This window comes from Rhamphochromis sp. 'chilingali' (assembly GCF_963969265.1).
Source record: "Rhamphochromis sp. 'chilingali' genome assembly, chromosome: 11".
Classification (NCBI taxonomy): Eukaryota; Metazoa; Chordata; class Actinopteri; order Cichliformes; family Cichlidae; genus Rhamphochromis; species Rhamphochromis sp. 'chilingali'.
Genome location: NC_137938.1, coordinates 14888737 through 14960825, shown reverse-complemented (window position 1 = coordinate 14960825; position 72089 = coordinate 14888737). Strand labels below are relative to the sequence as shown.

At 42.1% G+C, this 72089-nt stretch overlaps 1 protein-coding gene across 2 annotated transcripts; it reads right to left on the bottom strand.

Moving 5' to 3' along the window:
- Window positions 1-11625: 11625 nt before the first annotated feature.
- On the bottom strand, window positions 11626-28571 carry has2 (hyaluronan synthase 2). Of its 2 annotated transcripts, XM_080895459.1 has the most exons (5): window positions 27741-28571; window positions 18040-18666; window positions 17830-17889; window positions 15717-15818; window positions 11626-15603 (listed from the first exon to the last, which is right to left on the bottom strand). In XM_080895459.1, the coding sequence occupies exons 2-5, from the start codon at window positions 18664-18666 to the stop codon at window positions 14674-14676; spliced, it is 1719 nt and encodes a 572-aa protein (XP_080751585.1). In that variant the 5' UTR covers window positions 27741-28571; the 3' UTR covers window positions 11626-14673. The 2 variants fall into 2 exon arrangements, with proteins under 2 accessions (XP_080751585.1, XP_080751586.1); XM_080895460.1 differs by lacking the exon at window positions 17830-17889 and having other exon boundaries at window positions 27741-28533.
- Between the last annotated feature and the right edge of the window lie 43518 nt (window positions 28572-72089).

Genomic DNA, 72089 nt, shown 5'->3' with positions numbered 1-72089 from the left:
GGTACCTGTGTAGCTCTCAGAATAGATCCATGTGGTACTGATATGGTACATATTCAGCTGCTACTGGACTTCACCAATACTCTATTGTAAATGTAAGGGACAGTTACACGTACCCGTACATATTCAGCTCGAAGTCCTTTGACCCTGTCACTGTTCCTCTCGAATGGGACTCTGTAGAGCTGCTTCATGGTGATGCTGTGTTTACCCAAGATGCGTCTGATGGTGGTGATGCTCACATGGTCTATGTTGCTGAACACTCGCCTGTCTGCAAGTATTTTCCGTCGTAGCTGGTGGAGACGGATGGCATTGTCTGCCCTCACTAGGTCCACAACGGCAAGTTCCTGCTGTTGTGTGAACAGGCGTTGCCGTCCTCCCCCAGAAGGTCTTCGAGTCATTCTGGAGGAATACAACCACATATTGTCATCGGTTTGCTTATTTTTCTTACAGTACTTTACTGTATGTACTGTGTCATCCACTGTACAACACTGTACTTCAATATAAGGAATCAGCCACTTTGGCTGCAAAAGGAGCATTAGCACCCCGTACACTTGATATGGTAATGTGATATACTGTAGAACAGTGCTATAAAACCATCTGAGTAGAGCAGAAGGTATGGAGGTGAAGACATACCTGTTTTCTAGTCGGAATGTTCGTATTACAGATGCCACTGTGAAGCGGCTTAGATGTGGGTGGACTCTCTGCCCAGCTTCCCTCATAGTCAGGCCATGGTTGATGACATGGTCCATCAAAGTTGCTCTTATTTCATCAGAAATATGGGTCCGTGCATGGCCTCTTCGGCCTCCTCCTCCTCTTCCTCCTCTACCTCTTCCTCTTCCTCTTGCTCTCCCTCCATCCATGCTTGCAAAGTTCTTGAAATGGCTACGCTGAGGGCTTTTTGTAGTTGGCTAATTGGTGTTCGGTTTTGCAAGTAAGTGCCTTCAGGTGTGTATTTGAGTGGTTGCAATTACCCGATGTGTTTTGTATTTTGGATACATGTGTTTTCCGAATGGCACCCTGAAATTTCATTTTGTGAGCGAAGTGTCTTATGTATGAAATGGAGTGTAGCATGCAGGACCATGTGTGTTGCATAAAGGAGTAGGTGTGTTGCATAATTGGAACTGGGGTGCAAAGCAGCGCTTTTGTTTAAGGTAGGGGTACATGTGTTTGAGGTATGGTAACAAAAGCTTCAACTTGTGTTACTTTAGTCTAGGCATGGGTTCATGGTGTTCAAGCAACGGGCAAAAACTGTAATAAAAGTCAATAATAAAGGTCTTTGTGAGACTGGTGTCTGTCTCACATTCCCATCTTCCCCTTGACGACAAAGTGAATACATGTGTTTCTGTAAACATTAAACTTTCCCTTCAAATATAATCATATGACATCTCTTTGAGTAAGCCCACGATGTTCTCCAGAAAGTAAATTTAATTCATTTAGGACATTTGATGCAGTTAGAACCAAGCATGATACCTTGTAAAATGTTTATCAGTGCACTGCTCGCCATTTCATCTCAGTCCTGGAGGAGAGCATTTTGGGAGATATGAATAGGTAGCATTATGTGGTCTTAGAACAAGTTATTTGAAATTGCTCAGTGCAATCAAGGCCTCGACACCCTGAGAGAAAAATGTCTCTACAGTTTCTGCAACATGTGTAGCAGATCAGAGACCTACAAAGGCCACAATCCAAACCACTTTGGCCTTAAAATTGTTGAGGGTACATATTGTGGGCTAAAGCTCATGCTCATGTGACAATCTAGGAAAGGCACATATTTCCATCTCCCCTGCTTTGAAGCCTGAATGTGCATCTGTGACTGGTAAATGACACGCTTCCACTCACTTTGAATACATTTCTCTTTTATAGGATCCTTGTGACTTCTGTTTAAATGACTAATAAAACTGGCTGTCAACCTTAACAGAAAAATGACCAAATTAAATTTTGGTAAATGCTGGAAACAGGGCAGATGTCTGAGAGGAGAGTTGTGCATGTTCACATGAGAACCTGGGAGAGAAAAAAACACAATCATAGCAATCAAGAGGTCAGCTTGGATTTCACAGAGCCTTCTGATACATTCACATTGGTTTGGAATGCCATAAAATGATGTAATTATACAAATATATGATGATATTAAATAGATATAGTTTCAGTAAATTCAAAATTGGTCATAAGATATCACTGGATTAATTAAAAGCCTTCAGCAGTTTTATAGTGTCTGCACTCATGTGCTGGTATTACATTTCATTCATAGGGCACTAATGGATGTGGAGCTTCGTGTCATCTTGACTTTCTGACCCTTTCACAATATGTGTGTCTTTGGGATTTTTTCTGCTTCTTGTTATCAAAAACATGCAACATTTAACTAAAATATTAGGTACATTTGATTAAGAACTCAACACCTTATTTATTAGAATAGTCACTGTTGTAATCTGACAGTGATTCTAAGAATTTGCCACACAACATAACACTATTTAAAGTGGGTTGTGACAGTAAAATCTGTATAATGTGTAGCCTGTAAATATGCATCACTTAAAATGACCCTTAAAAAGTCTGATTTAATGTATTTTCTTTCTCTGGACTTTTTAACCATATCTCATCCAAGCCATCAAGAAACGAAGCCAACTTAGTTTTTGAGTCATCATTTGGTGAGATATAGTTAAAAACCTTTCCACATATGTCAAATAGCTATTGTGGGTTAAAGTGAAGAAAACCAAGAAAACCCATAATAGAGAATTTCGTATGTTTCCCATGGATCTAGTGCAGTTTCTGTTTTACAGTGATTCAGTGTCGTTGGAGAGTGGATGCATTTTGGTAGACCAGAGAAGCCAGACTTGTGGTGTTGGTCTCTGTTTCGTTTCAACAAAACACAAACTGTCCCTCTGCATTCAGTTAGAACTATCTGTTGTCTTGATGTGTGCGCCTCATGCCTCCTTCATCTTAGGGCTTTCCCAGCCTTTGACAGTGTCCTCTACATCAACTGTTGTTTGACTTTGGTCTTCAAACACGTGAAACCACCCAAACCTCATTATTCCTTATCATCACTGAAAACACTGAAGAAACACTGCATTTGTAAATAGTTTTAACTGTGGATCTTAGGCCCACAATTAACTCTAGCCTCAGCTTTAGCATCTGTTCCACACGGTTTTTGCAGAGAATTTGATGGATCCTTTAATGTGTCCAAAATCCCCAAATTGTCATCATCTTTATCACCAGATCCAGAACCTGTGGTGAGTAGACCTTCCTGTATAGTTTACAAGAGTCAGTGGTCCTTTAATCAGCCTTCACTGGGGAGAGGTCAAATTCATTATGCTTTGTCAAATTAGACATTGTGCAATGTGCACTTTGGGATTGAGCTAGTATGTATTACACAAAGAAAACAGAGAAGACCCATGGCCATGGCAGGGAGACTGAGTAAACTTTGCAACTTGATTATTTAAAACTGAATATAAATGTATTCATCTAAAAGGAACAATGCATATCAATCAACATACCTATACCATATAAACATACCAGAAACATTCAAAAGGCTACTTTTCACCTATTCAAGCAGGTCAAACAATCATTCAGGAAAAAAAAAAACACACATACACTCACACACAGAATTGGACAGTGTGCAACAAAATATAAAATAACAGTATTACAATCAACAGCACACTAAGAAAGCACAGGACAACAATTTAATATGAAAGCATAAAGCACACATATCACACACATACAGCACAAGCAGGGACCTGAGGGACAACGTAGCAGACAAAGTCAGAGGTATTTTTTCCTCCATCATATTATGTTTCCGAGATAATTCTTCCCTTCGGTCTGTCTTTGAATGCTTCTTTACTTACCTTTAAGGAACCTTTAACATTTAACGCACAGAGGTGACAAGAACAAATGTTTACGTGTAAAAGAGAATTTGGTTCCTCTAAAATGTAAACTGAATATTGTAGATGTGGCAGTTGCAATATACTGTGTAAAAAAAAAAAGTTAACAGTAATAAAAGTTAAAAATGCTCTTAAATGCAGAAATGATTGTACATATATTTTGTGTACTTTTTATTTGCTATACTTCCTCTAGTTATGTCTCAAGATACTGGCTGATTTTATTTTCAGTAAAAAAGATTAAAAAAAGCTTTTCAAATTTAATGATTTAAAACTTCGGGAGCTCTTTCACCCTGAAAGTGGGCCAGGTCCTCACAAACTGAGTATGTAATCAGTATTATGTCCCCATAATGTGATAATTACAGGTGTGCACACACACACACACACACACACACACACACACACACACACACACACACACACACACACACACACACACATTTGTGCATGCACGCAGACTCATGCACACTCATGCCCCCCCTCGCCCACACACACACACACACACATACACACACACACACACACACACACACACACACACACACACACACACACACACACACACACACACACACTACAATCTTCCGAGCACTGTCTTCCCAGATGTGATCTCATTTCCACTCACAATCATCATGAGAATCCCGCCACAGCTGGAGATCTCCTTTCCTCTCATATCCCTCTCATATTAAATGCATCCATACACACACCATCCACAGAGAAAAATGTGCATCACTACATACAATTGAGCATAATTTTCTGATGCATTTAAAACCACATGAAAGAGTGGTTCACCAGCTTTTCATCATTTTCATTGTTAGACTGAAGTTTAAATGTTTGTGCCACTAAAATCAGTGGGAACAACAAAATCTCTTTTGTCCTCATTCTTGTATCTTATTTCTTTGGCGGCACTCTCCAGGAATTAAATTTGTAATATATTTTCTGACCCAATTCAGTTTAAAAAAGATTTCAAAACTTCCAACAAAGTATGCTTTACATCACAGGATTTTGTGTGTAAATCACGAGTCAGCTAAACCTTGGGTGGCCTGTTATTTAGCCCTGGGGGAACAGACGTCTGGACTCTACCAATGTCGCCCATCAAAGCTCCACTCAGCAATTCCAGGTACCACAGACAGACAGACAGAATACAATCAAATATTTGATACTGAATACCACGGACAACTGGTATAACATTTACATGCTATAACGTGTTTGAAATGCAAAAAGACAGATACTTTGAACACCATTAAGAACCAGTTGAATTCCCCCTGAGGCATAAGAACACATGGGAGTTTTTAAAACAATTAGCTCTGCTGAATGAAGCTCATTATGTGGTTACAAAGCTCTGAAAGGAGGAAAAGGAAGTGAAAGGTAAGATGGGGATAAGGAGAGAGTAGAAGCCATGGGAGTAAACGGCAAACTACATGAGTGAGAAGAAAATGCCAAAAGGGGAACTCATATTAGAGGAGAAGCGAGTGGTGAAGACTGGAGGTAATGCAGAAGGTGGAGGCTCTGCTTAAGTTATACAAATTAAAGTTGCTATAATTCCCCAACATAGTTAGAAAACCCATGAGGCAGGGGCGTATGGGGTGCATCAAACTGAGGAAAAACACTCCATTCTGACATGTGGATTTGCAAAGACCCCAGACCCAAGTTATTGTATACTGATTTAAAATCCACAGAGAAAATTGTGTTTATAAAGGAGCTAAACAGATGTGAGCTTAGACAACGAAAAAGTATGAAAAATTGTTTTTCAGTAAAGAAAACAAGAAACCAGTAAGCAGTCTTTGAAGTGAAGGGACCAGTTGCAAAGGCAATACGGTCACATTGCCTCCCATAACCGAAGAAAGACTCTCAGAGAGAAATCCTGACGGCAACTTTTTGTTTTTTAATGCCACTATTCCTTAATCCACAGATGTGTATATCTTTGCTGTGAAGTTCATGTATGTAAACAAAGAAAAATTAAATACCAGTAATTAAAAATCCAAAGCCAGTACTATAGAATTAACTAAACTAACTTAACTGTATGATTTTAGACACACTGTAAATGCTGTATCCAACTTTGCGGGCAGTTTTCCCTCCAATTGAGGAGGTTATAGTTTAAATAATACTCTGTCAGAGAAAACAGATCGCTACTGTTGCATCTGTTCCATGCATCATCTTTAATCTAACGTGAGTCGCACGTCTTTCTGTTTCTGGTCTTAAATTTTCCATCCCAAGCAAGACCTTTATAATCATATCAGCTACAGTATTCAGACTGCATGTTTTTGCAACATTATACTTTACACAGTACAAACCTAGTGTTCACTTCAATATACTTACAAATTCACCTATTTACCTACAATTTAAATCCACTAGCAACAGCTTGTGTTTTACAGTTTTGTTTTGGCACACATATATTTTACATAATTATTACTAGCAGTCTGAAAGTAAATAGAGTGTTGGATGACCATGATGCATGCCAGCAATCAGAGGCTGATGCACTTGACTGGGACAAAGAGAATTATTGAATCAAATAAACTTTAAGTCGTGCATTTGCTAAAGATGTTTTGTTGTGTCTGTCTCACTCTTTCTGATGCACAGGGTTAAGTGTATTTAACATTATAAATGCTTAGCTGTGTGATCAAGGTATTGCCAGACTTTGCCAACTTTGCCAGAGGTAACTGTAAATAGACCAAAGAGCCATCATTTGCAGGCCTAGTTCCACTAACTATTGGTCCTGGTGTGTTATACTTCATTAAAGTTTCTTCAGGTGATGCTTCATTATTCCAGTGCTTAAAAGCCAAAAACATGATATTGCCATTGGAGGTTAGTAAAATATGCAAAAATGAACTCTGTAGTGCAGGTAGGTTAATGGTAAGAGTAGGGCTAAGGCTTAAGGGTAGGCATTACAGTTACAAAACCCTAAGAAATGCATCAACCAGCTGAGAGGGACAAAGAGGGTAAAACTTAGTCAGCTGCTGGAGTCAAATCGCCAGAAGGGAGCCATTATCCAGCAACGATGCTAAGCAGTGTTGTAATCTATTTGGCAGAATTAAAGCAGTGGTGGCGTTAACTGCTGACGCACTGAGAGAAAATCTGGCTTCTTCTGTTCTTCTGTTTTGCCCACACGTGCTGTTCTCCTTTATATCCTATGAGCAAAACAGAGAAAACACTACTGGGCGCAGTTGTAAAACCAACCAATGTACTATTTTGTTCTGTGTACTATGTACCTGTAGCTGGGCCGAAAGAGATGATCTATCTAAGCTTGTAAATCGGGCTTTACAGTTGAAATTTAGAAATGTTTCTTGAATAAGAGAAACAGGAACACAAAATAGATTTGACATATGATTTTCTATTATGAACTACAGTCATGTGAAAAAGAAACTGTTCACAGAACTCTGTGTAGTCATGTGAAAAGTTCATCCTTAGTTTTTACAAGGGTAAGTATAACTACTAGGTGCTGTTAATCACATGCACGGGGTTAACTGATCATTAGCAAGTGTGAGCACCTCTATATGGTCTGGAGTATTCAAAAGCTCTAACTCAGACTCTACAGGTCTGAATTAATATTATCATACTTGTGTTCATGATAGAAACAAACTGGACAAGTATGGTTTGGTTTAGAAAAGTTGGCAGGAGAAGGCCTCTTTTCTCTAAAAAAAATAGCATGGCAGCATAGCTTAAGTAAGCAAAGTTGCCTCTGAACAAACCACAAGACTGCTTTGCTTTAATGCACGGTGCCATAACATAGCACAAACAGCTCATACCAACTGTCGAGCGGGGTGTTGGAGGAGTGAAGATTTGGGTTGGTTTGGCAGCCACAGGACCTGGGCAACTTGAAGTCATTGAGCCAACCGTGAACTTTTGAGTTAAATATGAAGCCATTTGTTTGACAGCTAAAGTTAAAGTCTAAATTGCGTCATGCAACATAACAATGGTCAAAAGCACAGCAGAAAATCAAGTATTATAATTGCCCTGTTAAAGACTGACCTCAACATGATGAAATCTATGCCTGTAAGCTTCAGTGAAGGTTGTACAGGAGTTTATGGGGCGACCGTGGCTCAGGGGGTTGGGAAGCGTATCTGTAACCGGAAGGTCGCCGGTTCGATCCCCGGGCTCTCTGTCCTGGTCGTTGTGTACTTGGGCAAGACACTTTACCCTACTGCCTACTGGTGATGGCCAGAGGGGCCGATGGCGCGATATGGCAGCCTCGCTTCTCTCAGTCTGCCCCAGGGCAGCTGTGGTTGCTACAAACGTAGCACTAAAAAAGTAGACCATTTTGGTTTGTTTTGGAGCAGTCTGGGGGGATGGTGACCTTTGAATGACCTATAAAGTAAAGTTTAATATCTCGGAAACCGTAGCAGCACAAACGCTAATTTTACCTGCACAAATCAGCACAAACGTAGCACTAACCGCTCCGCCTATTTGCCTTTACGTTTCAAGTGGGTGGGGGGTCAGCTTCACTCTGCTATTGTAAAGTGCTGTGGGTGCCTTGAAAAGTGCTATATAAATCCAATCCATTATTATTATCCCAAAGTTCTCCAATAGCAATGTGAGAGACTGATAAAGTCATACAGAAAATGATTACATCATGGTATAGAAGCTACAGGTGGTTCTATAACAGTTGAATCATGGTACTTCGCTTTTCACAGGACGACACAAAGTCCTCTGAAAACCTTTGTTTGTCACATGACTGTATATCCTAAAGTATATATGAAGAGGGGCTATGTGTTCATAGTCACATAGGAACATTTGACTTCCTCCACTGATTGATTTGCATTACTAGCTTTTGGACAGCGGTGGCACAGAGGAATAAAATGAATCATGATTTAAATGCATTGATGGTGTGATCAATCTATTGCTGGTCCCTTCACATAGAATGTTGGCACAAGTACAACACCTTCAGTGGAAAATCCTACTTAAGAACAATATCAACAATGACATGTTGATATTATTGATGTGTGAAAAAACATGTTGGGACAGCTGACCTTCCAAAAACACAAAAACTGGCATCTCGCAATGTTTCCATTGTTGGAGCCAGAAAATAATCAGTAGTGAAAGTGAGACAGATGTTTAAAGCAAACGTTCAAAGAGAGAGAATTACGTCACTATCAGCATTTTATAATTTAGAAACATATTGCCCAGTGCCAAACTCGAATTCCTGATATTATGCGTGTGCATACATGTGTAAATAATATATGTTTGTTTTTTCCTTCCCTGACTGCTGTGTATTGTTGGATAAAAAGTTCTCCAAATTGACACACACAGATATATGCACGTATCTCCAGTCAGCCAAATCACGTTAGATGCGTTTAAACATTCGTTTTTTCTTTTTTAAGGCCATCAATTTTGCTTTGCTTGTTTGTGCATGATAGAACACATCCGCAGTCAAGTTTCCTCCCAGTTGATCTAGATCCAAATTTGTGCTTGGATTTGCCTTTCTTCAGAACTCTGGCAAAATTCATATGCTGACTTTCCTTTAAGCTGTATACTTTACAGTAATGTATTTAGTCATAGTAGTTGCACTTAACATTCACGGACACGTCAAGCTCACAATAACAGACATGAGTTGAAGAAAAAAAGAAAATGCAAGTTGAGAATATGATGGATCGTGTGATGTATTTTGAAGTAACAGCGCAAACAAAAAGATTCTAAATTTAGGGATGTGCAGGACTAGTCAACTAGTCGACAAGTCCTTGCTGTTGTCACTAGTCAGTTCCAAACTTGCTGGTCGTTTAATCTAATTATTAAAATTTTAATTGATGCCCAATGCCGTAAATGATTGTCCTAATGTGTTATGCAGCCTTCTGCCACAAGAGAAACCATATCTCTGTTAATCATCTTTTTGTTAACACTGTTAGAATGAGATTGCCAGTAAAAGTTCATTCATAATGCATGACAAAATGGGCAACACTTTTCAGTCACTTTATTAGTTTCTCAGATGTTAAATATGTCATATTTTAGTTATATGTCTTGGCATGGCATCAGCTCAAGGGTTGTCAGGTCTTGTGCAGACCAACTGTGTGGGGTGATGGAGCGCATCTTCATCCTGAGCCTAAGGCTGGGGAGAGTCCCACAGCTCTGGAAAACCTCCTGTGTTGTATCAGTGCCAAAGACTCCACGTCTCAAGGATCTCAACAGCTACAGGCTGGTAGCTCTGACACCCCACTTGATGAAGACCCTGAAGCGGCTGGTCCTGGCTCAGCTACGGCCCCTGGTGAGCTCATCACTGGACCCACCTCAGTTTGTCTACCAACCTGGCATTGGAGTGGATGATGTCGTCACTCACCTCCTACATCATTCCCTCTCTTACCTGGAGACCGCTGGGAACACTGTGAGAATCATGTTCTTTGATTTCTCCAGTGCCTTCAACACCATTCTTTCCACGGTAATGAAGGACAAGCTGGAGAACTTAGGAGTGGACCATCACCTCACATCATGGATACTGGAGTACCTCGCCGACTGACCACAGTACGCGAGAACTCAGGGCTGTGTGTTGGACAGGGTTGTCTGCAGTACGGGGCCCCCACAGGGAACAGTTCTGACTCAGTTTCTCTTCACCATCTACACTGCAGACTTCTCCCACAACTCCACCCAGTGCTTCCTTCAGAAGTTCTCTGATGACTCTGCAATAGTCGACCTCAACACTGATGGGGATGACAGGGAGTACAGAGAACTGACCCAAAACTTTGTGGACTGGTGCCAGCAGAACTTTGGAGTGAAGGGCCCACTCCTGAAGACCTTCTATGACTCTGTGGTGGCCTCAGCTATCTTTTACGGTGTGGTCTACTGGGGCGGCAACATCTCTGCAGGGGACAGGAAGAAACTGAACAGGCTGATCCAGAGGGCCAGCTCTGTTCTAGGATGCCCTCTGGACCCAGTGAGTGACAGGAGAATGGCGGCTAAGCTGTCATCCCTGCTGGACAACATCTCTCACCCCATGCAGGAGACTCTGACAGCACTGAGCAGCTCCTTCAGTGGCAGGCGTCATCCACACATGTGCAATAACACTAAGTGCAATTCTCTTTTTCTGACAACATTGTATTTTATTCTGTTGTATATAGTATTTTATTCTATTCTATTGTGTACATTATCTTATTCTTATTATCTTATCCTATTCAAATGTTTTTTCTTAATTTTTGCTACTGTAGGTTTGCGCTGTCCACTTTCTGCTGTAACAAAATAAATTCCCCTAATAAAGGTTATAAATAATAAAATTTGTAGTAACATGATTTGATATCATAATAAACACTGATTTTTTTCTGTTTTTTGTCTGTGTGGAGCATAAGGCTGCTCCACGCTTCGCTTGTGTCACTTTTAGGCTATCTGACAATGATTTTCACATCACGTCTTGTGTCATGCCACACAATCTTTGTGGTGTGCAGGCTGACATCCTAGGAGTAAACACTTGGCGACAGCGGAAAGGAAAACCTCCTTTTTAACAGGAAGAAACCTCTAGTAACCAGGCTCAGAGAGGGAACTACAAGTAAGACAGTATTCTGAGAGCAAAGTGCTCTATTAGGGTGATATGCTACTATTAGGTGTTTAAGAGCAGATGGGCCCTCCTTATTAAATTCTTTGTAAGTGAGGTTAAAGATTTTAAATCTAATCCTGGATCAACTGAAGGATTTTCAGGGAGTTTTTAGGACAGCCTGATAATACTGACAATGACAATTGTATCATAAGAGAACAACATTTTGAGGAAACGAGGACTATGCTCTGATTTTTAACAAGCAACTCCTTGGCTTATAATAATTAATTAATAAAAACTCTTGACAGCAAATGAAAAGAATAGTTTTTTTTATTTGGCACGACACAAAAGTGCTTTACGATAACACTGCCCATGACTAGTTTGACATGAAAACATTTTTGTAGGTTAACTGTCAGTCTCATTCAATACACATTGGAAAAAAAATGCGAACTTTAAAATTGTGTAAAAATGCCACTTGATATTTCATTTGTCATCATTCTGTAAGGCACGTCATAACCTTAAAATAAAAAATTTGTGCAAATGGTTTTGAAATGATTTTGGATGAAAGTTCTCAGACTGCTTGGCTTTATTGCTTATTGTAGAGAAGGCATTGCTTTATATTCTTTAAATACTTCAAATCAGTTAGGTTTGCATATGATCTGTGTTAACCAGAAATTTGTCAGGATGTATTTGCTTTTCCTGTGTGGACATATGGAGCAATCAGAGTTGGATGGATACCAGAAAACATCTAAGTACAAAATCCTACAAACCACAGAACAGCCTTCAATAAATATTTTGCATTCTATCTAAGTACAAAGTAAAAAAAAACAAAGGTTCACCACTTTTCTCGAAATCAATAACTTATCCCTACAGATTGCATTTTTTTTTTTAAATTGTTGCTATTGCAGAACCTCCCCCCAGCTCAAAATTTCACATTATTTGGTCAGATATACAAGTCATTGTCAGAACAGTTGAAAGCACACAAATACATTTTTTCATTTTTTTTCTTACAAAAATGAATGAAAATAAAGAATCTTTGGTAGCTAAGCAAAAATAGAATGGAAATGTCTATATATAAAAATGCATTGAAATACATAGTAAAATAAGTACACGGCTACAGCAAAGGGCTGACACGGCATAAAAAATCCAGCTTCGCCTCAATAAGGTACTGTGTATAAAAAGGAGCCCATCATATCACAAACAGATCATAAATTACGTGAAACCATCAGAATGCATCAGTCTTTGGAGAGCACTCTGACACCTTGATGCAATGCAAAGAGAACCACTGAGGTATTTAATCTTCATTATGTCAAGCATCACGCAGAATGATGAGAGAGACGTAAAAGTGCATATGAATTATGGTCAAAAAAAGTAAGTACATCCCATGAAAACTGTTGCCTTTTTTAATGTATTTGAACAAGCAAACATTTAATATCTTTGTAATTCTGACAAAACGTTGAGGATTTTTTTTTTCACGTAAGAGTGGTATAAGAGTGGCAAGTGAATGTGAAAGGAAATGCTTTTTCCTTAAAAAGATATTAAACATTGACATTCCTGTTGAAAAAGTAACTTTCCTTTGTAGTGTTCTTGAACTTTACCACCTTTTCAAAGAAGATCAAGTGGTTGCTTGTCAAATAATAATAACAACAATATTAATCTGACATACTTACATTTTCACATGACTGTAAATTCATGTCTGCTTCTGGTCTATAGCAAACACTGGACTTATTCCAAAATATTGCTTCCTACTATCAACTGCCCTTATTCACATTCCTATGATCAGGTAGTACTATTCCCAGTAGACACTAACATAATCTCACATCTACTTTTTCCCTTGCTAGTGAACAGAATGCAAGGCAGCTTAGAGATGTAACCACTTTATCCTTATGTCACAAAATCTTTGGGCTGGAACTTGTCCATCTTGTTTGCTTGGTGGTTAAAATTCATACTGGTAGAAAGACAACAATAATAGTGTTTTAGCCACTTTTGCAACATACATCTAAAATAAACCTTGTTAAAAGACGAAAAAACAAAAGTCACTGTTTCTGTAAAAGTAAAACAGTCACAGCAGCAATGATACGTCATCTCTCTCTTGTGGTCATCACCTGGTCGCCTGATCAGACAGATATAAATTCTGCTGGTCAGTGATCAGTTTCACTTTGTAAACTAAAAATACTGCAGTCATGTCACATGGGAATAATAATAAATATACCACAACATTAGGTGATGATATGTTTTCACATTGAGCATACATTAAACAGCCAGTCCATTGGTTATATTCCAACCCAACCTTTTTCCAACCAAGTGCTTTCTTGTTGCTGACATAAGAATCAAAGTAGTCTGGCTATCTGATTCTTTCGGCAATTCCAGATGTTATATTTGCTCCCTTAAACCGTAACAGGTGAAGAGCACAAGGAAGTTTGCATCTTTCCCATATGACATGAGAGCATTGAAAGAAAGAAAGCCGCTTTCCATTTCAAAGCCCTTTCTACACTCCTTCTGGCTTCATAAATTGATACTGTAGCTCTTTCCAAAACAGATTAAAACACTGAAAAGGTACACTTAACTTGAACATGTGGCAATAAAAAAAAAAAACTTGAGTGAAATAACTTTAGGTGGATTTGTAAGTTTTGAAGTGGTAAAATAGATCACCCCTATCTATTTATGAGATCTACACAGACTAGACACTGTGTATGTGGTACAATTACACTAATTATATAGCCCTGGTGATAGCCTCTACCAATACCTTTTATCACTATTAATGTAGATTTTTGTCAATGTTGTTCAGTCATTTGAGACTGGAGACAATCGGGCAGTCTTTAGGCTTTCATTTGACGGAGGCAACACAAAACTTGTTCTTTAGTTTAAGTGAGAAAAAAACACATTTACTGGAGAGAGTGCTCTGGAGGGAAAATATTCTTACTGGACAAGTTAAATCCCATCTAAGAATCCAGTTTTATTGGCTTAGTTGCTAATATTAGATGAAGCCCAGTGAAAATGACAAGGGTAAGAGGTAGCTAAAATTATAAAGCCTAGCGCTCTTGCTGCCAAATGCAATAAACACAATCTTGCCATTCTGAGTTATCCAAATTAGCTAATCAGCCTAAACCAATTGATCTTCAGCTAAACCTTATTTGAGTATGTCAAATGGCTAGCTTGAGGATGTACAAGGATCCTGGATGCTATGGTCACAGCCACTGGCATTTAGTCTAGAAAATATTTCTATTTCTTTGTCCATTTTAGTTGACCTCACTTTGCCTCCAGAGCTGCTCTACAGCTAAAATACATTTGTATAACAACAAGATGATGTGTGAGAGAAACCCCCGGTTTCATTGGGAAATCATGATTGTAGTCTGTAAGTCACACATCCAGCACCATATCATAGTGTGTTTCCTTCTTCCTTTTCCCACATTTATTTATGAGCACTGTATATAATGTCAACAGTATAACCCAGTAACTTGCATAGACCACTGCCCCTATTATCAAAACAATCTTTTCTGAGTCGGGGAAGGGTTTTCTAGTCTGTTGTACTACTGTGTATAAAATTCCAATGAAAAGGATAGTGAACCATACTGATATTGGAATCAGACCGATAAAGTTCACCACGATTGTTTTCCTCCCAGAAGTCCCCCATCCAGACTTGTTGATTGTTGCTATTGCAAACATTTTCGCTGGCAACAGGCTTGACATATACAGTACAGAATAAAATGACATGAACACCATGACAATGTTACCTCTGAGGCAGCTGGCAAATGATGACTTAATCAGCGCCACTGCTTGCACAATGAGTAGAAACAAAAGAATATTCCAGAGCCTTCCTTGGTAAAAGAGTTGGATCGCTGTGGCGATGAGGAAAAATGGGAAGAAGCCAGTGATCACAGCCTCATAAGTCATCCAGAGATGGTGTTTGTGGAACCACATGGAGTTGTACAGCCATTCTCTGAAATATGACTTGCTCCATCGTGTCTGTTGATTGAGCCACCGCAGATATGTAATTGGTGTCTCTGTAAGGCACTTTGACCGTGCAGTGTATTTTGTTGCATACCCGAGGCTGAGAACTCTGTTCGTGAGATGACGGTCATCCCCAAAACTGCAGTGGGATCCCATGAAGGTCTGATTGTACCAGTCCTCAAGAAACTCATGCAGGAGAGAGTTCCGGTACATTCCTAAAGGCCCGCTAATGCATTGAACGCAGCCGAAGTAGGACTGGCAAGCCCGCTCAATGTTGAAAGCCATCCAGTACCGAACACTGCTCAGGAAGGAGATCCACGACTCATATTTATTTAGGATCTACAGGTAGGTTGACAAGCAGAGACAAAAAGTATGAAGTTTAAAGCACAACATCCTAATTTGTATGTTTGATGTAGAAGATTCAGATTTCACAGAACTTTTAAGAAAACTACCTGTACATCTCCTCCAACTCCTCCCACCATAGGGTCTTCCTCCAAAACCTTAACCATCTCCACTGATGATGCTGGGTCCAGCATGGTGTCAGAGTCACACACCTACATAAAAACACAAGTTAATCAAGAAATTAACTGTGTTTTAGCAACACAGGATACATTTATTTAGATTTTCTTCAACATAGTTCCAGATGTCTTCTTTGTTCAGCTTAATTCTGCAAAACATAACAGATGTCAAATTGACCTAAACTCCCCAAAGAGAGGGAAAAAACCCTTTCTTGCTGAAAAAAATTTGCTTGGACAATCGGAACAAAATTTCGATATACAAAAGAAATTTTTGTGAAATCAAAAAATTTTTTTACATAATGACACACAAAAAAAAAGATATCATGCATCCAACAAAACACATAAATGCTCAATATGGCCACTTTATAATCTCCGCCAGCCAAGACCAGAGGGGCTGCTTTCAACTCTGTTCACCACCCACTATAGCTCTAATGTTGTTCTTCTGCTCTCCCTATTTTCTTCTATAAATGGTAATTTTCCTGACCAACAAAATCAGGTGATGAAAACAAACCTAGAGCCCAGTCCTTTTTAACAAAATACATCTGTTACAGGCAGAGCCTGATGAAAGTGAAAAGGCATGAAACATTGTCCCTCCTGTTTCTAAGGTTGAAAAGTATTGGCATGACTGCTGGCAGTGCAGCAGTAAGGTCTATTGAACCTTTTGTGAAGTAAATGATTTTTGGCAGGCTGAAGCCAGCTGCAGGTGTTAGACAGCATTATAGCTCTGAGTTCATATTCTCAAAGTCCCCTTCTTTGTTATACAGACCCGTTTGAATCATTTTGATGCTGTTACATAAATTAAGCATCAGTTGAGCCTTACTCTTTGATCACAATGCTTTTTGTAGCACTAACAACTGAACATCACAGAAGAAAATGACATAATGATACTTGGCATTTTGGACAAAGAACTGTTACTTGTGCTTAAGTCTGAAGACACAAGAGTTTTTGAATTAGCCTGAGGTATCTGCTTTTCAAACGTAATAACAACAGATCTGTGGAATTGCAAAACTAACTAAAAATGCTGAAATGTCATTAAAGCCATAGACTGAGCGTCTGGTAACAAAACAGAGAAAGTCTTGACAGAGCATGCCCGCACAAAATATTCTGTGTACTTTAAACGCAATCATTTAGTCATGGAAAGAAAAACACTTTCATTGGAAAGTAGCTTTCATGCACTGTTTAGCATTAACAAGCAGATTCAGGAAAAGGTGTGAAGTCATCAGCGTTGGTTCAACCCATGTGACCTCACCACCCTTCAAGTAATTTTTATTCTTTAGGTAAACACAGTTTGAAAGGTTGTTATTGTGGCTGAATTATATGACACCACAATGTGGTTACATATCATATGACAGTAATACAAGCTCTCATTAAGTATGATATGATAGCTAACATTTGCCATTGTTAGCTACTGCTAATACAAGACAAAGTAAGTCTGGAGGATCAAAACCTCTTTGTATTTTGAACTGAGAAAGGTTCCATTTATTTTTAATTACTTTTATGCTCCTGAATATGACAGTACTATACAGCTCCACAAGAGCCCATGACACGTTTAACAGTCAGTGCCTGCAGGATATTGCTTTACCAAGCAGTTAATGTCTTTAGCCACTGTTTATTTTTTAAGCCACACCAACATACTGTCGCTAGCCAAACACACTATTGAATTTAGTTTTCCTAAAGCTATCAGGCTTTTAGTCCTTAGGTCTGTGTTACTCAAATATAACCTTTGATTGTTTTTAATTTTTCTGAACAGGAGACAAACACATGCTAACCTTTCTAACCTTTCTTTGATACAGATTTGTAGATGACGTAACGCCCTGCGAAAAAGATCTGTTATTACACTTAGACATCAGCTACTGCTGCCCTCCTTCACGCCACACTTCACAACACGGTGCACATGCTAAAAAGCAAAACAAAAGACTCTTTGTGGACCCCATATTTGGCTTGGCATAGCCTCCCCTCCTCTCTTTCCAGCCATCTCTCGTTCTATTCCCTTTCACTCTATCATCAGCTTATGTTTGCCTAGTTTGCATCTCCCACAGTAGCTTACATTTTCTCTTTCTTCACTATGTCCTTCAGATGTCAGCTCTGTGTGTGCATGCGTGCAAATCTACAAAGACACACACAGGCACAAAGTAATATTACACCTGTTGTACAGTATTTTTAATCTTCTAATTTATTTCATTATTTTTTTATTTAAGGGGCTATTGTTCTTCCACATTACCTGCATTAACTGATTTTAAGCGATTTAACTACTTACCTGCACATAATCCACGCTCCTTCCCAGTGCTTTGAAGGCTGTATACATGACCTCTCTCTTCCCTCCCCACTTCTGCATGATGCACACACATTTGCTGTTCAGCACAACCCTGGACACCTGCTGAAGGCTCTCAGCGTAGCTCTCATCTGTCTCCTCGGGTCCTCTGCTGTGATAATTACTCCTCCACACGTACGTGGCTGATCTGTCCGATCCCATGACCTCCTTAAAAATCTCCATCATGTACAAGTCGTCGTCTGAATTTCCATCGATCACCATGATAACTTTGATACCAGGATATGTCAGCCTCTTCACTGACACAAGGCATTTTCTTAGGTAGTTTTCATCCTCCTGATATGCAGCGATGCACAATGCCAAGGACTTGTTCAGTTTAATTGGTGTTTCTAAGGAGCGCCGCATGTTACGGTGTTCTAGGAGTGCAAAGAGGGTCTGGATAATAAGGTGAACAACCAAAATGGCACCATACAGCCCAAAAGATAGGTGATTTTGAGCTGTAGTGAAAAATTGGTAGCCCATGATATAGGCTGTCGAGATGCCCACCAGGAGAGACACGCCGAACATGGTGGTCCCAAATATCCTCAGGTAAGTGAGGCCTCTTTTACACTTCATCTGTGGACAAAAACAAAAGGGTTACATGTAGTAACAGTGGTGCAGAAAATGTTACTATGATTGACAGCAACTCACAGTGAAACATTTGTAACCTTTTATACTCAATTGGTCCAAGTAAATGACCTTCTTAACCTCCTAAGACCCGAACTCTTCCATGGCATGCATTTTTAATTTCTCTTTGATTTTTGGGATGATTAGGTCCTGATGAATGTAAAAACAAAGAATTACCAGATTTTTTTTACCTAATTTTTGCTTGTAAGAAAAATGAGAGCCACATATGAGGATATTTGTTTAAAATTTTGATAGAACAGTAGCAGTATAATGTCCTCGTAAGTGGATATCAGGCCGTTGTAGAGCAAAATTGAGTATTTTGGTCTAAATAACCGAAAATGTGATGTCCACATATGTGGACGGCAGGTCGTAGGAGGTTAAAGTGAATACAATCACTTAAACAAGAGTGTTGGAACCATTTTCACTGTACTTTTCACTAAAGCTTTTATGTTTTGACACAACAAAACCAGGTACAGACTGCTGTAAGCTTTCTCCTTTTTTATGCCCCATCCCTCTCCCTACCTCCTCCCCTTCCCCAAATCCCCCTAAATGCCAGACAGTTGTGAGTAGCCGATTGTTCCAACTCTCTTTTAGTGTGGGTGGCCACACGTTACAAGATTTCTTGACCTAATTAACCAACAAGTTGGCTGCCTCTGCCAACCATCAAGGTCTAAGCACATGCTAAATGTTGGTCGTGGTGGTGGGGTAGCCTATAATGAAAATTATTGGTTTCCACAGTATTTTGGGGACACATTGCAAAGGTCAAAGACCAAGTATGACAAACTCTGACCTAGAACATGAATATTCAATATTTTTAAGAGAGGCATTTGTGCAAGAGGATGCTTTTGCGTCTGCATCCTCTTGCACAAACTCCTGAAGTTTGTTTCCAACCCTCATTATGTTGCTACCGCCATCTGTTTGGCAGACCAACGGAGACCCACTCAGCGTGGCTCATTTTGACTCAACGCAGAGAGCGGACCACCCTGTGATGTCATCTGTTTATATCTTTATGGGAAGAAGAAGACAAGAGACTTCTATTGCTGCACGCGTGCTTCTCTCTCTCTGAATCTTTGTGTAGAGAGCATTGCAGGGAAATGACTTCTGTTAAACAGAGAGAAAGAGAGAAAAGACCTTTGACATTATGAAGGTCAAAGTATGCTGACCTTCAGTAGGGCTCCCTCTTGTGGGATAAACTTTTCATCTAGGATTTAGACGCATTTAGCGCCATTTTGTTCATTGAGTGACCAAAAATATTTTGCGATATCACGCATTTTGTACATGTACATTTAATCAAGTCAAGGGAAACAAGTCAGAACAACAATAAAATGATCAAAAGAAGCGTATACAAGGCCGAGTGATGTTTGTGAACTGGAGAGAGTTCTTGGGACCACGCCTAAACACATGACAGATGAAGGGAGGGGACGACTAAAGGAGAGAAAGAAAAAAATATATACACAGAGAAAGCGAAGATAGCATGGAGAATCTTTAAGAGAGAAAGTGAAGAAAGTTGGTTAAGAAAATTGGTTAAACTAGCTGAAAAGCAGATGCATCTTGAGAGACATTAGGAAAATGAAAGTAAAAGACAGTGAGGGAGTAGCAGAAGCAGGGAGAGAGAGGTTGTGTTCATGGAGAAGAATACACACAAACACACACTTTGGCTCAGACATAATGCTTTGTTCATTTGACTGTTGGACGAGAAAGCCACAATCAGTGTAGCGGACCTCCTCTGGCATGTGGCAAAGGTTTTAACGTCAGGCCATCTTTTACAAGACCCCTGACATGCACAGATATACACCAAAATGCACATATAAAAGCTTATTGTACCACTGCATGTGTGTGTTTGTGTAATTGAACAAATTTAAATTTTGGCCTCTTTCAGCTTGTGTGAGAATGTCTATAATGCTTTATAAGCCCTGTATCCATGTCTTATCTTTGTTTGAACTCAACCACTGATTAGGAGTAAGCATGAGTGCAGCAACAAAACACAACGTTTTGGGGCACTTCATTGTCAGCTTAAAAGTACATCATGACTGACAAATGTACACCTCTACATTTTATCAACTGGGCTTTGGGAGAAAACAAAATGAACTTGATTGAACCACTGAAGATAACAAGGACAGGAACCGTCGTCAGTGTTTGCTCCTCCTTGACTTTCTGTTAATGATCTGCACTTTAATGATACAATCTGTTTGCTCTGATTTAATGTTTGGAATGAAAGTAAAAATCAAAAGTAGGATATTAAATCCATCATCGACAGGCTAGGCTCATGGCATGTAAATGTGATGTGGGAAAACGTCAAGTCCACAGTAATGCAACCATTGCTGCTGGCTACAATGATCTGGTCTTTGCAGGATCTTATACACCATTTTGGGTGTGTAGTGCAGCGCAGAGGTCGGGTTGACAGTTAGCTCAGACTGCAGACAGATTAACTGCAGACTTAAAGTGAGGCCAAACTCTGGCCCGTTCTTATTGAGATAAAGCCTTTTTAATCACAGCAGTATCTGTAACAGTGGAGATGTCATCCACATATGGATGATGTAAATGATGTCACGTTGGTTGGTGAGCACGCGTATCTTCATGTGTTTGTCCAGAGCATTTATCTATGCAAGCGGAGGGTGTCATTAACACATGAAGATGATATCACTCCAGCTTTCTGTTTGTTGTTACATCTTGGCACTTGAGGGTTAGAACATCGCCATTATGTCCTTTTTGCTGTACATGTGTGTATGCGTGGCCAGCCCTGTGGTGACCTTGGGCTGGAAGCTTGAGCAGTCTCACTCTGACGTTATTAACAGTCTCTTGAGTGAAACTCCCACGGGCTCTCTCTCAGAGATAACATTGCAGTAATGTTGAGTCTTGCATGGATGTACATGGTGAGTTAGTAGATAAATGAAGCGATGACTACATAAATTAATGGATAGATTAAGTTGACCCAAAAAAACTGGGTCCTTGGAAAAAGTGCATCTGGCTGTTCTTTTAAACTGAGACACGTGGATTTGTTTGGGATTACAGCAACAGTAAAAAAAAAAACAAACAAACAAAAAAGTAGTGACAGGGAAATCTCATTGTGTTTGTGAGTTTGTTATTTTGAAAATATGATTTAGGAAAATCAATGAGTGTCTTGTCTTACAGTACAAATGAGCAAGGCGCTGAACTATTTAGCTGTAACAGGAATGAGAGACTGTGCCTGCATCTTCCTCTGCTTCTGAATGAAACAGCATATTAATATGCTACAGTATGCTAAATCAAAATCCTGACCTCATGACAATATTAGACTAAAATTCAGGGATCACTATACTATGGTTTATTTTGTTCAAAACGTGCTCACTACATGCACACATTCTGATGGAAATCCATCCAATAATTTTTTCAGGTGGAGCCACTGAGTAAATCAAATGTGAACATCAAAGTTTCCCTGCAGGAAAAGTCAAGGAAACACCATGTGCAAACATTGCACAGACTTTGTAAATAAGTGAATTTGTTGATCTGCTGGTGCTCAGAGGGATGATAGGAGTTCACCGAATACAGAAGGTACATTGCTACACATAGAGTCAAGTTACTTGCAATGCCAAGAAAAAAACATTGCATTTAATTGGTTTGACATGTTTACAATATTGCGCAAAAGTCTTGAGCCACCTCTAAATTCTTTCTTTCAATGATCCAGACCTTCTTGTAATTTCTTTAACATCTCATACTTTTTAAAGTGGTCTTGAGCAACAGTTCTTCAGGGCTTCTTAAGGTCTTGTAATGCTTCTGTTTGGACATTGGCTGCTTTTTCACTCATTTTTAGCCAAGTATTTAGACCTGTACATTAAAACAATAAACACTGACCTCTGAATCGATCAAAAAGGCACCTAACAAGAGAGAGTGTTTATTGACCAGTGTGAATGCTTTTCTTCTGATTTGTTTAGCGGAATCTATGAAACCTGCAAACACAACACAGGTTGACAGTGATAATAGTATTACATAATAAAATTTTTACAGGAACAAGATGATGATGAGCTATTGACTGCCTGGTGTGCAGTGTGCCCTTAAAACATTTGAGGAAACTGAATGAAGGGCAAAAGAAGAATTGGCAGAGCTAGAAAACTACCTACAACAAATTCCTGACACAGGACCTGAGAGACAAATCTGAAGCCTCAGTGGAAGGGTTGGCTGTCAAGAAGTCATTCTTAAGGAAGGTAAAACGGAAGAAAAGGCTGATGTATGCCAGATTACACTCATGGAGTGATAATTCCAGTCATTTTTGGTTTAAATTATGCATTGATATGTATGGAGGAAGTAGTACAGATGCACAACACCCAAAACACGGGGGAGGCTCTGTTATGGTTTGGGACTGCATTTAAGGCAGTGGTGTTTGGGATCTTGTCAAAATTGATGAAAATGTGAACACAGAAAAGTACAATCAGATTTTGATCTACCATGCAGTACCATCTGGAACGTGTCTGATTGGCTTCATTTTTTAGCCTGACAACAATCTCAAACAAACAATGCAGTAAAAGAATATCTAGATAGAAAACCACACAATGGAATCAGTCATGGATTGACCTCCCCAGAGCCTGGACCGCAACATTATTCAAGCAGTGTGGGATCATCCTGACAGAGAATGGAACAAAAGGAAGCCAACATCCAAAGAAGAGCTTTAAATGTCCTATAAGAAGCCTGGAGAAATATTCCTGAAGACTACTTAAAGAAATTACAAGAAAGCTTGTCTAAGAGAGTTCAGGCTGTGTTGAAGGTGGTCGTACCAAATACTGACTTTCGAGTTGTACAAACTTTGTTTTTGCTTTACATACTGTACATACTGTATTTCCATTCACACTTTTGCATGTTTCAATAAATCACTGCTCCAATTTCACATTTCCTTTGCATATCATAGAAACAAGGGAGTGGCTCAAGACTTCTGCACAATACTGCATATTTTCATTCTGTTCATTCTTTTGGCCACAAAGAACCGACAATAAATCTCAATCACCAATTAAAATATGAGTGCTACTTGTGCGCAATAAAATATGGGACACATTTTGGTTTTCAAATATAATGAATATCTTAAAATCACCACATGTTATAATAAATTGCATGCGTGTTACATCAGGGAGAGCTTTTAGATATGAAGAACAGGCTGCTTAATGTGAATGCCATATGTACCTATGTGCAAATCTATCACTAATGTCACAATGTATGGCATATGTGTGCGTGTTTGTGTGTGTATATACACAGCATGAGGCATATGTGTGTGTGTGTAAGAATATGAGTGTGTATGCAGGCTGTCTGCAGAAAGAGATGCCTTGACTTAACTCACATGAGAGCAGTTGAAGCTCTTTCAGCAGGGTTCCAGCTCAAGACCTCTGATAGAAACGCAAGACTCTGATAGACTCTGTGTGTGTATGTGTGTGTGTGTGTGTCTTCATACACTAAAACTACATATCTGTGTGAGTTTGCACAAGTGTGTATGTAATTACTGTGTGTGCTGCCCAGAGTATAACAGTGAAGTGGAGCCAAAGAAAGACAGCCTGCTGGTCTGTGTGGAGCTGAGATAACATAAAGCTCACATCTTTACATCTCAGCAGTCACTGCTGGAAGTGTAACATTCACAAATCAGCAGCTCTGGCTGGATAAGTACTTATAACAAATCAAACATTATATGCTGGGGGCCCAAGCTGACACTTGTGGCTGGTATAATTTAGACCTGAATCACAGTTAAGGATTTGAACAGTTTTCATGGTATTTTTCATGACAATGTTCAATGAAGCCCAGATAAGTATGAGCTAATAAAGACAGATTAATGGTATTTGGGGTTTTTGTGAGGAGTCTCTGGATCCATTGAAAAAATAATAGTACATTTTATATCAGTTTAGTATAAAAAACCAGACCTGCTGAGGTAATACACACCTTTGAAATCTCATGTGCTTTGACAATTTCCAAGAATAAAAAAAAACACGCATGTACAAATGGAGAGATATGCATCACAGATAATGATTTTATATATACACTAGGTTGTCAGTGTGTGTTTAAGAACTTTGCAGGGTTAGAAAAGGCCACGGGGGATTGTAAAATTAAACATTAAACGTGGAGCTGGCTCTCATGACAGACATAGCAGCATGCAGCAAAGGGTCACATCTTCCCGAGAAGCTGATGAGGCAAAAGAGTGGAAGCGGCGGGGAGAGACTTGAGAATTGGCTGCAGTCTTTGGCTAGACGTACTTGACACATTCAAGGCTGGGCTGCTGCTCCATGTCTATTTACTATGTTAATTTAGTGACAAGGCTCCTTTTCGCTCTTTCTGGGGGCAGAATCAGGTGTGATGGGGCCATAACTGAAAAGCAGCAAAAGGTTAAAGCATCTTCTAGACTGCAACTGTTTCTTCATCACGCAATTAGCATCTCATTACACTGTTACACCAACAGATGTTGTTATATACATGATTTAATACAACACTGAGGTAAATGTGTTCTCTGTTTCAAAGCCAGACTATGCCGTTTGGTATTTAGGCGTGTCTTTTTTCCACCTTGATTCATCCATGTAGTAGGAAGAAAAGGGGAGGAGGTGAAGTTGGGATGAAGCTGCTCAGAGATGAATGGGTGGCACACACTGAAAATGGGGTGGGGCCAGGACATTGAAGGCGTGGTGCTGTACTTGGATGCATTCACTGCCAGCTGAGGCACGGGACTTACATCACTGTGGCAGACTCCAAGAGACCAAAGTGAGATGAGGTTGAGTATGGAATTCCTCCTTCTTAAGCTATTTCTTTGTGTGAAAAAAAAATGCAAAAAATCATTGAAAGCTCTTCTTTTACAAACACAACCTGTTTCTCTGTATCATCCAACGATCCAGCAGTTCCCTTATCAGATTGATAATAGACATCCACCCATCAGCAGTACCCTTAAATAAATGTCTTCACCTCCATGGGATGGAAAATTCTATTAATAGCACTCTTTAAAACCACAGCCCAGTGTGGCTAAAAGATAACAGAGGCTCATAATCACACTCAAGTAGAAGATAATTAAAAAGAACTTTATAATTATTAAGGGGAAAAAAGGAAGAAAGAATCACACTAAGATTTCCATGAAACGTTTTGTCAGTTTGTCACTCTCATCTTTCCAGAAGATATACAGAAAATATAAATAACATTAACAAGAGCCACTTTGTGAGCTGCTCCTGCCCGGTTTGCTTTGTAAGGGGCCTTTGTTACTTTATGGTACACTCTAACTGCTGGATATATGAATTAGATTTGGCATCAAACCTACTCTGTGTGACTCAGCGTGAGGTAGTGAGAATCTAACTGACATCCAAATTTTCACTTTTACTGGCTGGCTGCAGTGCTGCTTTACTGTTAGTATACTGAAGGAACCTGGAAAAAAACTGGTATTAACACAGAGTAGATGAGCTAAGTGGTACGGCTCGGGAGGGGCTGCGCCTCTAAGATCAACAGTTGTACCCTGCCAGCCCCATGGCTCTTTACACTAAAAGACCCTTGCTGGGAGAAGTAATGGCACGTGAGACTTGTTGTGTGCCTTAATGGAGGCCAGCCATGGAAAGTCTTCTTCTCTTAAATAGTAAAATGCTCTTTGTGCTGTGTGGGAGTGCATGCTGGAGCACTGATGCAACTCAGACATCAAAAAGGTTTTAAAAACTTCTTTGTCATTATAGTGGACAACTGTGACATTCACAGAGTATTTCATTTAATAGCACTAAAGTCGTATTGTCTTTCTCATTGGGAACTGAGTCCTGCACTCAGCAAAGAAATTCCCTGGAGGACTGAGATTAGGAACACCACATGGGTATTAGGTTGAATACATGCTGACATGGGCACAAGGTCCACATATGCTCCAAATCTACAGCAAATGAGCAGTGAGCATTTATTTGAAGTTTACAGTTTCCCTGCTAATAAAGTACTGCGCAAAAAGTTTAATCCACAAGTCATCCTGGAAGTATTTTTTCACACTGGACACACTTGATCATCTCTTCTTACAAGTAAATATGCAGGATATCACCACAGAGTTAGGGTGCATTGTGAGAGCAGCACAATGCAAAGTAAAATCAATAAAATAAATAGATAATCCAAGTCAGCAAGGAGATTCTGCTTGTGGGTTGAAAAGTTCTACATTTTGGATAAATAGCTGTAATATTTGTCCACTTACTCACACATGGTGTGTGGGCAACACAGTGGGACCCAACAGCGGTCTGTGCACACTCAGTAGGTGGATGGAGAAAGAGACTATGTCAAGGAGAGTGTGACAGATGTTCATTAGCATTTGTGTATATGTGCGCGTGTGATGGGTGTGCAAGGGGACAACAATGCTCAGAACTTAGGTGCATGGACCACGTGATATCTCACATGAGCTTTTCTGGTTTTGTTTAAGTTCAAAATTAGGAGGTTATGAATAAACTGCAAAACTTTTCAGCAAGGCATGTGCCTGCTACCACTTTTTACAGAACACAGATATCAACAAAGGCTAACTTGTCCAAAAGCTGAAGGCTGGTCAAGAAGCTATTCACACGCATGCAAATGTTAGTCCTCCACACTGGGCGTCAAATTACGCGCCCCTACCACAAGCCACGCTGAAACAGTCCCCATTCAGTCTTCTCATTGGCTTAAAAATCTCAACGAATGACGTGTGACCGATAACGTCACAGTGTAGTTATATTCAGGCTAGCATCACTCTTACAACAAAGACTAGTCATTAATTTGACTGATCAGAAGATAAAAGCTTAGTATATTAAACCTTTTACACCTGTATTTTGTAGTGTTATAGCATGAAATGAAACACAAACTGAGTTTCAGCACTTCTTGCTGTGGCTCCCAACTTTTAGCATCACTCACTTTGTGGAGCAAACACGCTGAACAAACTCGTGAAAAAAAAAAGCTCTATGCATGCACTTTGCTAGAGAGTTGGCGCATCATCACGTTCACACACACGCGCACACGAAAACTGATTGCGCGTAATTATGTTCTAAACCACTTTATGAATGATTTAGTGGCTTGTGGTAAAATATTTGGTAAAATGATCACCGGCCACCTACCTTGAAGCAGCTGTTGTCCTCTGATTCCTCCTGAGAAAGGATGCGTCTAACTTCTGGGACTCTGGTCCCGATCCACAGAGGAAAAAAGTAGACACAGAGCTTGAGCAGCGACGACTCTCATGAATCCGCTTAAAATGGTCCTCATAAGCCTATTTTTGTTTGTTTGTTTTTTAAAGGGGGAAAAAGAATAATAAAAAAAAGTCGTGCCAGTCCTTTGTATGTGTGCTCAGTTTGGATGCTTCAAAAAGACAACCGGGATTGCTTGTCTTCTCTAACTTCTAACGGTTTGTCTGCAGCCTTTCCAAGTCACTTGCATCTCTGGTGTCCAAAACCAAACATCATATCAGTCAGCTTTGGCATCATTCATATAAAAAAGTATAAATAAAACATAGACTATAAAAATATGATAAATATTCTTCTCCATCAACGCCTGTTTCATTCATTCTTAATAAAACGAAAAAAAAAAATTAAGATAAAGCATCAACTTTGGCAGCTTCAGTCACATTCAAAAGTTTTTTAAAAAAAACAAAAAAGTTTCAGCAAACAATAAAATATGAGCCAGAGCTTTTTTTGTATTCTTCCTGTCTTAAGGGGCGTTAAGGTAAGTTTTTCTAGAGTTTCCTCCGAGCATCCAGGTTACACAGAGCGCACAGAAGTCTCTCTGCCGCTGTTTCAGCTGTCTAATTCCTTCCAGACGGGTGTGTGTGCATGTGTGCGAGTATGTCTGTGTGTGTGGACCCTCCTTTATGGCTCCTGCGGCTCCCAAACCCCTTTTACCGGGCAACAGATTGGCGTGTTGATTTAATAGGAGGGAAGGTTTGGGGGTGTGTGTAAGGAGGAGCGACGGAGAAGTGATGGGGGAAGAGAAAAAAAGGGGTGGGGGAGGGGGGGCGGCGAGTCTCTCATCCAAACTCATTCAAACTTCAGAGAATGGGTGGGTGGGGAGTCTCTCATCCAAAGTCATTCAAACTCCAGAGAGAGAGAGAGAGAGAGAGAGAGAGAGAGGCTAACATTGACTGGAACCCCCTCTCCATTCATTTTATATTACAACTTGAGGTTACATAGTATAAAAATTACTAAAAGATCAAAGGTCAAGATCCCTGTCTAGATAAATAAATAAATCTGGGTAAATTCCCAGATGATTAAACATGCAACTATTTTGCTGGTAATACCTGAAATGAGTAAAGAAAATCAACAGCCTATTTATGCAAGTTAATTCATAATTTTATGGGGGGGGGGGGGGGGGGGGGTGTATTGGTTGGGTCTGATTATTGGGAGGGTCATAACCCCCCTAACCCTCCTGGAAATGACACCCCTGGTACAAGACATGCACATAAGCACGTGTGAGCCACACTTGGTGATGTTACAGAATTTCAGACCGTTCATGTCATCGTCAGATGCAGTTCATACATTTCACCAGCAGGCAGTGCTGTGCGATACAGAACTCAGAGCCAGGGCTGTGAGCTGTACAGTAGCTCCTCTCAATCCTAAAGGGATTATCCAACGAAAATCACGACTCATGTTACTCATATGGCCGTGAGTCAGTCAGCATCCCCCACCGTCACGGTGGCTATTACCTGGAAAAGTTAAAAGTTAGGAAACAAAAGGCCTGTATGTTGCCATTCTCAAGTCATAACCACAAGTTTACACACATTCCAGATAAGATGTTGGAATAAAAGTTCTTTTATGGGTAACAAATATCTCCTTCTTAAAATCCCACTGGAACATAAGGAAGTACGCAAACAGGGTCGCTTTAGTTCATTAATTTCTGTCGAAAGTGTCTTTTTCACGTATGAATTCTTACTGTGACTAAGATCTTTTTTGTTACATACAATATGCATCACCACCACAACAAGACAATTTCATCCCACAAAGAAATATCAAGTGCCGCACCACAGCAATTGTTCCTGTACTGAGGTGAATGTTACGAGAAACAAGTCTTCCCCAGTTCCAGTCGGTTTGAGAAACTCTTAAACCTGATCTGTTCTGTGATTGGACGTCACGGTTGTTCACTTTTAACTACTAAACAACAGCAACAACAACAACAACATGAAAGTGGGGTCTTCACAGGAAACACATCAAACTATAAATAATGACAAAATATAATAAATGTGAAACATTTAGATAATAATTATTTTATATTTTGACACTGAGACTGAAACCTTTTCTGCAGTCTTTTTTTGTAAACCTCCCATTCTGTGAGCATGCACAAGCCAGTGTGATGAACACAAATGAGGCCTGTGGTAAGACCCCCCGCCCCCAACCCTCCCTAGCAGACCTGTATTGTTTATGTATGGTGGAATAAAAACACACAGTTTCCTAGCTCATGTGGATCTATTCCTGATTTTACCAAGTCAGTGAGCAACATCATTGTCACAGGGGACATATATGTTTTAGGGCTAAATTGCTTTTTTAAAAAACAAAACAAAACAAAAAATCCCACTTTTGTGCAAGCTCATTTACTCGAGTATTTATTTAAACAAGGAGCTACGTAATGACTTACAGACTCCTGGAAGTGGCTGTCGAGTTATCACAGCACAGAACATATAACATAGCCTCAGCAAGGCAGTTGGGTCGCACAGCTTTTCTGAAACAAATCATCAGGTGCTCAGAAAAATAAATCAAAGCACTGACAGTTTTATAGCCACTTATCTGACTTTTTTCTCTATTTTTTCCCTCTTTTTCTTTATGTTACTGAACATCTCATTCAGGACAGCAAGGCGTATCTGAAGCAAATAATAACATGCTGCCTGTGCCAGTACGTAACAATAATTATCACTGCTGCGTATCATTTTTATTTCCAATAATATTAAAAGAATATCCATATGCACTTCATACATGCCTAGTATGTGTTTTATGTCTACTACTGTAAGACTTGATGTACAAGAAACAGCAGAAGTCCATGGGGAATACGGTGTACTGAGTAATTATTCTGGGGCGTATATGTGTATATTTTTTTTTTTTTTTTTTTTAAATGACATCAGAAACAGCAGTATGCGACATTACGTGATGGCAGAGCTTCAGTTCATCCTTTGTCATTTTTTTTTTTTTTTTTTTTTTTTTTTTAATAAATAGGACAGGGGGAATGAATGAGAGAAAGAGGGGGGGAGAAAGAAAGAAAACCAAAGGGGAGAAGAGACGGTGAGAAGGGGGGGGAAGAGAGAGAAAAAAAAAAAAGAACTCCTGGGTCACCTGTATGGAGAAAAAAACAAACAAACAAACAAAAAAAAACAAACAGAGGAGACAGCAAACAACAAAGAGTAACATAATAATAGAGAAAACAAAGCACCATCACAATAAACTAGCTAGTCATAGATATCAATATTTACTAAATAATAAACGATATTGTGCAGCACGCAAGATAGACAGCGCACAGTGTGCTTTGAGGCAGCAGCCAAGAAAGCTTTAGTCCGCGTCTGTGAATACCCATGTGTGCATACCTGTGTGGATCAGCATGCTTGCATTCCAAAGGTTTCTCCATGTAATGATCTGCTAGGGAGTGTGGGGGGGCCACAGCCCCGTCCTCCAGGGTGTGAAGCGGGTATGGAGGAGATCAAAACTCCAGACATCCAGAGGCCCCCAGAACACAAGAGACCATGGAAGACCAACAGAGGGGCAGCCGCGCCACTGTTCCAGTAAGAGCTGAGGAGAGTCCCAGATGAGGGCTCGCCCAGCAGCCGCGGAGCAGAAGTCAGGGGGAGTTGCAGTGACACGCCCGTGAGCTCCGCCGGCCCCCAGCTGTGCCTGAGTGACCGAGCCCCAGGCCGAGAGGCCGGGGGCACCCCACCTCCAAAGGGGCCCGAGCGAGCCCCAGGCCCCAGGCCCCGACAAGCGGCCGCCAAGGAGTGAGCCGGTGTGTACCCGGACGCCCACCCCCAGACACAAAGAACCACCAACACACCGACACCTGAGGGAGTCCGCCACCGGCAGGGGAAGTGGTGGTGGGTGGAGATAGGCCTCCAAACCTTGGAGGGCCTGAGGTGTCCCCAGAGAGGTGGCGTCTGATACCCAACCTGACATATAGACACAGACATACAGGCACACACAGACACAAACATCCATTCCCACCCTCATGCTCTCATATGCACTCACTCCACACTCAACCAACGTGGAGACAGACATAAAGAGACGCTGTACACACAATCACACTCCCCAAGCGTACTCTACAAACCGGGTCTAGGTACCCTTGCCCCTGGAGGGGGGAATTGCACCCAGACCCAGGTGGTGTTACCCTTTTCCCTGCGGTGGGGAGAGGCAGACCACCCCGACTCCGCAGCAGCAGGGAGGCCCCACACCCCAGACCGCAGTCGGACGGCCAACTCCTCCTACTAGCCCTCCCGCTCCAGCAGGCCGCAGAGAATGGGGGTGGGAGAAGACTCCAAACCTCCCTCCACCCGCTCATTGTAGTGTTGATGCATATGTGTTCTAAGGTGCAATTAAAACCCAGGAGGGCATGGAGCTACCTGCCAAGGAGCAGCAGGTAAGCGCATAGTCCCTCCTGCTAGCCCTCAATGACTAAGTGTATTTAAAATTGAGAGGTGGGCAACGACGTCAGGGGTGAGGTATACACCCTGATGGTGATTTGGACTCCGTGATTGTGCCCACCCCCAAGATCCTATATGTATGTGTAATGAGAGTGTGAATAATGTGAATGTCTAAGTTGTGGGATAAAATTGAGGCAGAGGCAGCCAGAAGGGGACGGGGGGGGGGGGGGGGGGGGGGGGGGGGGGGGTAGCCTCCTCTGCACCCTGGTGACATACCCCCACTCCAAGGCCCTGCATGTGTGGGTGGTTGTGGAGGAGCGGGAAGAGGGAGGCAGCTGGAGATGGGGAGGGAAGGAAGGGAGGGGCAGGTAACCCCTCCCTGGGGCCAGCTCCCCTGCTGACCCCAGTAGGCACTCCCACCCTCCGCGACCCGCCAGGGAAGGGGGGCCCAGGCCCATCAGACCGGGGCCCAGTGCAGTAGCGCCCCCCGGCTCCACAGAGCCCTGGACAGTCCACCCAACCCCACCACAGAGAAAACTGCACCCACCCCACCATCCACACATCTTCCAGACTACATAAGACGGTAAACGCCCAGGCTGAGATCTTCCTCCACCTCTCCTGTATCTCCCCCTCCTGCAGAGAGTTCCAGCAGGCAGTGCTGTGCGATACAGAACTCAGAGCCAGGGCTGTGAGCTGTACAGTAGCTCCTCTCAATCCTAAAGGGATTATCCAACGAAAATCACGACTCATGTTACTCATATGGCCGTGAGTCAGTCAGCATCCCCCACCGTCACGGTGGCTATTACCTGGAAAAGTTAAAAGTTAGGAAACAAAAGGCCTGTATGTTGCCATTCTCAAGTCATAACCACAAGTTTACACACATTCCAGATAAGATGTTGGAATAAAAGTTCTTTTATGGGTAACAAATATCTCCTTCTTAAAATCCCACTGGAACATAAGGAAGTACGCAAACAGGGTCGCTTTAGTTCATTAATTTCTGTCGAAAGTGTCTTTTTCACGTATGAATTCTTACTGTGACTAAGATCTTTTTTGTTACATACAATATGCATCACCACCACAACAAGACAATTTCATCCCACAAAGAAATATCAAGTGCCGCACCACAGCAATTGTTCCTGTACTGAGGTGAATGTTACGAGAAACAAGTCTTCCCCAGTTCCAGTCGGTTTGAGAAACTCTTAAACCTGATCTGTTCTGTGATTGGACGTCACGGTTGTTCACTTTTAACTACTAAACAACAGCAGCAACAACAACAACATGAAAGTGGGGTCTTCACAGGAAACACATCAAACTATAAATAATGACAAAATATAATAAATGTGAAACATTTAGATAATAATTATTTTATATTTTGACACTGAGACTGAAACCTTTTCTGCAGTCTTTTTTTGTAAACCTCCCATTCTGTGAGCATGCACAAGCCAGTGTGATGAACACAAATGAGGCCTGTGGTAAGACCCCCCGCCCCCAACCCTCCCTAGCAGACCTGTATTGTTTATGTATGGTGGAATAAAAACACACAGTTTCCTAGCTCATGTGGATCTATTCCTGATTTTACCAAGTCAGTGAGCAACATCATTGTCACAGGGGACATATATGTTTTAGGGCTAAATTGCTTTTTTAAAAAACAAAACAAAACAAAAAATCCCACTTTTGTGCAAGCTCATTTACTCGAGTATTTATTTAAACAAGGAGCTACGTAATGACTTACAGACTCCTGGAAGTGGCTGTCGAGTTATCACAGCACAGAACATATAACATAGCCTCAGCAAGGCAGTTGGGTCGCACAGCTTTTCTGAAACAAATCATCAGGTGCTCAGAAAAATAAATCAAAGCACTGACAGTTTTATAGCCACTTATCTGACTTTTTTCTCTATTTTTTCCCTCTTTTTCTTTATGTTACTGAACATTTCATTCAGGACAGCAAGGCGTATCTGAAGCAAATAATAACATGCTGCCTGTGCCAGTACGTAACAATAATTATCACTGCTGCGTATCATTTTTATTTCCAATAATATTAAAAGAATATCCATATGCACTTCATACATGCCTAGTATGTGTTTTATGTCTACTACTGTAAGACTTGATGTACAAGAAACAGCAGAAGTCCATGGGGAATACGGTGTACTGAGTAATTATTCTGGGGCGTATATGTGTATATATGATGTAGGCCCATGTTTCACAAAACATGCCAAACTGTCACTTGTATTTTTGGCATGTCCTGGATGGCAACCTGAGTCTGAACACAAATCTCCCACATGGATGCAGCATAGATTTTACTGATACAATTCTCGTATTTGTCTGCAATAGACTGCAATAACGCAGGATGGAATGAGTGATGCTGAACTGTATGGATACACACACCTTGCAGAATCCACATCCTTTTGGCCTTTGAAATACAAATTTGTTGATTGATGGGTCATAATGTTTGTTGATACTTCAATTTTTCATGTTGGGCGGCTTTGCCTCAGGAGGTATTGCAAGTCATCTATTGATTGGATGATCGGTGGTTTGATCCATGGATGCTAAAGTCTGCATGCCAAAGTGTCCTTGGGCAAGGTACTGAACCCTGAGTTGCTCCCGATGCCTTCATTGGGGTGTCAGTGTGTGTATAAATGATAGACTTTTACCACTTGGACATGTAAAAAGCTCTTTGAAAAGTACATGTTTAACAAATTGAAGTTCAGAAATCTTTTTTCATTACTAAAGATAAATAAAAATACTTAAGAAAAAAAATCTGGATTGAGGTTGTCATAATTCATGCACGAAAGGGTTAATTATGACTGCAACATGAACAAAAAATAAATCCCATATGATGTATTTTCACTTAACTGTGAAAAATCATTTCGATTTCAGTGTTGTTACAAGCCAACAGTACATGCACCACTTGTGAACTGACAACTATTACTTGAAAATGTTTTTGACTCTTTACTTAAATCTTTAGTTCAAAGGATGAATTAAGTTGAACACTAACACAAAAGCCTGTCACAAATAATTCTGTAAAAGACTGTGACAAAGTGTGTAAGAAGTGAAAGATGACCAACACTTATGTAGCCTCTGGACAGGTTACCAGTCTGTTGCCGGGCTAACACAGAGAGGACAACAACCATTTCCACTCACATTCACACCTATGGGCAATTCAGAATCACCAAACAAACTGGAATACCCAAATACCTCTTATCCACCAGTACCTGCTCAACTCAGCTTGGCTTGGATTTTAGGGTTTTCCATTAGGTGGTAGTACCTGATACCAGGTACTTTTTATACCGGCTCAGCTGGGATTCAGAGTGAGCTGAGTCTGTCCAAAAATGTGACTACTTGCCTCCAATTGGCCCGTCAAACTGGCCCCCAGTCAAAGGAAATTCCTTCACAAAACATGGCAACAAGGGAAATAGCTGCACAAAACATAACACCGTGGTCCCTGGGTCTGACAAAACCAAGCAGCAGGTATGCTATTGCTTCAGCATCCTCCATTGTTGTATTTGTGTTGCATATGAGGTGAAACTGTAATAGAAAATGAGCAAAAACTAGCAGAGTCAGTACTAGTGGAAAAGAGGACTGGGGAGTTAACTGTAAATTCTACACAGAAAGGTCCCAGCCAAATGGTGGAGTCAAACCTTGGAGTGAGGCAAAGGTGCTAACTGCTAACAGTGATAATCACTCTGCCACCATGCTACCCTTGCCGTTAATCAGGGTTCCTTAAATACAGCTGTAGCAACGTAAGTAAACTTTATTTGTCCAGTGCTAGATGCTTTAATAATGTAGTAGGTTATGCATTTGCTACTCATTTGAAAGCTGCTGGGTTTGAAATCAAGTCTGCTCAACAAAAATGTCTGCATTTTTTATAGGTGAACTCACAGGAATACTGTATTAGTCAAACATGAACATTCAAGTTGCCACTTTGATAAAAGTTGAAAAAAAAAATGTTATGAATCCAGTTCAATTGATATTTGGAGTTTTCCATGGCTTTTCTTTCTCATACTGTGGAAAGTCCTTTTCTTCATGACACATGGGTAAAGTTGCTTTCATCTGAAAAAGAAGTGTTCTACTGCTTCTACTGATATAACTTTACCTTCAATTGTCAGATTAAAGGCAGCAGGTGTCTTATGGTGATGAAAACATTGTAGCAAGCTGTCTTCTCCTTCGTTTCCTCAATCTCATGTGAGGATGTGTGTGCTTTTTAAGTTATCTGACAGTCACCTCTTTCAAGTCCAGTTCTTTAATCTAAAGGCAAATAATATCTCTCATCAGTACCGACGCAACCAACCAATCAAGTAATAATATAAAGAAATCTGCTGTTTTTTGCAATGTGTTTAAACCCTTTTTTTTTTTAAGCTAACAACGTCACCTCTGTGATTCCACTGGCTCTTAATCTATAAAGTTCCTCTACACCATTACAACCATTTCAGAGGTTGCCAGTTTTCTGTCACGACCTGCGGGGTCGGCAAGGCACTGATCAGCAATCTCTCTCCCCCTCCCATGTTTTGCCGGGGCGGAACTCATGGCGGGTTCACGGCCTTGGCCCACGCCCTCCCGGATCATGCACACCTGGGCCTCATCAGACCAGCTGGTATATCAGAAGGAGGAGATCAGCTGTTCAACGCTTGATTGTTGTGAAGACTCCTGTCAGTACACGTCGAGCCCTAGTTTCCCACACTTCCGCCTCAGAAAGTAACATTTGTCTCTCTGTTCTAGATTCCCCGGACCCGTCCCCGTGTTTCCCCGTGTGGAGCGTGTAAGAGGTGGCTGGTCACTAGAGGAGAGAGGTTGGCGTGAGCGTGTGTGTGATCCCCTTGTTTTCCCTGGAGCCCTGGAACCCGTCCTCGCACATCTTGTATATAGCACTGTCCTCGCACTGCCTGTAAATACACTTGGTGAAGATTTTTGTGAATAAACTGTCTCTGTTACAACACACTCCGGAGTCCTGCGAGTGGATCCTCAGAGCAACCCGTGACATTTTCTCAAATGTTTCCTGTAAAATGCCAAAATAATCTTTTTGCAAAGTAAACAGCCATTTTTTCTACGTCAAATTTATGCAAAACATTTGATTTCTTTGTTGCTTGCACACAGTTTAACATTGGGCTCGTGGCAGGATTGTAACAAATTACATCACAGAATTTATTGCACAAGTCATACATCAGAGTGTGTGCGCAAGAATCAATGGCAACTGGCATTAAAAAAGTTTGAGGGATGGGTTTTAAAAAAGCTGAAAGCTCTTACTGAGAGTAACTGAATGCGTGGATGGCATAAATCAGAGTTTAATGTAGTTTAATCACAGTCTCAAATCGGCAGTGTCAAGGTGTGGTTTTAGGGAAGCACACTTTCTAGACAGCTTAATCAGAAAACCACCAAAAACAGGCGCTGATTGGATGTCAACATAGAGCCTTGTGGCTGGTGGGATTATGTCAGAGACAGAGAGCGCGCACACACACACACACACACACACACACACACACACACACACACACACACACACACACACACACACACACACACACACACACACACACATAGAATGGATTGAGCTGGGCGGGATACATTCATATGGATCCACACACACAGTCATAGAATAGGCTACCATGTTAGGCTCCCGTCCTCACTCCTCCCTGACATAAAGAGTGTTACTCAGAGGAGTTTATATCCAATTGGTACCATCTGTCCTTGGTCTTAAATTTGTTGCAACCTTCTGTCTATGATTTCCTTACATCTCTCTGGAGTGCTGTATGTTAGGCTGTGATTTTTAGGATGTTAGGACAATTAAGAAGATCTTCCTTGCCCTCCTTTCCAAATATGCAATCAGTCATTATAAAGAAATGTTTTGTGAGGGCAGAAGTCAAGCAGTGATTATCTCATTCAAAAAATAAAATTTGATTGTTACCTTCAAATAGATGCATAAAGACAAACATATTTGCAGACAAGACTGGCTGTGCTCAAGTTCACTTTGAAGTAGACTCTGGATCCACTTTGACTTTGGAGAAAAGGTAGATTTCATAACAATGATTTACAACAAGAGTGTCACACTCATTTCACATCATGCGGCACATACAGCACACTTTGATGTGAAATGGGCTGGACCAGTGAAACTCTCTTCCCTATGTGGAGAATTTTAACTACACATTTTATCCTTGAGATAGATTAATGTAAGAAAAAGAACTGGAATTCCAATATTATGTCACAGCTTTTCTGTTTGATAAAGAAATGCTGGTCTATTAAAAAAAATCTGTCAGCACGACTCTTTGGCCTTAAATTATAATAAATAATGTGTAAAATGACATAAAAAGGTGTCTGTGAAGGTTCTCAGTCATCCAGGTCATCGTAGTCAAAGGAGCTTGCAAAGAAAAGCGTCTGGACTTCTTTAAGTTGCTTGAAGACGTTTCACCTCTTCAGTTCTAAGATCAAATGGTGGAGAGTCCCAGATATAAACCTAGTGGGAGTATCCCCCCACAGAGGGACAAAAGGACCCCCCTGATGATCCTCTAATCGCCTGAGCCAAGGTGTGAAACTGGGTGTGGGTCCTAATCAGCCAGAGTTTCGGGTGAGTTCATTGTGAAACCTGGCCCCACCTTATCATGCAAATTCCTGAGATCAGAAGTCCCAGGATGTGAGTGGGCATTAAGGCGTCTGGGAAGGGATCTCAAAACTGGATTATAGACATAAAAAGGTGTGGTTGCTCATTGCCCACATTGTTTTGTAGTCATGAAGAAGAGATTGTGTGTTAATTCCCAGGAAGTAGCCGGACCCATTGTAAAAATAAACCTAAACAAAACAAAAAAAACATAAATTTCTGAAGTAGATTGTGTCACGGTCTGGCTGGCAGACCGTGGGGAAATGGGGAATGAGGACCCAAAACGCAGACTCTGCGATGCCAACAGTGCTCTTTATTTACAGTGAAAGCTGTAAACACAATAAATCCCCATTGCTCCCTTGAATCCCGTGTGTGTGCTTCCCTCCGACGTCTGTGCTCGTGCTCCCCGCTGTTGTGTTTCCGCACACACCGTGCGTGCTGCCTTTCTGGTCCACTCTTCCTCCTGCAGGAAAACCACAGAAACAGCCGTCAACACTAACCCTGGTTTACAGAGTGGCTATTCTTCAGAGTGACATTAGGATTGCAATGGTACAGAAGGGACGAGGAAATTAGCTTCAGTATAAACAAGCATCAAAGTCATTTGTCACTGCCCTGTGAATTTTGGCTATATGAGACTCAAAAACTGCTTGCTCACTACTATCTGTTTGGTTAATGGGGTTAAAGATGTTCACCATAATGGTTAAATTAGTATTATTGTATTTATTTATCTATTTATTTACCCATCACTCCACCTCGACTTCCTCCCTGTGTGGACACTGAATAAGCAAAATAGCAGATTACCAGATGGCAGACTCCAACATTCAGAGCCATTCAGTGACAACAGCCAATATTTTTAGGGCTTTCTGGTGCAAGCCAGGAGCTCCTGTTCCTGTTAAAAAATAAACTAATGAAAAGCGAAATTGTCAGCAAAAGTCATCTCCTGTTTGCTTTCCACACAGACTGTTTACCCCTAACCGAAATCTGCTCTGAAATGACAGGTCAGAACCATTTAGACTATGGTGCAAGTTAACATGAAACAGAAATCAGAAATTCCACATATTAATAGGCAGACAGCAGTTTATAGAGATGATTATAAAACAAAACCCCTGCATTGCGTTCTGAAGGTGAATTTATAGTTGAGTATAACTGCAGAGCCGCTTCAGAACTATTTCACTGATGCTGGCTTCTTAAGAAATCTTGCAACACATCAGATCTAGAGTGGTTGCAGAGATACAGTGTGGACGCTGCTGCATGGGTATTGCTTAGTTTGGGTTTGTTATGTTTTCCCTTAAAGGTTGCCAGTAACCTTGGAGACTACTGAGAGTGAAGCAAGCTGGAAAAGTCACAGCAGTTCCTTGTCGCTGCATATATCATACCAAACACTACGAAAACCTCTCTGTACTATGAGCAGCACGCAGTTACTTTTTCAAACATTACAAAAACCCTTTGAGAGCTAATCAATAATGATACATTTATATCTAGAAGGGAAATCGCTCCTTGGATAAACTTTAAATGAGTTAAAAAGAATCTTATCTTATCTTAATCATGGTCTTTTATCAGTTCCCAGAGTCAGAACCAGACACGGAGAAGCTGCATTCAGCTTTTATGCTCCTTATATCTGGAACAAACTCCCAGAAAGCCTCAGATCAGCTGAAACACTCAGTTTATTTAAATCCAGGTTGAAGACTCACCTATTCTCAGCTGCATTTGAATAAAGCACCAAATCCACACTTTTAAGCTTAAATTTCAAAACTTACACTAACTACTGATCTTATCTATTTCTGATTTTATCTGTTTTGATTTTATATACTGTTTTGTTTGTTTGTTAAGCTTAAATTTCAAAACTGATTTTATCTACTGTTCTGATTTTATCTGTTTGTTTGTTAAGTGGGTTTAGAGCTCTGGGTAGCTCCCCAACTGGGTCTAGACTGGGTCTAGAGAGTATTTTAAATTCAGGGAATTTAAAATAGAAAGTAGCTCGTCCACAGAAGGACTGGTAGCTCCCCTTACGATAAGGGTTCAGATGGCGCGAACAGGTGTGAAATGTGTGTGTTTAGTTAGTTTGTTTGTTTGCTTGTTTTAATCAATTTTAAATCATGCTTTTTATTTGTTTTTGTTTCTAATGTCTCTGTAAAGCACTTTGAATCACCTTGTTGTTGAATTGTGCTATACAAATAAATTTGCCTTGCCTTGCCTTGCCTAAACTCAATGTGATTCCAGTATTTGAGGAAGTGCAAGATTTCACACGTCTCAAACAGGGCGTAGTTTTCTGTGCAGACAGATTCTCTTTTGTGCTGCTCTCAGCGTCTTTCAGTGACCTTGCAGTGACAGATCCTCACACACATATACAGCACACACACACTTTAATCAGCAACTTCACACAGTCAGTTGAGGTGCAGTCGTCCTGGTAATGGATAGAAGCAACCCTTGATCCCCAAGAGGAAATCGCCTTCCTTGTGTCCCTCCTCCAGGCTCAGGGTTTCCACAGACACCATGACGGCCTGCTGAGCTGTCTGTGGATGGAACCCACAGATATGCACCCACCGGTGAGGCCACACGGACTGAGGGAGAGGGAAGAGGTTGATTTAGATGGAAAGGAGAGGAAGAGGAGGAGATTGTAGCAATCAAGACGGTGCTTGTGTTGATTTATTCAGAGTATGTGTTTGTGTGTGTGTGTGTGTGTCTGAGGTGCGTGGGGGGGGGGGGGGGGGGGGGGGTGCAAAGAGTAATTTCTATTCACTCGTGTCTCTTTCTTTGCACCCTTCTTTCTTTCCAGTGCCCATGCTGTTTCCATAACTTGTTTCCTCCTCTCCTCTCCTCTGGCCTCCTGCTCAGCCTGATGTTTCAAGCAATGTCGGGCGTTATTTGAGGTCATGCAGACCTCAGGGCCGCAACCTGTGAGAATTATGGTTGACATGTATTCAATCATCATCCCCCCTCGCAGGACAATGAGCAGCATTTACCAACAGCTCCATGTGTTTGCAACATGTCAAGCCAAAAAGTGCTCACAGTGCCAAGTTTACTGTACTTTGTAACTGGGGGGCAGAGTTGCTGATATGATGCAAATTTAATCATCCGCCAAAGCGCAAAGGAGATAGATGTGTTAAAAAAATTATAATATGAAAGAGAAGGAGACGTATGTCAAAATTAGATTAGATACAAGGACATTCAAAGGTACAGTAACATTGAATCAAGTGTCTGAATAGATTCAAGCACACCACCCTATCTTACCTGAGCACTTTGATTTATGTGCTGATTTCTGAGAGAATATGATGCTGCAGTATGCTCATGATGTCGGAACCAGCACCATGCTGTTGTTTGGCTCATCTGCTGCTGTGGTGGATTCTGTCTTGTCACCGTCCTTCAATGTCAGGTTATAGCCCATATTATTCGAATATCCCCTGTGTAGAGAATAACTGTCTGGCTTATATTACTGCGGCGATGGCATAATCCTCTGGGTTTTCAAGACGACATGGAATTAAGGATTCAGATTGATGGATTGCTTTATGTATAATTCCAGATGAAATATGTAATTGCAGGCATCCTTTGCTGTTGGCTGAGAGACATCCATCTTAACACGTGCTCATGTCAAAAAACCCTGAACTCTTCTGGAACTAACTTTGCACATAATTTGTTATGGATCGTGTGGGCCTATGTGAAAAATAGTGTGCACAATATCACACATTACAAACCTTAAACATTATTAAAGGGATGCAAGACGTTCAGCTGTTCAGAGTTTGAGTGCTACTGAGCATATGAAAAAAGTGTTTTAGTGGTATTATCTGCATTTTTGTAGGTGGAAGACTTTTATTTTCTTTGTATTATTTTTTAAAAAAGACAACAAAATAAAATAAAAGAACAAGAAAACAGGGTAGTAGAATCTAGTAGTTTCCTATTTTCACCTTTCTGTTTCTGTGTTTTTGGGCAATAAAGAGCAATAAATTGTTGGACTGCTCTTTTATTACCTTTTCTTCTTTGAGTTTGATAAACAATCTGCCAAGGCAACATTTCTTCAAGTTTGATCGTACTTTCATGCTCTTTGAACATGAAATATGAGCATTTATCTAAAGAAATGCATCAGAACTACAGACTACAGAAAACATAAAGTAGACCCAATGTTTTGCTAAAATTCTTCAATGAACTCTCACAGACGTTCACTTCCACACTGGAAGTGACAAACCGACACACACTCGTATAACTGAATTACCTTTGTGAAACAGGAGGTCTGCGGCATTCTTTACTGCTACTGCTGTTCTTTCCCTGCTTCAAAGAGCTGCTATTATTAGTGTAATGGTTCTACTCAGGGGACTCACCGGCTTTTATCTGAGAGCTAAATGAAGGCTGTAAGTTACTAAAGGCCTAATTTGTTTTGTTTTTTAATTGAAAAATGGTGAATTCCTTTTTTTTTTACTTATTTGAGGACAACGTTCCAATATGGCACATTTGTGAGCTGTGAAAACCTTATAGTAACTGTGACTCTCCTCTATATTGACTTGCAGGAAAATTTGTCCATTTCTCCGGAGAGAAAACATCGAACTTTTGGATTTTCGTCACATGAACTGCTCACATCTTCCAGAATCCGGTCGTTCAGTCTGACGTCACTAGCCGTGTCTGGACCTAAACTCCGCTGCAGGTCCATATATCAAACGATCACTATGGCATTACTGAGAGTTGAAAAACTGTCTTTCATCTTTAATAAATGATCAGCGTTCTGCTCTACCAGGTGTAACAATTGAGTTTAACATCCAGGCATCCATGAAAACTGAATTTATGACATTTAACAGAGTTAGAAGTTAGCAGGAAGTTAGCTCGCTAGCTTCTATCTAAATACAATATAGCATGTCATGACTGCGGGGTTTTGGAAACAAATTAAAACATACAGCTCTCCTATCACTTCCAGCATAAATGAACACAGAAAGCTAAACAGCAGTGACTTTTGTAGGGTTACTGAAGTTTGGCTAGCTGGTATATAATGATGTGCTACGTGACCGCTAGTGACACAGCTATGTTAGCCTAATATAAACAAGCTAACTTTTTTCCCACTCGATAAAAGTTAACGTGAGTGTTCTCAGTGGTCAGGATGCTGTAAAAGGACCAAACTTCAGCCAGGAGAACAACTGAGATAATCCATCCACAATACGAGGTTAGTCATTCATATACTGCTGCATGGGCTGGGCTGTAGCTACATCCTAAGGTTTTAAAAACTGAGCTTAAATAAAGGATTAGCAGTAATAAAAGCCGAGGGAGGTCAACAGGGATCATTGACTGTTTTAGGAGCTTTTTGAGATTAAATAGAAGAAAATACAAAACATTAAGGTAAGGTAAGGTAAGGTAACTTTATTTATACCTAAAGGCAAGGTAAATTTGCTTTACAGAAAAATGACAGCATTTGACATCCCTTTAAAAACACACATACCTAGTAAATATATAAAACTCACTGTGACACATACTTTAATATTTCGAATCAAAAACAGTTCTTATTTAATTCAGTGACAGCAACGGGGACAAAGCTATTTTTATAACGCTTTGTCCTGCATCTCGGAAATAGAAACCTCCGTCCTGAGGGAAGAAGCTGAAATTCACCCCTTAGAGGATGGGAACCATTATTAAGGATTGATAAAGCCATCCTCTGTACCTGCTTAGAGTACAGGGAGGCTAAACAAGACTGTGGCTCACCTATCAGACGACTGGACCATCTCACTATCTGATTTAGAGAGTTTTTCTCTGTGACAGAGGTCTGACCAAACCATGCCACCAAACAAAAGGATAAAACAGACTCAATAAAAGAACGATAAAACAAAGTTAAAATTTTTTGGTCAATGTGGAAATGAACAAGTTTCCTAAGGCAATAAAGGTGCTGGTGACCCTTTTTACAAACTGATTTGCAATTTTGATCAAAGTTCAGTTTTTCATTTATTATGGTCCCAAGATATTTATATGATTGTACTTGCTCTATTTTCTGACCTTTAATTAAAGTGACTGCTTGCCCATTTTGTTGTTTCCTAAAATCAACAACCATGTCTTTTGTTTTAGATATGTTCAGCTGGAGATAAGACTCCTCACACCACTGAACAAAGTCATCAATGACTGGACCGTGGTTAGTTTCACCCTCTTTCAGTAAGCTGACAATAACAGAGTCATCTGCATATTTAATGATGGCCCTGTTTTCATGTCTGCTCTGACACATATTTGTATAGAGAGTGAATAATAAGGGCGATAGGACGCACCCTTGAGGAGAACCTGTGGAGGAGAACACTGGGTCAGACAGAACCCCATTTATTCTCACTCTTTGTGACCTGTCAGTTAAAAAATCTAAAATCCAGCCCACCAGGTTTTTCCTGATTTCAAACTGTTCTAAAAGTCTTTTAATTAAAATATGGGGCTGTATTGTATTAAAAGCCGAAGAAAAATCAATGAAAAGAAGTCTTGCAAAAGTCCCTTTACTCTCTACATGTTTAAGAATTAGATTTAGTAAAGTCAAAAGTGCGTCCTCCACTCCTCTGTTGGGCCTGTATGCAAACTGCATTGGATCTAGCTGACCTTCAGTCTCTTTCATAATCACATTTCTGATGATTTTTTCAAAGACTTTCATGACAACTGAAGTGAGGGCAACAGGCCTGAAGTCGTTTAGAATTTTTGGACGACTAGATTTGGGGACAGGAACCACGACTGCTTCTTTCCAAAGAGAGGGCACATGTTGTGTTTGCAAGGATTTGTTAAAAATAACCTGAAATATAGGACTGAGTTCATCAGCACAAGATTTAATTAGGCGGCCACTAATATTATCAGGACCCTGGCTCTTATTCACATTGACTGTATGAAAGGCCTTTTTAACATCGCTGAGTTCAATGATAAAGTGCTGAGTATCTCTCAGTTTCTGTTTCAGTTCCAAAATATCCTCGCTAAAATCAGAAGAACTAAAACGAGCATAAAACATGTTTAAAGCATTTGCAAAATCTCTGTCTGAATTAAAACCATCTAAAATGACCTGACTGCTGCTCTGGGGATTTTGAAACCCTGCTATGGTTTTCATACAAGTCCAGGCAGACCCCAAATTTTTTGCAGCAAATTTGCTTTCAAGAAGGTTTTTGTAGCTCTGTTTTGCTTTCAAGATCTCAATTTTCATTTCCTTGGTGGCTGTCTGAAAATCGGTAACAGCCCCCTCTTTAAAGGCCTGTCTCTTTTTCCTTAAACAGGATTTGACACTTTTAGTGACCCATGGCTTATTGTTAGCGTAAATTTTAACGCGCTTACGGGGTATAATCATGTCTTTACAAAATACTGCATAAGAGCTAGTAACATCCACCAAAGCGTCGAGATCATCTCCACAAGACTGAATAAAAACTTCCCAATCTGTACACTTAAAACATTCCTGCAAGGTAAGCATTAAACATGTTAACAACACAAAAGCCATATTAAACGCAGACTACTTAAGGCTTCGTCACGTCATCACTTTACGACCGGACTGAAGTTTAAGACTTCAACTTAGACACTCTCAATTTTAACTTATTCCCATCTGACAGTTTTTTTGGTGGGACTCTCTTCCTCTATGACTCACTTTCATATGATATCATCTTGAGTACACAAACAGCTCTCCAAAAATGTTTCCTTACGAAATTACTTGTGATTCATTCAACATTTCTTCTTTTTAAATATTTTGTAATGACCATTTTCATAGTTATCAGGAAAATCACATTCCAGTTTAGTGGACAAATAGATAAACTAACATTTTTCTCTAGCTAACTTTGCGTAAAGGCTCATTACTCATCAGTAATCTGCTGGAACCGAGTTCAGTGTATCTGAAGCTAAAGATGGCTGGAAAACACTTCCAGACAGTGGAAACGCAGCCACTGTCTGGTAAATGAGCCTGACAGCATTTTTCATTGAAACTGGAAGTTGATATTAAAAGGAAACAGGCCCTCGGGTGTGCTGCTTCCTGAAATGTATGCCAATAAGGATGAAGCTAGTATTCCCTGAAAATTATGACCATATACCTAAAGTATAACTGTGAGTGTTGGAAGATATAATGACCACGCAGTCTTTCATGTGTTATTACTTACATACTATCCACAGCATGGCTGCTGATTATCTCCAGCAGACAAATACGAAACTGGATTAGAGTTAACAAGAGGCCTTTTTGAAAAGTGAAACATATATAATAAGACAGCTGATTGTAAATGATAAAACACAAGATGTTTATGATCTTGGTGAAGGCCATGAATGGAGATTGGTGGATATTTTAAGCATGTACAATGAAAGGTGGATGGATCTGCTGGAGGTTTTTAGATTTGCACAGTTTTTAAGTTTCATTTGTTAATGACTTGGTGGATTAGTAAATAGCTGCTTATCCACCCATGAAAATTATCTACATAAGCATCATAAATTATGTGTTATCTAATCTATATCCTATTTAATCTCAAGCTCTGGATAATACCTAGTGATGACACAGTGGGCACAACAAGGAAGCTTTACGTCATTAAATCAGAATAACATCGTGCCGCTCAACGACACTGGACCTTTCTCCATGCTCACCATTCTTATCTGAACAGACAGACGACATGTGACAGAACTCGACCCCTGCTCGCCCAGGCTTAGAGGAAGTTCGGGTCAAATCCTTCTCTCTATGCATCACCTCCACCCTCGGTGTGAGACAGATGCTCTCCCATGCAGAAATGCACACACACACACACACACACACACACACACACACACACACACACACACACACACACACACACACACACACACACACACACACACACGCGCGTGCGTGCAGGCAGGTCACCTTTACAGAGTTCATCCCTAAGTCGTTAACCATAATTATCTGCATAACGCACTCACACACAAACTAAGCCCTGCTTTTCCTTTGATTCTGATGTGATCAGTGGGCAGACATGATTTCCTGCATAATCTCTTGTCTCAGGGGTCAAAGTGCAGAATGTCAGGCCTGAGGTCAGATTTGACTCTTCAGGTCTGTGGTCACAGAACCAGCTGGATATATGTAGTCATATATAAAAAGGACTACAAAATACATGGTTCTAAAACAGAGTTGATATCATACTTTTGTGTTTTCTAATTAGTTTTTAGTTTGATTTCATTTTGACTTTTTGTTTTCAGTTCAGTTTATTTTCAGTTAGTTTCCAGAACAGATTTGCCTGTTTCCGTTTTATTGTTTGACATATTCGTTTTCGTGTTAGTTTTAGTCCTTTATTATGGAATGCATATGCTAGATGCAAGATATGGAAAAATTCATCACAGGTATTGCAATATACACGGACTCACAGACTTTACAGCAGTTGACTCAAAGTCTTATAGACTTACATAGTTTAAATAAATATGTCCACTGTTTTTTTAAATATCCAGTTTTAGTTTAGTTCTGCTTAACTATAGTTACAATTTAGTTAACTCAAACTCAAAAACCATCTGAAGCCTTCAACCAAAAACATCTGTTGATGAAAGATGAAAATCTAAAGACACTGCACTGAAATATTAACAGTTTTAGTTTGCTATCACTGAATCAGAAAACTTTCAGGCCTATTGTTTCCTCTGTATTTTGATGACATTTCTGGTCCTTTTCTTTAAAGCACGTGCACTTTTTGGCAGGCAGATACCTTGTTTGATAATGAATCAGTATTGTACTTCCCAGCTGCATATCATGAAATCATCCACCACTAGTTCTCCTGCTTCCGTTGGTTTGAATTTTTCCCAGAGCTGTGATTTAATCCTCCTGCGCTTTGCTAACACAAACCTGGAGATGGGATAGTGTATAAAGATTTTATCACTAGACTTTTTATAAAGTTCCTGGAAGTTCCTGTAAAAGTGAAAAGGTCAATAATAAAACTCTAATGATTCCTATTGATTTTTATTTCAGATGTAAAATTGACAGATTTTTCAGAAATGTAAAAACAAGCAAACAATGCAACAACGAATGAAACGAGGAACTTGAAGTGAAGAAACTAACAATACATGGTGATGATACTGTAAATAAGATTCAAGAGTAAGGGTTGTCCAAATATGGTGCTTTACACGTTTACACATTACTCGTTTGTTCACTGGTACCATTTGACAAAAAGCAAAACGCACCCGCAGAGAAGACTACACTGAAAAAAAGGCCATGTTGGATTTACTTGATTCAATAGTGGACATTGGTTGCACACAAATTTTTTGCTTTGGCAGAAACTTAAACAATTGAGTTAAATCAACACAACTTTTTCATATGTAATAAACATGTGCATTTTGTGTTCATAAAACACGATTGAAACATGTTTAGATGAAGTATGCTGAGCTCTTGGAATATTTTAATCCTTCACAATTTTGTCATTTTATTTCAACACTATTCAATAACTTTTACCCCAGTACTACTTGGTCACTTAAATACTACATGCTGTCTTCATATTACATAATGTTCAACAAAGTCTAGAGTCTGGTTACCATAAAGATTGAATGGATCTACAATAGCTACCATCCTCCTAACGTTATTCTGGTGCAGGGAAATAACCCTGAAGTGATAGGTTACAAAGCAGGACAACTCACAAGTCTATCACAAACCACCATTTGCACTTAAATCCACAGGCAATTTAGAATCACCAATTAACCTAACTCTAACAACTGCTTGACTTTTAACTGTGGGATGAAACCAGAATACCCAAAGAGAACCTATAGTGCAAACTAGCCAGATTGTGGATTTGAACCCAAGACCTTCTTAACGTGAAGCAACAGCACTAACCACCATGGCACCAATCGAGACTTAACAAAAGGAGGAAAGCTATGATTTCAAGGCTTGATGCAGAATTCTTTTGTACGTTTTTGTCCTTGACAGGTTAAACCACAATAAATAGCAATAGCATACATGTGGTGTGTGTGTAGTTGTCTGCCTCTTATAACAGTTTGACATCTCGTGCGATCTTTTGAATTTCATGAGTTCAGCAACTCATGACCACTCTTACTAGATTGTATCATGTCATCTCAACAAGAATAAATTAAGTTGTTGAATTTCATACAGATTCTTCATGATTTAATTACATTCATAGAAACATGAAATTATTGTGTTTAAATTACAAGTTAGACTTTTTTAATGCAACAACCACCCAATTTACTTAGAGGCGGCTGCTCGATTTGACTGAGATGGATGCCTTCCTGAAACCACGATCCAAAGCGTGCGAGACTGAAATCCCGTGCGGTGTCGCAGTAAGTTATTGACTTACTTCACTCGAACATGATATGAACAATTTAATCTAGCCTCTCTGCATATCATGTAGTTTCTACACTATATAGTTACACTTAACTTTAAAGCATGAGGCACTTATGTTAAATACACGCAAGATGCTTACGTAAATCCAAGAGTTGGCCAATCCCTTTTTTTCAGTGTATCAGAGCTTTGCTCCCCACGACCCTGACAAAAGTGAACCCCATTTCCTACTTTGTGCCACACAGAGAATTCAGCACATTATAGTGCTGTCATTGCAATCAGTCATTCTTCAGTGGGGTCTGCTAAGTTAGTGATAAGAGGTTAAAGAGCAGCCATGGTGTAATAGCCAACGTCTTACAAAAGGGAATGTGCAGCTAATAATGGAGTGGTATTTAAGTTACGTTTTTTCAGCTTTCATGTTAAAGCCTTTGCAATCCTCTCCTGTCACAACCTCTAAAGGAAAACCCCGTCAATCTTTCGTTTTCATTCCCCTCCCAGCAGGGCTGGTGGAGATAAAGCAGAGAGAATATAGGCCACGCTGTCGACGTGCAGGTATTTCATTCAGAGGTCAGAGTGGACAAACTGCAGCTGTCCACAGTGAGATGAACTACTGCCTGCAGTAATCACTAATCCAGAGGTTCCAGCTGCCCCCTCCCACACCTCCCCTAACCCTCGTGACCAACCCGCTGATCCCACACTCTGTGGCATTCAGGTCTCCTAAGGTCATCTAATCTTTCACATTAATTTTCTCTGACTCAAAAACTTCAGTCATTGACTCTTTACTTTCTTACTTTTTTGTCTCTGCCTGCCATCTGCTGTGTTTCCAGAGACCAGCATTTTAAATCTAATATATGAGTATGAGGGAAAAAGTCAAATTTGAATAAGACAAACAAAAAAAGAAAAAAGATTGTATTCAGACCAAAGAGAAAGCAAGCTATTTGGAATGATTTGTCATTAGGTTAATTATTAAGTCTTATTCGTAAAGGTGCTGGTGATGTGACGTGGGAACCTTCAGCTCAGATTTGTTGGGGTTCTGACAACAGGTTTGCTCCGACATACAAAACTTGCTAAAAACAACAAGCTCATAGGTTGTTTTGGGGGTAATTATAGCATAAATCCCAGCCATGACATTTCACATGGCTGTAAAACTCTGATTTGTCAGGTCAGAGGTTAAAGGAACTAGACCACAGTTCCACTGAAAAAGAGGATCTGCTCACATAAGCTTAAAACTTGGCATGAAGTCAGCCTCTTCTAGTACTTTTGAATACTGACCTAGGACACAATTGCGTTTGGGTTGTGATAACTAAATTAAATTACACCTAAATCACCTCGCTATGTCTTATTACTTATTTAAAGTTATTTAAAGGAGATATTTAACTTTGAAGGGGAATTTTATAAGGGAGGAACACCCTACAATAGCACCACTGGCTTTAATCAAATCACTGTTTTATTTGTGCAAATTTCAGATTTGAAAAACAAAACCAAAAAACTGAATTTTTGTGAAATGCTAGATTAAACTGAACTCCTGTTTCTCCACTAAATAATGCACCCTTTTGTTTATGCAGCTGAGCATGGACAGAAACTGAAAGAATAAAATTATACTAAAGGTTCTAAGTTTAGTTTTGTCTTGTCAGACAGGAAAATGACAATTTAATATGTATTTAGTTTCATTAAAACAGAACATAATAATAATGTCATATATTGGACAAAAAGCAGCACACAACCTCACACATTGTTCAGTCAAGTGAAAACTCACGTTGCAGACTAATGAATGTCTTCCTAAATGTGGACACTTATCATCATCAATCTGGAAATAGGCCTCTCTGGGGGCGGAGATTTTACAGATCATGGCTCTCAGGATAGATTTGGTTTCAGCAGTCGTGGTTCATTGGAGGTTTAACATACACGTTCTGGTCAGCAAATTGATTTCTTTCACTGATTGATAAAAGACAGATTCAATAATGATCCAGAACATGCAAGAAATGGGGCCAAGGCAAATATTTAAAAGGTGTTGCTAAGATTTGAGATGCTCCAATGATACTGTACTTGTCTGCAGCCCTGTTTTACTTCAAGAAGTGAACATTTTTAAACCACTGTACATTTTTCAAGTCATGTGCAGAATCTACCCTGGAAATAGGAGAGGATTGGATTATGTCAAAATTTTAGAAATTGTCAAAAGAAATGTTAGAAACCTTTTCTTGTGTGAGTGTAACCACGGTAACCTCTGACCCCACTTCCGCCAGTCCCTTTATTGTGGCGGGAATGAATCCTGTATAAGTTCCGGGTCAATCAGCTGCATGTCCCTGCTCCTCTGGCTGCTGTTGTCCCTGTGGTTGGTGTACTTGTCAGATCACGACAAATTTTGCACTACAGGCCAGTTGACAGCGTGCAATAACCCGGCCGATTCATTCATCTTTACACTACCTCACACTCGACTCAACGGTCAGGTTTTTTTTGTTCTCCCGCGATCAGCCCTGATCAGCGCGAGATGGCGAGCCACCCGACCACCGCTACGGTGCGGTAGGAATTGTGAACCTATGGACTGAATCACAAATTGTTGACACATGACCTATCACAGGTCCATGGAACTAAACTAAATCACATACTGGACTACACCTCATCCCACCTCCTTTTGGAACCTACTAAGCTGTTTTGTATTGTCAACATTATTTTTGTTTGTGATATATATGCATATGTTTTTATTTCTTTTGTACATCCGTCTATACACTTCTCATAACAAACATAATATATATATATTTGAGCTCTACTTTTGTTTCCTGTGTTTTATTCACACCCTCAGGCTCCATAGTCGAATCTTATTCTGATAGCTCATTGTCTATGAGGCTGCAGTCAGGCGCCCTGGTCCTTTAACCGCGTTACAAGTGGCGAGCCACCCAGGAGCCTTTGTGTGTGAATATTTTGGGGTCTTACGTACGATTTTCTTTACTTATTTACTTCGCTTTTGCTGAACATGAAATCAAAAATGGATTCAGTTGCACTTTCTGGCATAAATATATCACAGTCTGTGATGATCTCCGGTGTGTCTAACACAAAATCTGATAATGAAATTCTTGACTACTTGCGTACTTATGGGAATCTTAGCCGTCATTTTTACGTAAATGATCCCGCAAGTACTTTCTTCAAAAACCTGATCGCTGAGTTTGTAGATACCACTGCTTTTACAACTCTAGAGCCGTTTCTGCCATACACCCACTGTTCTAAAAGTGTTGCCGACCTTGTTTTCCGCGTCACAGCTTTGGCCGGTGAGTACGCCGCCACGGAGGACAGCAGCAGTCCCCCTCCCAATTACCTCAAAGAGCTCAAGCGTATTGCTGATCGCAGCGGGCACCGGTTTGAAGATGTCTTGAAGACAGTAATGAGGCAGATTGGTCAACATTTGCATGAAGCAGGAGCAGGTGATGATGGAAAAATTGAATATGATGAGGAAAATGGAGTAGATGAGGACATTGGTGTAGAGGAAGAAGAAAGGGAACTGGAGCGGCAGCAATTGTCTTCACCTCCTGCCAGACAGGTTTCCACTGACCAGCAGGGGGCACGACCTCGTCAAAGCCAGACTGGACCAACTCCAAGAGTATCACTCACAGCCCCTGATCTCAACCCACCACAAATACAAAGGGTTGTTGTTGAGCATGTGGTCCGAAACCCAGACATAAGCACCACAACTTCACTACGTCTCCGTGCTTTTTCAGGAAGGATTCCTAAGCCAAGTAGTGAAGCAGATTTTGAATCATGGCGTTCCCAAATTGATCTACTGCTTGCCGACCCCAGTTTGTCAGCTCTATACGTCGCCAGGCGTATTATAGAGAGCCTGTTGTCACCTGCTGCTGATTTGGTTAAAGGTCTAAGTCCCAACACATTGCCTTCAGTCATACTAAGTGTACTTGACTCCGCTTTTGGAACAGTTCAAGATGGTGAAGAATTGTATGCTCAATACTTAAACATTCTTCAAAATCCAGGTGAACGACCATCCGCTTACCTCCAAAGATTGCAGCTAACCCTCAGCACTGTTGTAAAGCAAGGAGGACTTGCAGCTGCTGACATGAATAAGCATCTGCTGAAGCAGTTTTGTCGTGGGTGTTGGGATAACACTATACTAACCAAACTACAATTAGAACAGCAAAAGGACAACCCACCACCTTTCTCTGACTTGTTGTTGTCGTTACGGACAGAAGAAGACAGACAAATTGCTAAGGAGTCACTTATGAAGAAATACATCGGTTCATCAAAACAAAAAGCTAACATCCAATCCCAAAGTACTTGTTCTTGTGGGCACTCTACAGCCAATGAAGAGCTAAAAGAAATGAAAAAACAACTCCAAACCCTCCAACAGCAAATGTCCCAACTTTTGTCCCAAAAACGTCCAACCGAGTCAAAGTTTAAGCCACGACAAACCAAATCCAGTCATTCTTCACCTCAGTCAAATACCAGACCCAAGCCATGGTACTGTTTTAACTGTGGAGAAGATGGCCATGTTTCTTCCACCTGCAACAACAGAGCAAACTCCAGTCTTGTTGAACAGAAAAAGAGCCAATTAAGAAAAAAACAGCAAGAATGGGACGCTAGAAATACTTCATCTTTAAACTAGAAGGAGTTTCTGTGGTGGGACACACAGGAGCTGCGTGCACGAACAGTCCCAGAAACCACAACAAATTTCCATTGTTGCCAAAAGCACAGGCCAAATTCAAATCAAAGGCAACCATTTCAACTGTCTTCTTGATTCTGGCTCTCAGGTTACTACGATTCCTTTTTCCTTCTATAATACTTACCTTTCAGACCATCCAATCAAACCACTGGATGATCTGTTGGAAGTAGAAGGAGCAAATGGACAAGCCGTACCTTACCTGGGATACATTGAGATTAACATGACGTTCCCAGCTAATTTTCTTGGTTCATCCATTAATGTTGATACACTTGCGCTTGTCGTGCCTGACGTCCAGCAATCACCCCCAATGATACTTGTTGGTACCAACACTCTTGACGTTGCGTACAGCAAACACTGTGATACCCTCTCTGAGCAGTCATTCCTGCCATCTGGTTCCGGTTACATTGCAGTTTATAAAATCCTCCAGTGTCGCCACATCCAGAATTCAAATGACCAGTATGCTCCTGTAATCTTAAAGTCAGACCAACCGCATACGATTACTGCCGGCCAAACCACTGTCCTTGAGGGATGCCTGGTCACAAGGCTATTCCAAGGTGAGAAAGCAGTTATTCTGGAACACCCCACCTCCAGTTCTCTGCCTGGTGGACTCCTAGTAAAAACCTGCCTTGTGGACTTACCTAAACGTCGGCCATATTCTCTGCCTGTTGTAGTGAGTAATGAGTCCGACCATGAAATCCACATTCCAGCTCGAGCTATTATTGCAGAAATCAGCGCCTTCCAAGAGGTCATTTCCAAAGAGCAACCCACCCAGTATTCAGACCAGTCTATAGAGTCGTTACCTCCATCTCAACCATCATACAACTTTGGAGATTCCCCCTTAACTCCAGACTGGAAAGAACGCATTGTTCAAAAACTCAACACTATTCCTGAAGTATTTGCCAAACACGATCTGGATTTCGGCAGGACCAACAAAGTTAAACACCAAATCAAATTGTCCGATCCAACTCCTTTCAAGCAAAGACCACGACCAATTCACCCTCAAGATCTTGATGCTGTCAGGAAGCACCTGCAAGAACTTCTTGACTCTGGCGTTATCAGAGAATCTGACTCACCATTTGCCTCTCCAATTGTGGTTGCACGCAAAAAGAACGGCAGTATACGTCTTTGTATTGACTACCGCAAACTCAATCTGCAAACAATCAAAGATGCTTATGCTCTGCCTAAACTGGAAGACACCTTCTCCGCACTTGCAGGATCAAAGTGGTTCACGGTGCTAGACCTCAAGTCGGGTTACTACCAAATCGAAATGGAGGAGAAGGATAAGGCAAAGACTGCCTTTGTCTGCCCAGTAGGATTTTGGGAATTTAATCGGATGCCACAAGGGATTACCAACGCACCAAGCACTTTCCAACGGCTGATGGAAAAATGCATGGGAGAATTAAATCTAAAAGAAGTCTTGGTTTTCATTGATGATCTCATTGTCTTTGCACCAACTCTTGAGGAACATGAAGCTCGCCTGATGAAAGTTCTCACCAGACTCAAAGATTTTGGCTTGAAGCTTTCACTTGAGAAATGCATGTTCTTCCAGACATCGGTGAAGTATCTGGGCCATGTAGTGTCCCAGGCTGGTGTTGAAACTGATCTGGACAAGATTTCCACACTCACTTCTTGGCCAGTGCCAAAAAACTTGAAGTAATTAAGATCTTTCCTTGGTTTTGCTGGGTACTACAGACGTTTTGTCCAGGGATATTCGGCCATTGTCAAGCCGTTACATGAACTCACTGCTGGTTATCCACCTTCTCAGAGGAAACTGAGACGAACTGTAAAGCCAGAGAATTACCTCAACCCCAAAGAGCCATTTGGAGGACGATGGACGCAAATGTGTCAACAAGCTTTTGAGTCCATTATTGACAAACTCACTTCTGCCCCAGTTCTGGCATTTGCTGATCCCCAGAAACCATACACACTCCACACTGATGCCAGTGCCACAGGTCTTGGTGCGGTGCTGTATCAAGAGCAGGATGGAAAAAACAGAGCTGTAGCATATGCCAGCAGAGGTCTTTCCCGGAGTGAGTCAAAGTATCCCGCCCACAAATTGGAGTTTCTTGCTTTGAAGTGGGCGGTGACTGAAAAATTCCACGACTACCTTTATGGTGCTCAGTTTACAGTTGTGACGGACAGCAACCCATTAACATACCTCTTATCATCAGCAAAACTTGACGCTACCGGTTACAGATGGCTTTCAGCTTTGTCCACTTTCACCTTCAAATTAATCTACAGAGCAGGAAAGCAGAACTCGGATGCTGATGGTTTGTCTCGCCGACCTCATGGTGAACTGTCTGATGATCCTCTGTCATAGAAAGAACGTGAGCGAATCTGGAGATTTGCATGGCAACATCTCAATGAACCAGATTATGTCTCTATTGACCAGCATACCATCAAAGCAGTTTGTGACCGTCATCTGATGTACAGTTCAAGCACGGATCCTGATCTTGCTCTGGTGTTATCCATGTCTGTCAATGTCAACAGTCTGCCTGACAGTTTCACGGACGACATCCAGTTCACCTCCATGGTACTCCCCCAAATCTCAACAGCTGACCTTGCAGCCAAACAACGCCTTGACCCTGTCATCCGGCATGTCATAGCTCAGGTTGAACGAGGCGAGTCACCACCGCCATTCCTGAGGGAAGAACTTCCTGATCTACCTCTATTACTGCGAGAAGTAAATAAACTGGAGCTCCATAACACCCTTCTCGTCAGGAAGAGACAAGTGGGAAGTGACTTCGCATACCAGCTAGTGCTACCTGAGGAATATCGACCAGTTGTACTTAACCACCTACATGATCAAATGGGTCACATGGGAATCGACAGAACGCTGGACTTGGTCCGTTCCCGGTTTTATTGGCCTAAGATGACACGTGATGTGGTCAATAAAATAAGACAGTGCGAAAGATGCGTGAGACGCAAATCCCCATCTGAACGAGCCGCACCTCTGGTCAATATCAAAACCTCTCATCCCATGGAACTGGTGTGCATGGATTTTCTCTCTGTGGAACCAGATCGTGGAGTCAAAGACATACTTGTCATAACTGACCATTTCACAAAATATGCCATTGCTGTGCCAACACCAAACTAGAAAGCCAGGACTGTTGCCAAATGTTTATGGGACAACTTTCTTGTGCATTATGGTATCCCAGAACGTTTGCACAGTGACCAAGGCTCTGACTTTGAATCCAGAATCATCCGAGAGCTTTGTGAAATGGCTGGGATCCACAAAATAAGAACCACTCCATACCATCCAAGAGGCAATCCTGTTGAACGGTTTAACCGAACATTACTGGATATGCTAGGAACACTCACAGCTCAACAGAAATCCCATTGGAAAGATTTTGTAAAACCCCTGGTGCATGCATACAATTGCACAAGAAACGATGTTCCAGGTTTTTCACCATATGAGCTTATGTTTGGCCGCCAACCTCGCTTACCGGTGGACTTGGCCTTTGGACTACCCCTTGCCAAAGAAGGATCAACATCCCACACACAATATGTGGACAAACTAAAGTCCCACCTAGAAGAAAGTTACAAGCTGGCCATCGAAAACTCAGAAAAGGTGATGAAACGTAACAAAAACAGATTTGATAAAGATGTCACTGCATCACAGCTGAATGTTGGAGACAGAGTTCTTGTGAGGAACGTGCGGCTAAGAGGCAAACACAAGCTTGCAGATAAATGGGAGTCATCTGTGTACATTGTAGTGAAGAAAGCCGGCACTCTTCCTGTGTATACAGTTCGACCCGAAGGCCAAGACAAGCCCCTGAGAACTTTACATCGAGACCTCCTACTGCCCTGTGGGTATTTACCACCTGAAAAGGAAATGCTTACTAAGCAGAAGAGGAAAATGCCTGTCTTACCCGTGTCTCCTGTACGTGCTGATGATGCTGATAACAATGACGAAGAGGAACTAATCTCATACCTACCTGTTCCCTTCTCTGCTGAACCTGTCACCTTCACAACAACCATCGACTTACCCAATACTCCGCAACCTGTGCCACTTATCAACCAGCCCGATGTCCCTGTAGTATTGGCTACAGAGGAAGAGAATGCTATCCTCTCAGAGGAACCTGTACCTGCTGAAGAGGAACAAGTTATTGCTAGCGGAACCGTGGAAGCTGGCTTTGAGCCAGTTGATCTTGTCGAAACTTCTCACGATGAAGAAAGTCTGTCTTCTGATTCGGAAGCATCCAGAAGTAACTTGTCACAACACTCACCTACTGAATCAGAGCCTCTCAGTCCTGAGGCAGAACCACCTTTGAGGCATTCAACCCGCACCAGGAATCCTCCTGATCGGCTGCAATACATCAAGCCTGGTAAGCCTCTGTTAAAGAGCGTTCAGACCTTCCTGCATGGGTTAAGTTCTGTCTTCTCCTTCGCTCTTCAAGACGATGAAGAAGAGGAGACGATGCCTTCACACCTCAGCCAACCAGTCATTCGCTGCCAGCCTAGTCCATGTACGAGGACGTCCATGAGATTAGGGGGGGAGAGTGTAACCACGGTAACCTCTGACCCCACTTCCGCCAGTCCCTTTATTGTGGCGGGAATGAATCCTGTATAAGTTCCGGGTCAATCAGCTGCATGTCCCTGCTCCTCTGGCTGCTGTTGTCCCTGTGGTTGGTGTACTTGTCAGATCACGACAAATTTTGCACTACAGGCCAGTTGACAGCGTGCAATAACCCGGCCGATTCATTCATCTTTACACTACCTCACACTCGACTCAACGGTCAGGTTTTTTTTGTTCTCCCGCGATCAGCCCTGATCAGCGCGAGATGGCGAGCCACCCGACCACCGCTACGGTGCGGTAGGAATTGTGAACCTATGGACTGAATCACAAATTGTTGACACATGACCTATCACAGGTCATGTGTCAACAACTGGCGGAAGTGGGGTCAGAGGTTACCGTGGTTACATGAGCATGGGAAACTGCTACATTTTATATTAAAAAAAGCCCTCACCAATATCTATCATGGCTTGATTTTAAACACTTAGTAATTTCATTCCCGGACCCACCATCCCGGTGGGTCCGGGATGGGCGTGAGGTTCTGGGGGCGCTCCGTCTCTGGGCTGGGACCCGGACCGGGCCTCGGGGGCTTGGGTCCTGGTTGGTGTGTTGCCGGGGTTGTGGGCGGGTGGGTGCATGGGGGCCCAGCCCTGGAGCAGGGTGCCGCCGGTGCATCGAGCCACCTGGGGGGCTCTTCAACTGGTGGGGGAGATTGTCACATCTTGCAGGAGCTTTCCTCTCCTCAGGAGCTCCCTCTGCAGGAGGGGGAGATACAGGAGAGGTGGAGGAAGATCTCAGCCTGGGTGTTTATTGTCTTATGTAGTCTGGAAGATGAGTGGATGGTGGGGTGGGTGCAGTTTTCTCTGTGGTGGGGTTGGGTGGACTGTCCTGGGCTCTGTGGGGCCGGGAGGCGCTGCTGCACTGGGCCCCGGTCTGGATGGGCCTGGGCCCCCTTTCCCTGGCGGGTCACGGAGTATGGGGGTGCCTTCTGGGGTCCCTCCCCATCTCCAGCTGCCTCCCTCTTCCCGCTCCACCACAACCACCCACACATGCAGGACCTTGGAGTAGGGGTATGTCACCAGGGTGCAGAGGAGGCTACCCCCCCCCTCTGTCCCCTTCTGGCTGCCTCTGCCTCAATTTTATCCCACAACTTAGACATTCACATTACTCACACTCTCATTACACGTACATATAGGATCTTGGGGGTGGGCACGATACACGGAATCCAAAGTACCATCAGGGTGTACACCCCACCCCTGGCGTCGTTGCCCACCTCTCAAATTTAAATACACGTAGACATTGAGGGCTAGCAGGAGGGACCATGCGCTTACCTGCTGCTCTCTGGCAGGCAGCTCCATGCCCTCCTGGGTTTTAAATGCACCTTAGAACACACATGCATCAACACTACAATGAGCGGGTGGAGGGAGGTTTGGAGTCTTCTCTCACCCCCATTCTCTGCGACCTGCTGGAGCGGGGGGGCTAGTAGGAGGAGTTGGCCGTCCGACTGCGGTCTGGAGTATGGGGCCTTCCTGCTGCTGCGGAGTCGGGGCGGTCTGCCTCCCCCCACCGCAGGGAAAAGGGTTACACCACCTGGGTCTGGGTGCAGTTCCCCCCTCCAGGGGCAAGGGTACCTAGACCCGGTTTGTAGAGTACGCTTGGGGAGTGTGATCGTGTGTACAGCGTCTCTTTATGTCTGTCTCCACGTTGGTTGAGTGTGGAGTAAGTGCATATGAGAGCATGAGGGTGGGAATGGATGTTTGTATATGTGTGTGCCTGTACGTCTGTGTCTATATGTCAGGTTGGGTGTCAGGCGCCACCTCTCTGGGGACATCTCAGGCCCTCCAAGGTTTGGAGGCCTATCTCCCCCTACCACCACTTCCCCTGCCAGTGGCGGACTCCCTCAGACATCGGTGCGTTGGTGGTTCTTTGTGTCCGGGGATGGGCGTCCAGGTACACACCGGCTCACTCCTTGGCGGCCGCTTATCGGGGCCTGGAGCCTGGGGCTCGCTCGGGCCACTTCGGAGGTGGGGTGCCCCCGGCCTCTCGGCCTGGGGCTCGGTCATTCAGGCACGGCTGGCTGCCGGCGGAGCTCACGGGCGCGTCACTGCAACTCCCCCTGGCTTCTGCTCCGCGGCTGCTGAGTGAGCCCTCATCTGGGACTCTCCTCAGCTCTTTCTGGGACAGTGGCGCAGCTGCCCCTCTGTTGGTCTTCCTTGGTCTCTTGTGTTCTGGGGGCCTCTGGATGTCTGGAGTTTTGATCTCCTCCATACCTGCTTCATGCCCTGGAGGACGGGGCTGTGGCCCCCCCACACCCTCTAGCAGATTATTACATGAAGGAACCTTTTAAAAAACAAAAAACAAGCGCGTCCATGCTCACAGGTGTACACACGGGTGATCACACCCACAAACTACACCCTTTTTGGCTCCTACTTCAAAGCACACTGTGTTCTGTTGATCTTATGTGCTGCACAATAATGTTTAATATTTAGTATTTACTGTCATATTCCCATATATCATTGTGATGTTGTTTATTCTATTACTCTGGTTCTCTTCTGCTTGTTTTCTTTTTTCTTTCTCAGCAGGTGATCCAGGTGATCGATATATGCTTTTTTTTTTTCTCTGCCCGTTCTGTTGGTTTTTGTTTTTTGCCCTTCTCCCCCGTCCCGCTTCTCAGCTGTTTCTCTTTCCCTCTTTCTTTCTCCCCTTCTTTCCCCCAGTCAAGTCTGTCCCGTATTCAGTAAGTGAAAATAAAATAAACAATAAAAGGTGAATCAAATGGACCATTACGGCAAGGCTGGGATGGTCAGTTTGGTAAAGTAAATCTGTTGGGCATCTTTGTTTGCCTTTAGAGAACAATTCTGATGGCAAAAGAGCCAAACGGGACAGGCAAAAAAAAAAAAAAAAAAAGTAATTTCATTAAGACCTGGATAGGGACTGTTTCAGTTTCTGTGAGGAAGACGTCAAACTGCTTTGTATAGATATAAATTGTAAAGTATGCTGGCAAGTATCCCAAATATGATCGCTCCCTGCTTCAAACAAGTTACAGTAGGCCCAGTCTGTGTAATCTGGGTCATAAAATAAGAAGTTGTTAGCCTGGGCAAATCATACCCTAGGGCAAAAAAAAAAAAAAAAAAAAAAAAAAATCAGTCTGTTACATTTCTGCTAACCCTACTTCACCCTGTTTTCTTTAATAAACCCCTTAGGATTTCCCTTTATTGAGAGGAATCCCACTACATAGTACAGGGTGGGCCATTTATATGGATACACCGTAATAACATGGGAATGGTTGGTGATATTAAAGTCCTGTTTGTGGCACATTAGTATATGTGAGGGGACAAACTCCTCAAGATGGGTGGTGACCATGGTGGCCATTTAGAAGTCGGCCATCTTGGATACAACTTTTGTTTTTTCAATAGGAAGAGGGTCATGTGACACATCAAACTTATTGGTAATGTCACAAGAAAAACAATGGTGTGCTTGGTTTCAACGTAACTTTATTCTTTCATGAGTTATTTACAAGTTTGTCTTTGTTCACAGCCATTGACATGTCGAAGAGGTTAACACATGAGGAGCGGATCGAAATTGTGTTGATATCTGGTGAACGCAGTAACCGGGTCATTGCAGCAGATTTCAATGCAAGACACCCTACGAGACCACCCATCTCCCATGCTACAGTCAGCAAACTGCTTGCTAAGTTTCGTGAAACTGGTTCAGTGTTGGATTTGTCAAAATGTGGATGCAAGAAAACTGTCACTAATGAAGAAACATCAGTGGCTGTCCTAGCTTCATTCAGCAAGAGCCCACAGCGTAGCACTCGCCGCAAGTCACTGGAGAGTGGCATTAGTCGAACATCCCTTCGGCGGATATTAGCTACTCACAAATGGCACCCTTACAAACTCCATCTACTGCAGCATCTCAACGAGGATGACCCAGATCGGTGCACAGAATGGGCAAAACAAAAACTGGAACAGGACCCTCAGTTCACGCAGAAGATTTTGTTCAGTGATGAGGCAAACTTTTATGAGAATGGTGAAGTTAACAAACAAAACCACCGCTATTGGTCTGACACTAACCCACATTGGATGGATCCCTCCAAGACTGTTGGAACAACAAAAGTGAGGGTTTGGTGTGGTATATGGGGTACAACGATAGTGGGTCCATTCTTCATCAATGGAAACCTCAAGGCCACTTGATATTTGAAATTGCTACATGATGAAGTGTTTCCCTCTTTATGCACTGAAGCTGGCACGTTCCCTGAGTTTTTTCCAGCAAGATGGTGCACCACCACATTATGGGTGCCAGGTTCGAGCATTCCTAGATGAACAGTTTCCTGGAAAGTGGATTGGTTGTCCTGGGCCAGTTGAATGGCCCCCAAGGTCTCCCGATCTGACCCCCTTAGACTTTTATCTTTGGGGTCATCTGAAGGCAATTGTCGATGGTGTGAAGATACGAGATGTGCAGCACCTGAAACTACGGATACTGGATGCCTGTGCTGTCATTTCTCCTGCGGTGTTGCTATCAGTGTGTGAAGAGTGGGAGAAGACGGTTGCATTGACAATCCAACACAATGGGCAGCACATTGAACACATTTTATAAGTGGTCAGAAACTTGTAAATAACTCATGAAAGAATAAAGTTATGTTGAAACCAAGCGCACCATCGTTTTTCTTATGACATTACCAATAAGTTTGATGTGTCACATGGCCCTCTTCCTATTGAAAAAAATAAAAGTTGTATCCAAGATGGCTGACTTCTAAATGGCCACCACGCATCTTGAGGAGTTTGCCCCCTCACATATACTAATGTGCCACAAACAGGACTTTAATATCACCAACCATTCCCATTTTATTACGGTGTATCCATATAAATGGCCCACCCTGTACTATGTAATGTTCCCTCTTTGGGTAGAAATGATTTGCCCAGATTCCTTTGTTGTTCCAGGTATCCAGCAGCGCAGCAGTGGTTAAAGGTCACAGCCATGTCTGGGCACCAACTGTCAAAATCTGACCTTCCTGGTTTTAACCTGGTGATCAGCACAGTATTTGGAGCTTTACAAGCAGCCCAGATGTAATTAAGTTACACAACTGTACTCTTAATATGACTTTCTATAATTAGAACCATGACTTGGTGAAACTATCTTTGAGAGAGTACATTAAGCAGCAATAAAGTTTTCATTTAGAGCAAGATCTAGGTTTTAAAAAGTTGCAACATTTCATTCAAAGACATTTAGTTCAAGGAAGTCATTATTCACAGATAATTGCTAAACAGATTTGATAAAAACAGTATACGAGGTAAGTTCTCTATCCCAAAAAATCTTGTGAACATTAAACCATTTAATTCAAATCAAAGGTTTGTGGTTTGGAAAGATGGACCAGTAAAATGTACTATAATGAGTGTATTATCATATTAATACTTGGAAGTATCAATTTCAGGCTATATTGGTTACACTGCACTGTATGGGAGTAATTAGATCTGATTTGAAGCACCTCAAGGTGATCAAAAATAACTATCTGATCAGTGCCAATGAGGTTTATTCTTAACTGAGGTCAAACACTCAAAGTCATACACATATTGATGGTAAAGAAAAAAAGGAAGCAAATATTCTTACTTACATGTTGTGAGTAAAGCTGGTCAACACATGGTCAAAAGCAGTAATAGCAAATGATTAATGGCCCATGCTTATTTGGTGCTTTTTAATCTTTGGTAGGTAGCACAAAGCATTTTACAATGTGTTTTTGATTCACACGCAAACAAAATGAAGCCAAGCAGCCAAAGTACTTCCCAACTACAGGGAGGTTGTTTGAAGCCGGCTGATTCCTGCTGTGCTCTACATGTGAGAAAGAACAACTGTGGAAATTGTCTATCTATGAAGTTCATGTCTGAAACAGTTTAGTTTTTACAGACTACAGTTGGCCTCGTTAAGGGTAAAAACAGCATCTGCAAGGGCAGCAGTATTAGAGGTGCACTTTGAGAGAAGAAATAAAAAGAGCCGTTGAGAAATATAAGTAACCTTAGTCTTATTATATCAAAACTTTAGATGCAGATTGATATTTTTGTGTTTATTTTATCTTACCTGGACTACAAGCAACGCCACTGTGGCGTTGCTTGTAGTATATATATATATATATATATATATATATATATATATATATATATATATATATATATATATAAAAACATATATAAATATTTATATATTTATTTATATTATTTATTTATATATTTATTTATTTTTATATATAAATATTAAAAAAAAACACCCAGCACGCCCCTGCGGGCGGCTGGGTGTTTATCCTTCAAGCTCGGGTCCTCTACCAGAGGCCTGGGAGCTTGAGGGTCCTGCACAGTATCTTAGCTGTTCCCAGGACTGCGCTCTTCTGGACAGAGATCTCCGATGTTATTCCCGGGATCTGCTGGAGCCACTCGCCTAGTTTGGGAGTCACCGCACCTAGTGCTCCGATTACCACGGGGACCACCATTACCTTCACCCTCCACATCCTCTCGAGCTCTTCTCTGAGCCCTTGGTATTTCTCCAGCTTCTCGTGTTCCTTCTTCCTGATATTGCTGTCATTCGGAACCGCTACATCGATCACTACGGCCATCTTCTTCTGTTTGTCTACCACCACTATGTCCGGTTGGTTAGCCACCACCATTTTGTCCGTCTGTATCTGGAAGTCCCACAGGATCTTAGCTCGGTCATTCTCCACCACCCTTGGGGGCATCTCCCATTTTGACCTCGGGACTTCCAGGTTATACTCGGCACAGATGTTCCTGTACACTATGCCGGCCACTTGGTTATGGCGTTCCATGTATGCCTTGCCTGCTAGCATCTTGCACCCTGCTGTTATGTGCTGGATTGTCTCTGGGGCATCTTTACACAGCCTGCACCTGGGGTCTTGCCTGGTGTGATAGACCCCAGCCTCTATGGATCTTGTACTCAGAGCTTGTTCTTGTGCTGCCATGATTAGTGCCTCTGTGCTGTCTTTCAGTCCAGCTTTGTCCAGCCACTGGTAGGATTTCTGGATATCAGCCACCTCCTCTATCTGCCGGTGGTACATACCGTGCAGGGGCCTGTCCTTCCATGATGGTTCCTCGTCTCCCTCCTCTTTCTTGGGTTTCTGCTGCCTGAGATATTCACTGAGCACTCGGTCAGTTGGGGCCATCTTCCCAATGTATTCTTGGATGTTCGTTGTCTCATCCTGGACTGTGGTGATGACACTCACCAGTCCCCGGCCCCCTTCCTTCCGCTTAGCGTACAGCCTCAGGGTGCTGGACTTGGGGTGAAACCCTCCATGCATGGTAAGCAGCTTTCTTGTCTTTATGTCAGTGGCTTCTATCTCCTCCTTTGGCCAGCCTATTACCCCAGCAGGGTACCTGATCACGGGCAGGGCGTACGTGTTGATGGCCCGGATCTTGTTCTTACCATTCAGCTGACTCCTCAGGACTTGCCTGACCCTCTGCAGGTACTTGGTGGTTGCAGCCTTTCTAGCGGCCTCTTCATGGTTCCCATTTGCCTGCGGGATCCCCAGGTACTTGTAACTGTCCTCTATGTCTGCAATGTTGCCTTCTGGTAGTTCAATCCCCTCAGTTCTGACTACCTTCCCTCTCTTTGTTACCATCCGACTACACTTCTCCAGTCCGAACGACATTCCAATGTCATTGCTGTATAGCCTGGTAGTGTGGATCAGTGAATCGATGTCTCGTTCACTCTTGGCATACAGCTTGATGTCATCCATGTACAGGAGGTGGCTGACAACTGCTCCGTTCCGTAGTCGGTATCCGTAGCCAGTCTTGTTAATGATCTCACTGAGGGGGTTCAGGCCTATGCAGAACAGCAGTGGGGACAGAGCATCTCCTTGGTAGATCCCGCACTTGATGGTGACTTGTGCTATGGGCTTGGAGTTGGCCTCTAGTGTTGTACGCCACATTCCCATTGAGTTCCTGATGAAGGCTCTTAGGGTCCCATTGATCTTGTACAATTCTAGGCATTCCAGGATCCAGCTGTGGGGCATTGAGTCATAGGCCTTCTTGTAATCAATCCAGGCAGTGCACAGGTTGGTCAGTCTGGTCTTGCAGTCTCGGCTGACTGTTCTGTCTACCAGTAGCTGGTGTTTTGCGCCTCTGGTATTCTTGCCAATTCCTTTCTGTGTCCCACTCATGTATTGACCCATGTGCCTGTTCATCTTAGCCGATATGATGCCTGACAGGAGCTTCCATGTAGTACTGAGGCAGGTTATTGGTCGGTAGTTGGAGGGGACCGGTCCCTTCTTGGGGTCCTTGGGGATCAGGACCGTCCGACCTTCGGTTAGCCATTCCGGGTGTCTCTCGTTAACTAGCAGCTGGTTCATTTGTGCTGCCAGACGCTCGTGGAGTGCAGTCAGCTTCTTTAGCCAGTAGGCGTGAACCATGTCGGGCCCTGGTGCTGTCCAACTCTTCATACTGGAGACCCTTTCTTGGATATCTGCCACTGTGATGGTTACTGGACCCTGTTCAGGGAGGTCGCTGTGGTCTGCCCTCAGATCCACTAGCCACTGAGCGAGCATTGCCGTTATGGGTTGCGTCCTTCTCCCATATGCTCTTCCAGTATTGCTCTGTCTCCAGCCTTGGTGGTGCTGTTCTCTTATTATTGTTCCCTTGCCACTGAGAGTACACCTTTGCTGGTTCTGTGGAGAACAGCTGGTTTATTCTCCTGCCTTCTATCTCTCTGGTGTACCTCCTCAAGCGGCTGGCCAAGGCTGTGAGTCTTTGCTTGGCAGTTTCCAAGGCCTCAGGTATGGACAGCTTGCTGTATTTCTTATGCACCTTCTTTGTCGCACCTTTCTGCAACTCCGTTAGTTGGCTAACCTCCCTCCGTGCTACTTTGATCTTGCCCTCTAGCCTCCTTCTCCATGGAGGGTACTGCCCCTTGTGGCTGTTCAACTTGTAGCCAAGCATCTCACTGATCACTGCTGCCGTATTGTAGATCAGCTTGTTAGTGTCGGTAATCGTGGTTGTAGGTATTGTCCGTAGTGCTGCATTAACATCATCTAGCAGACCTTCTGAGGGTACTTCACATAATCTTGGTAACCGGCTACGGGGTATCCAGGTTTCAAGCTTGGCCATTATCCTATTTTTCAGGTCAGTTCCTCTCGCACTCAACGATCCTTTTCCTATCGCACTTGGGGCTATGTACCCAATCTCGGGTGGGGGTGATGATATCTCCCCCCTGACCTGGCGTCCTGACTCCTCCTTCGTGTTGTACCTCGTCAATCTCTAGCTGTGAGAGCAGTCCCTTCTTTCGAATGTTGGAACACTGAGCTACTAGTTGTTTCGCCGTCATTGTGGATGTTGGGTATTGAAGAATCCATAGGTCCGTCATCCTATTCATGTAGCCCCTTCCGCCGGGGTTACTTGCGTAGTAGCATTCCAACAACGCCCTGTTTTCGTCTCTTGCCCAGATAAATATAAAAAAAAAAAAAAAAACACCCAGCACGCCCCTGCGGGCGGTTTATCCTTCAAGCTCGGGTCCTCTACCAGAGGCCTGGGAGCTTGAGGGTCCTGCGCAGTATCTTAGCTGTTCCCAGGACTGCGCTCTTCTGGACAGAGATCTCCGATGTTGTTCCTGGGATCTGCTGGAGCCACTCGCCTAGCTTGGGAGTCACCGCACCTAGTGCTCCGATTACCACGGGGACCACCGTTACCTTCACCCTCCACATCCTCTCGAGCTCTTCTCTGAGCCCTTGGTATTTCTCCAGCTTCTCGTGTTCCTTCTTCCTGATATTGCTGTCATTCGGAACCGCTACATCGATCACTACGGCCATCTTCTTCTGTTTGTCTACCACCACTATGTCCGGTTGGTTAGCCACCACCATTTTGTCCGTCTGTATCTGGAAGTCCCACAGGATCTTAGCTCGGTCATTCTCCACCACCCTTGGGGGCATCTCCCATTTTGACCTCGGGACTTCCAGGTTATACTCGGCACAGATGTTCCTGTACACTATGCCGGCCACTTGGTTATGGCGTTCCATGTATGCCTTGCCTGCTAGCATCTTGCACCCTGCTGTTATGTGCTGGATTGTCTCTGGGGCATCTTTACACAGCCTGCACCTGGGGTCTTGCCTGGTGTGATAGACCCCAGCCTCTATGGATCTTGTGCTCAGAGCTTGTTCTTGTGCTGCCATGATTAGTGCCTCTGTGCTGTCTTTCAGTCCAGCTTTGTCCAGCCACTGGTAGGATTTCTGGATATCAGCCACCTCCTCTATCTGCCGGTGGTACATACCGTGCAGGGGCCTGTCCTTCCATGATGGTTCCTCGTCTCCCTCCTCTTTCTTGGGTTTCTGCTGCCTGAGGTATTCACTGAGCACTCGGTCAGTTGGGGCCATCTTCCTAATGTATTCTTGGATGGCTACGGATACCGACTACAGAACGGAGCAGTTGTCAGCCACCTCCTGTACATGGATGACATCAAGCTGTATGCCAAGAGTGAACGAGACATCAATTCACTGATCCACACTACCAGGCTATACAGCAATGACATTGGAATGTCGTTCGGACTGGAGAAGTGTAGTCGGATGGTAACAAAGAGAGGGAAGGTAGTCAGAACTGAGGGGATTGAACTACCAGAAGGCAACATTGCAGACATAGAGGACAGTTACAAGTACTTGGGGATCCCACAGGCGAATGGGAACCATGAAGAGGCCGCTAGAAAAGCTGCAACCACCAAGTACCTGCAGAGGGTCAGGCAAGTCCTGAGGAGTCAGCTGAATGGTAAGAACAAGATCCGGGCCATCAACACGTACGCCCTGCCCGTGATCAGGTACCCTGCTGGGGTAATAGGCTGGCCAAAGGAGGAGATAGAAGCCACTGACATAAAGACAAGAAAGCTCCTTACCATGCATGGAGGGTTTCACCCCAAATCCAGCACCCTGAGGCTGTACGCTAAGCGGAAGGAAGGGGGCCGGGGACTGGTGAGTGTCAGCACCACAGTCCAGGATGAGACAACGAACATCCAAGAATATATATATATATATATATATATATATATATATATATATATATATATATATATATATATATATATATATATATATATATATATATATATATATATATATATATATCACAGTGGCAGATATCCAAGAAAGGGTCTCCAGTATGAAGAATTGGACAGCACCAGGCCCTGACATGGTTCACGCCTACTGGCTGAAGAAGCTGACTGCACTCCACAAGTGCCTGGCAGCACAAATGAACCAGCTGCTAGTTGACGAGAGACACCCGGAATGGCTAACTGAAGGCCGGACAGTCCTGATCCTCAAGCACCCCCAGAAGGGACCAGTCCCCTCCAACTACCGACCAATAACCTGCCTCAGCACCACGTGGAAGCTCCTGTCAGGCATCATAGCGGCTAAGATGAACAGGCACATGGGTCAATACATGAGCGGGGCACAGAAAAGCATGGGCAAGAATACCAGAGGCGCAAAACACCAGCTACTGGCAGACCAAGCAGTCAGCCGAGACTGCAAGACCAGACTGACCAACCTGTGCACTGCCTGGATTGATTACAAGAAGGCCTACTCAATGCCCCACACCTGGATCCTGGAATGCCTAGAACTATATAAGATCAACAGGACCCTGAGAACCTTCATCAGGAACTCAATGGGGATGTGGTGTACAACACTAGAGGCCAACTCCAAGCCCATAGCACAAGTCACCATCAAGTGCGGGATCTACCAAGGAGATGCTCTGTCCCCACTGCTGTTCGGCATAGGAGGAGATAGAAGCCACTGACATAAAGACAAGAAAGCTCCTTACCATGCATAGAGGGTTTCACCCCAAGTCCAGCACCCTGAGGCTGTATGCTAAGTGGAAGGAAGGGGGCCGGGGACTGGTGAGTGTCAGCACCACAGTCCAGGATGAGACAGCGAACATCCAAGAATACATTGGGAAGATGGAAGATGGCCCCAACTGACCGAGTGCTCAGTGAATACCTCAGGCAGCAGAAACCCAAGAAAGAGGAGGGAGATGAGGAACCATCATCGGAGATCTCTGTCCAGAAGAGTGCAGTCCTGGGAACAGCTAAGATACTGCGCAGGACCCTCAAGCTCCCAGGTCTCTGGTAGAGGATGCGAGCTTGGAGGATTAACTGCCCGCAGGGGCGTGCTGGGTGTTTGTGGGGTTTTTTTTGTTTCATGTATATATATCACAGGGATTTTCATGCAGAAAATACATGTGTCTTGTCTCACTGATATCTGTCTGGTGTTCTCATATTAGTCATTCTGATCTAGAGCTATCCTTTTGCAAACAGCTTTACTGAGGCTTTTAACTTTGCAAACGTTCACATTATAGACCGGAAGGAGGTGGGGGAAGGATACAACTTCTTTTTTCAGTCCACATACCTGTATTAGTGTCCACCAGTGGCTTTCCACCGGGGCAAGCAAAGCAGACACTGCTTGCCCAGTGAAATTTAAAAATAGGTATCAGTTGAAACCAATGTGGGAGGGACCTCTAAACATGCATCTAAAATGTATTTTATTTTATTCCATACGCACCATTGTTATCTTTTTGCAACATACTTTAACTTACTGCTATGTTATTGCTCCAGTTGGCTATTTTTTTCTGAAAGCAGGCCTAACTCTGAAGATCATAGAAAGTATAAAACATGGACATAGCTTCTGGGTTGGAAAAAGCCAGCTCCTAAACCTGCATTCTATGTCAAATTCACCAGATGGTGATAGCTGGGGTTACAAAACGACTCACTGCCCTTCAGAAGTCTATGGGAAAATAACTTTCTGTAAGTGCTTTATTGATAAGTCAGTGGTCATCCTTTTTGAGTCACATTGAATAAAAAAAATAAAATCTTGTCCTTACAATGTCTTTTCCATGGTATGCTCATTGTCTAATGCATTGTAATTGTAAGTTGTTACACAATGAGCGA

Bases quoted from the DNA above. Each gene is read 5' to 3' on its own strand.
- has2 (XM_080895459.1), bottom strand. From the start codon at position 18,666: ATGAAGTGTAAAAGAGGCCTCACTTACCTGAGGATATTTGGGACCACC. The intron at 17,890-18,039 runs GTAAGTAGTTAA...GTGTCTTTGTAG, and splicing joins GGAGCGTGGATTATGTGCAG to ATTTGCACGCATGCACACAC. The intron at 15,604-15,716 runs GTAGTTTTCTTA...ACCTACCTGTAG, and splicing joins GAGTTGGAGGAGATGTACAG to ATCCTAAATAAATATGAGTC.